This window comes from Corvus hawaiiensis, chromosome 21 (genome assembly GCF_020740725.1).
Source record: "Corvus hawaiiensis isolate bCorHaw1 chromosome 21, bCorHaw1.pri.cur, whole genome shotgun sequence".
Lineage (NCBI taxonomy): Eukaryota > Metazoa > Chordata > Aves > Passeriformes > Corvidae > Corvus > Corvus hawaiiensis.
Window position 1 is genome coordinate 11867659 of NC_063233.1, and position 72089 is coordinate 11939747.

Below are 72089 nucleotides of genomic sequence, written 5' to 3' on the forward strand. Positions count from 1 at the left end.
TTTTGACACAGTGGGGCCACATGGAAGCCACGGAGCCATTGTGACACAGTGGGGCCTCATGGAATCAAGGAGACCATGGTGACACAGGTGATGCACATGAAGCCAAGGAGCCATTGTGACACAGAGAGGCCGCCTGGAAGCAATGGTCCATTGTTACAGTGCGGATTCAAGAAGACCATGGGGACAGCACGGAACCTCATGGAACCATCCGTCCATTGGGACACAGCGGGGCCTCATGGACACAAGGGGAGCATTGTGGCAAAGCAGGGCCTCATGGAAGCATGGAGAGCATTGTGACATTGTGGGCAATCATGGAAGCATGGAGAGCATTGTGCCACTAAGGAAACTGATGGAACCAAGGCGATCCCTGGGACACAATGGAAGCACATGGAATCAAGGCTCCATGATGACTTTGGAGGGCCTCATGGAGCACAGCATCCATTGTGACACAGCAAGACCTCGTGGAAGCAAGGAGCCTTTGTGATACTCCAGATGCGCATGGAAGCCAGGGTGCACTGAGACACAGAGGGGCCTTGTTGGAACCAAGGACACCTCTGCAAAAAGCAGGGTAGCTCACAGAACCAAGGAGTCCATTGTTACATTGTAGAAAATTATACATTACATTCTAGAAAACCTATGGAACCAAGGGGCTATTGTGACACAGTGGGGCCACATGGAAGCAATTGTCCATTATGACAATGTGGATCAAAGGTGAGCATGGTGACACTGCGGAACCTCATGGAAGCAAGGAGCCATTGTGACAAAGTGGGGCCTCATGGAATCAAGGAGACCATGGTGACACAGGTGATGCACATGAAGCCACGGAGCCATTGTGACACAGTGGGGCCTCATGGAATCAAGGAGACCATGGTGACACAGGTGATGCACATGAAGCCAAGGAGCCATTGTGACACAGCGGGGCTTCTTCCCTTCAGCTCTGCAGCTGGCTGTCCCACACCGAGGCACCATGTGCCAAGTGCTCTCCTCAGGGCTCTGCCTGCACACAGGCACAGAGAAGTTTTCCTGTTTGTAAGGAAAGAATGAAAAAGCCTGAGCAGGTTTCCTAAACAAGAAACCCTACATGCTCAGTCCAGGCTGCCTGCAATGATGTCCCCTTTCTACAAGGGACACTGTGAGCAGGAATGATCTCTGAGAGCAGAATTCCCGCAGTCTTTCCACTGAATTCTCTGTCCCTGTCCTTTGCCTGGCTCTCTGTTGCAGATGGAAGCTGCTGCTGCCTTTCTCAGCTGGAAGCCCTCTTTTGATGCAAGCAGATGCTCCCAGGTGTGTTCAGCAGCTGTTGCTCAGTGTTGATGCAAAGCTTTTGTGTTCCACATGGAAGCAAGGAGCCATTGTGACACTGCAGGTGATGCACATGAAGCTAAGGAGCCATTGTGACACAGTGGGGCCTCATGGAATCAAGGAGACCATGGTGACACAGGTGATGCACATGAAGCTAAGGAGCCATTGTGACACTGCAGGGGCTCCTGGGATCAAGGATACAATTGTGACGCTACAGAACCTCCTAGAAACAAGGCTCCATGGTGACACCGTGGGGAATCATGGAACCACATGGAAATGTGTTCCTGATGAGACACAGCAGGGCCTTGTTGGAACCAAAGACACCTCTGCAAAAAGCAGGGTAGCTCACAGAACCAAGGAGTCCATTGTTACAATAGAAAACCTATGGAAGCAAGGGGCCATTGTGACACAGTGGGGCCACATGGAAGCCAAGGAGATCATGGTGACCCAGTGGGGCCTCATGGAATCAAGGAGACCATTGTGACACAGGTGATGCACATGAAGCCAAGGAGCCATTGTGACACAGTGGGGCCTCATGAAATCAAGGACACCATGGTGACACAGGTGATGCACACGAAGCCAAGGAGCCATTGTGACCCAGTGGGGCCTCATGGAATCAAGGAGACCATGGTGACACAGGTGATGCACATGAAGTCAAGGAGCCATTGTGACCCAGTGGGGCCTCATGGAATCAAGGAGACCATGGTGACACAGGTGATGCACATGAAGCCACGGAGCCATTCTGACCCAGTGGGGCTTCTTCCCTTCAGCTCTGCAGCTGGCTGTCCCAGCCCACGGCACCATGTGCGAACTGCTCTCCTCAGGGCTCTGCCTGCACACAGGCCCAGAGAAGTTTTCCTGTTTGTAAGGAAAGAATGAAAAAGCCTGAGCAGGTTCCCTAGACAACCAAACCCTACATGCTCAGTCCAGGCTGCCTGCAATGATGTCCCCTTTCAACAAGGGACACTGTGAGCAGGAATGATCTCTGGGAGCAGAATTCTCGCAGTCTTTCCACGGAATTCTCTGTCCCTGTCCTTTGCCTGGCTCTCTGTTACAGATGGAAGCTGCTGCTGCCATTCTCAGCTTGAAGCCCTCTTTTGATGCAAGCAGATGCTCCCAGGTGTGTTCAGCAGCTGTTGCTCAGTGTTGATGCAAAGCTTTTGTGTTCCTCATGGAAGCAAGGAGCCATTGTGACACTGCAGGGGCTCATGGCATCAAGGAGACAATTGTGACAGTACAGAACCTCCTAGAAACAAGGCTCCATGGTGACACCGTGGGGAATCATGGAACCACATGGAAATGTGTTCCTGATGAGACACAGCAGGGCCTTGTTGGAACCAAAGACACCTCTGCAAAAAGCAGGGTAGCTCACAGAACCAAGGAGTCCATTGTTACAATAGAAAACCTATGGAAGCAAGGGGCCATTTTGACACAGTGGGGCCACATGGAAGCCACGGAGCCATTGTGACACAGTGGGGCCTCATGGAATCAAGGAGACCATGGTGACACAGGTGATGCACATGAAGCCAAGAAGCCATTGTGACCCAGTGGGGCCTCATGGAATCAAGGAGACCATGGTGACACAGGTGATGCACATGAAGCCAAGGAGCCATTGTGACCCAGTGGGGCCTCATGGAATCAAGGAGACCATGGTGACACAGGTGATGCACATGAAGCCAAGGAGCCATTGTGACACAGCAGGGCTTCTTCCCTTCAGCTCTGCAGCTGGCTGTCCCAGCCCACAGCACCATGTGCCAAGTGCTCTCCTCAGGGCTCTGCCTGCACACAGGCCCAGAGAAGTTTTCCTGTTTGTAAGGAAAGAATGGAAAAGCCTGAGCAGCTTTCCGAAACAACAAACCCCACATTCTCAGTCCAGGCTGCCTGCAATGATGTCCCCTTTCTACAAGGGACACTGTGAGCAGGAATGATCTCTGGGAGCAGAATTCTCGCAGTCTTTCCACGGAATTCTCTGTCCCTGTCCTTTGCCTGGCTCTCTGTTGCAGATGGAAGCTGCTGCTGCCATTCTCAGCTTGAAGCCCTCGTTTGATGCAAGCAGATGCTCCCAGGTGTGTTCAGCAGCTGTTGCTCAGTGTTGATGCAAAGCTTTTGTGTTCCTCATGGAAGCAAGGAGCCATTGTGACACTGCAGGTGATGCACATGAAGCCAAGGAGCCATTGTGACACAGTGGGGCCTCATGGAATCAAGGAGACCATTGAGAGGCACATGAAGCCAAGGAGCCATTGTGACAAAGTGGCGCCTCATGGAATCAAGGAGACCATGGTGACACAGGTGATGCACATGAAGCTAAGGAGCCATTGTGACACTGCAGGGGCTCCTGGGATCAAGGAGACAATTGTGACACTACAGAACCTCCTAGAAACAAGGCTCCATGGTGACACCATGGCGAATCTTGGAATCAAGGAGCCCCTTGTGACACAGAGAGGCCGCCTGGAAGCAATGGTCCATTGTTACACTGCGGATTCAAGAAGACCATGGGGACAGCACGGAACCTCATGGAACCATCCGTCCATTGGGACACAGCGGGGCCTCATGGACACAAGGGGAGCATTGTGGCAAAGCAGGGCCTCATGGAAGCATGGAGAGCATTGTGACATTGTGGGCAATCATGGAAGCATGGAGAGCATTGTGCCACTAAGGAAACTGATGGAACCAAGGCGATCCCTGGGACACAATGGAAGCACATGGAATCAAGGCTCCATGATGACTTTGGAGGGCCTCATGGAGCACAGGATCCATTGTGACACAGCAAGACCTCGTGGAAGCAAGGAGCCTTTGTGATACTCCAGATGCGCATGGAAGCCAGGGTGCACTGAGACACAGAGGGGCCTTGTTGGAACCAAGGACACCTCTGCAAAAAGCAGGGTAGCTCACAGAACCAAGGAGTCCATTGCTACATTGTATAAAATTATACATTACATTCTAGAAAACCTATGGAACCAAGGGGCTATTGTGACACAGTGGGGCCACATGGAAGCAATTGTCCATTATGACAATGTGGATCAAAGGTGAGCATGGTGACACTGCAGAACCTCATGGAAGCAAGGAGCCATTGTGACAAAGTGGGGCCTCATGGAATCAAGGAGACCATTGTGACACAGGTGATGCACATGAAGCTAAGGAGCCATTGTGACAAAGTGGGGCCTCATGGAATCAAGGAGACCATGGTGACACAGGTGATGCACATGAAGCCAAGGAGCCATTGTGACCCAGTGGGGCCTCATGGAATCAAGGAGACCATTGTGACACAGGTGATGCACATGAAGCCAAGGAGCCATTGTGACACAGCGGGGCTTCTTCCCTTCAGCTCTGCAGCTGGCTGTCCCAGCCCACGGCACCATGTGCCAAGTGCTCTCCTCAGGGCTCTGCCTGCACACAGGCCCAGAGAAGTTTTCCTGTTTGTAAGGAAAGAATGAAAAAGCCTGAGCAGGTTCCCTAGACAACCAACCCCACATGCTCAGTCCAGGCTGCCTGCAATGATGTCCCCTTTCTACAAGGGACACTGTGAGCAGGAATGATGTCTGGGAGCAGAATTCTCGCAGTCTTTCCACGGAATTCTCTGTCCCTGTCCTTTGCCTGGCTCTCTGTTGCAGATGGAAGCTGCTGGCGCCATTCTCAGCTTGAAGCCCTCGTTTGATGCAAGCAGATGCTCCCAGGTGTGTTCAGCAGCTGTTGCTCAGTGTTGATGCAAAGCTTTTGTGTTCCTCATGGAAGCAAGGAGCCATTGTGACACTGCAGGGGCTCATGGCATCAAGGAGACAATTGTGACGCTACAGAACCTCCTAGAAACAAGGCTCCATGGTGACACCGTGGGGAATCATGGAACCACATGGAAATGTGTTCCTGATGAGACACAGCAGGGCCTTGTTGGAACCAAAGACACCTCTGCAAAAAGCAGGGTAGCTCACAGAACCAAGGAGTCCATTGTTGCAATAGAAAACCTATGGAAGCAAGGGGCCATTGTGACACAGTGGGGCCACATGGAAGCCACGGAGCCATTGTGACCCAGTGGGGCCTCATGGAATCAAGGAGACCATGGTGACACAGGAGATGCACATGAAGCCAAGGAGCCATTGTGACCCAGTGGGGCCTCATGGAATCAAGGAGACCATGGTGACACAGGTGATGCACATGAAGCCAAGGAGCCATTGTGACCCAGTGGGGCCTCATGGAATCAAGGAGACCATGGTGACACAGGTGATGCACATGAAGCCAAGGAGCCATTGTGACCCAGTGGGGCCTCATGGAATCAAGGAGACCATGGTGACACAGGTGATGCACATGAAGCCAAGGAGCCATTGTGACCCAGTGGGGCCTCATGGAATCAAGGAGACCATGGTGACACAGGTGATGCACATGAAGCCAAGGAGCCATTGTGACACAGTGGGGCCTCATGGAATCAAGGAGACCATGGTGACACAGGTGATGCACATGAAGCCAAGGAGCCATTGTGACACAGAGAGGCCGCCTGGAAGCAATGGTCCATTGTTACAGTGCGGATTCAAGAAGACCATGGGGACAGCACGGAACCTCATGGAACCATCCATCCATTGGGACACAGCGGGGCCTCATGGACACAAGGGGAGCATTGTGGCAAAGCAGGGCCTCATGGAAGCATGGAGAGCATTGTGACATTGTGGGCAATCATGGAAGCATGGAGAGCATTGTGCCACTAAGGAAACTGATGGAACCAAGGCGATCCCTGGGACACAATGGAAGCACATGGAATCAAGGCTCCATGATGACTTTGGAGGGCCTCATGGAGCACAGGATCCATTGTGACACAGCAAGACCTCGTGGAAGCAAGGAGCCTTTGTGATACTCCAGATGCGCATGGAAGCCAGGGTGCACTGAGACACAGAGGGGCCTTGTTGGAACCAAGGACACCTCTGCAAAAAGCAGGGTAGCTCACAGAACCAAGGAGTCCATTGCTACATTGTATAAAATTATACATTACATTCTAGAAAACCTATGGAACCAAGGGGCTATTGTGACACAGTGGGGCCACATGGAAGCAATTGTCCATTATGACAATGTGGATCAAAGGTGAGCATGGTGACACTGCAGAACCTCATGGAAGCAAGGAGCCATTGTGACAAAGTGGGGCCTCATGGAATCAAGGAGACCATTGTGACACAGGTGATGCACATGAAGCTAAGGAGCCATTGTGACACAGCGGGGCTTCTTCCCTTCAGCTCTGCAGCTGGCTGTCCCAGCCCACAGCACCATGTGCCAAGTGCTCTCCTCAGGGCTCTGCCTGCACACAGGCCCAGAGAAGTTTTCCTGTTTGTAAGGAAAGAATGAAAAAGCCTGAGCAGGTTCCCTAGACAACCAAACCCACATGCTCAGTCCAGGCTGCCTGCAATGATGTCCCCTTTCTACAAGGGACACTGTGAGCAGGAATGATCTCTGGGAGCAGAATTCTCGCAGTCTTTCCACGGAATTCTCTGTCCCTGTCCTTTGCCTGGCTCTCTGTTGCAGATGGAAGCTGCTGCTGCCATTCTCAGCTTGAAGCCCTCTTTTGATGCAAGCAGATGCTCCCAGGTGCGTTCAGCAGCTGTTGCTCAGTGTTGATGCAAAGCTTTTGTGTTCCTCATGGAAGCAAGGAGCCATTGTGACACTGCAGGGGCTCATGGCATCAAGGAGACAATTGTGACACTACAGAACCTCCTAGAAACAAGGCTCCTTGGGGACACCATGGGGAATCATGGAACCACATGGAAATGTGTTCCTCATGAGACACAGCAGGGCCTTGTTGGAACCAAAGACACCTCTGCAAAAAGCAGGGTAGCTCACAGAACCAAGGAGTCCATTGTTACAATAGAAAACCTATGGAAGCAAGGAGACCATTGTGACACAGTGGGGCCACATGGAAGCCAAGGAGCCATTGTGACCCAGTGGGGCCTCATGGAATCAAGGAGACCATGGTGACACAGGTGATGCACATGAAGCCAAGGAGCCATTGTGACCCAGTGGGGCCTCATGGAATCAAGGAGACCATGGTGACACAGGTGATGCACATGAAGCCAAGGAGCCATTGTGACACAGCGGGGCTTCTTCCCTTCAGCTCTGCAGCTGGCTGTCCCAGCCCACAGCACTATGTGCCAACTGCTCTCCTCAGGACTCTGCCTGCACACAGGCCCAGAGAAGTTTTCCTGTTTGTAAGGAAAGAATGGAAAAGCCTGAGCAGCTTTCCTAAACAACAAACCCCACATGCTCAGTCCAGGCTGCCTGCAATGATGTCCCCTTTCTACAAGGGACACTGTGAGCAGGAATGATCTCTGAGAGCAGAATTCTCACAGTCTTTCCACGGAATTCTCTGTCCCTGTCCTTTCCCTGGCTCTCTGTTGCAGATGGAAGCTGCTGGTGCCTTTCTCATCTTGAAGCCCTCGTTTGATGCAAGCAGATGCTCCCAGGTGTGTTCAGCAGCTGTTGCTCAGTGTTGATGCCAAGCTTTTGTGTTCCTCATGGAAGCAAGGAGCCATTGTGACACTGCAGGGGCTCATGGCATCAAGGAGACAATTGTGACACTACAGAACCTCCTAGAAACAAGACTCCATGATGACACCGTGGGGAATCATGGAACCACATGGAAATGTGTTCCTCATGAGACGCAGCAGGGCCTTGTTGGAACCAAAGACACCTCTACCAAAAGCAGGGTAGCTCACAGAACCAAGGAGTCCATTGTTACAATAGAAAACCTATGGAAGCAAGGAGACCATGGTGACACAGGTGATGCACATGAAGCCAAGGAGCCATTGTGACCCAGTGGGGCCTCATGGAATCAAGGAGACCATGGTGACACAGGTGATGCACATGAAGCCAAGGAGCCATTGTGACACAGTGGGGCCTCATGGAATCAAGGAGACCATGGTGACACAGGTGATGCACATGAAGCCAAGGACCCATTGTGACACAGCGGGGCTTCTTCCCTTCAGCTCTGCAGCTGGCTGTCCCACACCGAGGCACCATGTGCAAAGTGCTCTCCTCAGGGCTCTGCCTGCACACAGGCCCAGGAGAAGTTTTCCTGTTTGTAAGGAAAGAATGGAAAAGCCTGAGCAGGTTCCCTAGACAACCAAACCCACATGCTCAGTCCAGGCTGCCTGCAATGATGTCCCCTTTCTACAAGGAATACTGTGAGCAGGAATGATCTCTGGGAGCAGAATTCTCGCAGTCTTTCCACGGAATTCCCTGTCCCTGTCCTTTGCCTGGCTCTCTGTTGCAGATGGAAGCTGCTGCTGCCATTCTCTGCTTGAAGCCCTCTTTTGATGCAAGCAGGTGCTCCCAGGTGTGTTCAGCAGCTGTTGCTCAGTGTTGATGCAAAGCTTTTGTGTTCCTCATGGAAGCAAGGAGCCATTGTGACACTGCAGGGGCTCATGGCATCAAGGAGACAATTGTGACACTACAGAACCTCCTAGAAACAAGGCTCCATGGTGACACCGTGGCGAATCATGGAATCAAGGAGCCCCTTGTGACACAGAGAGGCCGCCTGGAAGCAATGGTCCATTGTTACACTGCGGATTCAAGAAGACCATGGGGACAGCACGGAACCTCATGGAACCATCCGTCCATTGGGACACAGCGGGGCCTCATGGACACAAGGGGACCATTGTGGCAAAGCAGGGCCTCATGGAAGCATGGAGAGCATTGTGACATTGTGGGCAATCATGGAAGCATGGAGAGCATTGTGCCACTAAGGAAACTGATGGAACCAAGGCGATCCCTGGGACACAATGGAAGCACATGGAATCAAGGCTCCATGATGACTTTGGAGGGCCTCATGGAGCACAGCATCCATTGTGACACAGCAAGACCTCGTGGAACCAAGGAGCCTTTGTGATACTCCAGATGCGCATGGAAGCCAGGCTGCACTGAGACACAGCGGGGCCTTGTTGGAACCAAAGACACCTCTGCAAAAAGCAGGGGAGCTCACAGAACCAAGGAGTCCATTGTTACATTGTAGAAAATTATACATTACATTCTAGAAAACCTATGGAACCAAGGGGCTATTGTGACACAGTAGGGCCACATGGAAGCAATTGTCCATTATGACAATGTGGATCAAAGGTGAGCATGGTGACACTGCGGAACCTCATGGAAGCAAGGAGCCATTGTGACACAGTGGGGCCTCATGGAATCAAGGAGACCATGGTGACACAGGTGATGCACATGAAGCCAAGGAGCCATTGTGACACAGTGGGGCCTCATGGAATCAAGGAGACCATGGTGACACAGGTGATGCACATGAAGCCAAGGAGCCATTGTGACCCAGTGGGGCCTCATGGAATCAAGGAGACCATGGTGACACAGGTGATGCACATGAAGCCAAGGAGCCATTGTGACACAGTGGGGCCTCATGGAATCAAGGAGACCATGGTGACACAGGTGATGCACATGAAGCCAAGGAGCCATTGTGACACAGTGGGGCCTCATGGAATCAAGGAGACCATGGTGACACAGGTGATGCACATGAAGCCAAGGGGCCATTGTGACACAGTGGGGCCTCATGGAATCAAGGAGACCATGGTGACACAGGTGATGCACATGAAGCCAAGGAGCCATTGTGACACAGTGGGGCCTCATGGAATCAAGGAGACCATGGTGACACAGGTGATGCACATGAAGCCAAGGAGCCATTGTGACACAACCGGTCTTCTTCCCTTGAGCTCTGCAGCTGGCCGTCCCAGCCCACGGCACCATGTGCCATCTGCTCTCCTCAGGGCTCTGCCTGCACACAGGCCCAGGGAAGTTTTCCTGTTTGTAAGGAAAGAATGGAAAAGCCTGAGCAGGTTTCCTCAACAACAAACCCACATACTCAGTCCAGCCTGCTTGCAATGATGTCCCCTTTCTACAAGGGACACTGTGAGCAGGAATGATCTCTGAGAGCAGAATTCTCACAGTCTTTCCACGGAATTCTCTGTCCCTGTCCTTTCCCTGGCTCTCTGTTGCAGATGGAAGCTGCTGGTGCCTTTCTCATCTTGAAGCCCTCGTTTGATGCAAGCAGATGCTCCCAGGTGTGTTCAGCAGCTGTTGCTCATTGTTGATGCAAAGCTTTTGTGTTCCTCATGGAAGCAAGGAGCCATTGTGACACTGCAGGGGCTCATGGCATCAAGGAGACAATTGTGACACTACAGAACCTCCTAGAAACAAGACTCCATGATGACACCGTGGGGAATCATGGAACCACATGGAAATGTGTTCCTCATGAGACGCAGCAGGGCCTTGTTGGAACCAAAGACACCTCTACCAAAAGCAGGGTAGCTCACAGAACCAAGGAGTCCATTGTTACAATAGAAAACCTATGGAAGCAAGGAGACCATTGTGACACACTGGGGCCACATGGAAGCCACAGAGCCATTGTGACCCAGTGGGGCCTCATGGAATCAAGGAGACCATGGTGACACAGGTGATGCACATGAAGCCAAGGAGCCATTGTGACACAGTGGGGCCTCATGGAATCAAGGAGACCATGGTGACACAGGTGATGCACATGAAGCCAAGGAGCCATTGTGACACAGCGGGGCTTCTTCCCTTCAGCTCTGCAGCTGGCTGTCCCACACCGAGGCACCATGTGCCAAGTGCTCTCCTCAGGGCTCTGCCTGCACACAGGCCCAGAGAAGTTTTCCTGTTTGTAAGGAAAGAATGAAAAAGCCTGAGCAGGTTCCCTAGACAACCAAACCCACATGCTGAGTCCAGGCTGCCTGCAATGATGTCCCCTTTCTACAAGGGACACTGTGAGCAGGAATGATGTCTGGGAGCAGAATTCTCGCAGTCTTTCCACGGAATTCCCTGTCCCTGTCCTTTGCCTGGCTCTCTGTTGCAGATGGAAGCTGCTGGTGCCTTTCTCAGCTTGAAGCCCTCTTTTGATGCAAGCAGATGCTCCCAGGTGTGTTCAGCAGCTGTTGCTCAGTATTGATGCAAAGCTTTTGTGTTCCTCATGGAAGCAAGGAGCCATTGTGACACTGCAGGGGCTCATGGCATCAAGGAGACAATTGTGACACTACAGAACCTCCTAGAAACAAGGCTCCATGGTGACACCGTGGGGAATCATGGAACCACATGGAAATGTGTTCCTCATGAGACGCAGCAGGGCCTTGTTGGAACCAAAGACACCTCTGCAAAAAGCAGGGTAGCTCACAGAACCAAGGAGTCCATTGTTACAATAGAAAACCTATGGAAGCAAGGGGCCATTGTGACACAGTGGGGCCTCATGGAATCAAGGAGACCATGGTGACACAGGTGATGCACATGAAGCCAAGGAGCCATTGTGACACAGTGGGGCCTCATGGAATCAAGGAGACCATGGTGACACAGGTGATTCACATGAAGCCAAGGAGCCATTGTGACACAGTGGGGCCTCATGGAATCAAGGAGACCATGGTGACACAGGTGATGCACATGAACCCAAGGAGCCATTGTGACACAACCGGTCTTCTTCCCTTCAGCTCTGCAGCTGGCCGTCCCAGCCCACGGCACCATGTGCCATCTGCTCTCCTCAGGGCTCTGCCTGCACACAGGCCCAGGAAAGTTTTCCTGATGTAAGGAAAGAATGGAAAAGCCTGAGCAGGTTTCCTCAACAACAAACCCACATACTCAGTCCAGCCTGCTTGCAATGATGTCCCCTTTCTACAAGGGACACTGTGAGCAGGAATGATCTCTGAGAGCAGAATTCTCACAGTCTTTCCACTGAATTCTCTGTCCCTGTCCTTTGCCTGGCTCTCTGTTGCAGATGGAAGCTGCTGCTGCCATTCTCTGCTTGAAGCCCTCTTTTGATGCAAGCAGGTGCTCCCAGGTGTGTTCAGCAGCTGTTGCTCAGTGTTGATGCAAAGCTTTTGTGTTCCTCATGGAAGCAAGGAGCCATTGTGACACTGCAGGTGATGCACATGAAGCCAAGGAGCCATTGTGACACAGTGGGGCCTCATGGAATCAAGGAGACCATTGAGAGGCACATGAAGCCAAGGAGCCATTGTGACAAAGTGGCGCCTCATGGAATCAAGGAGACCATGGTGACACAGGTGATGCACATGAAGCTAAGGAGCCATTGTGACACTGCAGGGGCTCCTGGGATCAAGGAGACAATTGTGACACTACAGAACCTCCTAGAAACAAGGCTCCATGGTGACACCATGGCGAATCTTGGAATCAAGGAGCCCCTTGTGACACAGAGAGGCCGCCTGGAAGCAATGGTCCATTGTTACACTGCGGATTCAAGAAGACCATGGGGACAGCACGGAACCTCATGGAACCATCCGTCCATTGGGACACAGCGGGGCCTCATGGACACAAGGGGAGCATTGTGGCAAAGCAGGGCCTCATGGAAGCATGGAGAGCATTGTGACATTGTGGGCAATCATGGAAGCATGGAGAGCATTGTGCCACTAAGGAAACTGATGGAACCAAGGCGATCCCTGGGACACAATGGAAGCACATGGAATCAAGGCTCCATGATGACTTTGGAGGGCCTCATGGAGCACAGGATCCATTGTGACACAGCAAGACCTCGTGGAAGCAAGGAGCCTTTGTGATACTCCAGATGCGCATGGAAGCCAGGGTGCACTGAGACACAGAGGGGCCTTGTTGGAACCAAGGACACCTCTGCAAAAAGCAGGGTAGCTCACAGAACCAAGGAGTCCATTGCTACATTGTATAAAATTATACATTACATTCTAGAAAACCTATGGAACCAAGGGGCTATTGTGACACAGTGGGGCCACATGGAAGCAATTGTCCATTATGACAATGTGGATCAAAGGTGAGCATGGTGACACTGCAGAACCTCATGGAAGCAAGGAGCCATTGTGACAAAGTGGGGCCTCATGGAATCAAGGAGACCATTGTGACACAGGTGATGCACATGAAGCTAAGGAGCCATTGTGACAAAGTGGGGCCTCATGGAATCAAGGAGACCATGGTGACACAGGTGATGCACATGAAGCCAAGGAGCCATTGTGACCCAGTGGGGCCTCATGGAATCAAGGAGACCATTGTGACACAGGTGATGCACATGAAGCCAAGGAGCCATTGTGACACAGCGGGGCTTCTTCCCTTCAGCTCTGCAGCTGGCTGTCCCAGCCCACGGCACCATGTGCCAAGTGCTCTCCTCAGGGCTCTGCCTGCACACAGGCCCAGAGAAGTTTTCCTGTTTGTAAGGAAAGAATGAAAAAGCCTGAGCAGGTTCCCTAGACAACCAACCCCACATGCTCAGTCCAGGCTGCCTGCAATGATGTCCCCTTTCTACAAGGGACACTGTGAGCAGGAATGATGTCTGGGAGCAGAATTCTCGCAGTCTTTCCACGGAATTCTCTGTCCCTGTCCTTTGCCTGGCTCTCTGTTGCAGATGGAAGCTGCTGGCGCCATTCTCAGCTTGAAGCCCTCGTTTGATGCAAGCAGATGCTCCCAGGTGTGTTCAGCAGCTGTTGCTCAGTGTTGATGCAAAGCTTTTGTGTTCCTCATGGAAGCAAGGAGCCATTGTGACACTGCAGGGGCTCATGGCATCAAGGAGACAATTGTGACGCTACAGAACCTCCTAGAAACAAGGCTCCATGGTGACACCGTGGGGAATCATGGAACCACATGGAAATGTGTTCCTGATGAGACACAGCAGGGCCTTGTTGGAACCAAAGACACCTCTGCAAAAAGCAGGGTAGCTCACAGAACCAAGGAGTCCATTGTTGCAATAGAAAACCTATGGAAGCAAGGGGCCATTGTGACACAGTGGGGCCACATGGAAGCCACGGAGCCATTGTGACCCAGTGGGGCCTCATGGAATCAAGGAGACCATGGTGACACAGGAGATGCACATGAAGCCAAGGAGCCATTGTGACCCAGTGGGGCCTCATGGAATCAAGGAGACCATGGTGACACAGGTGATGCACATGAAGCCAAGGAGCCATTGTGACCCAGTGGGGCCTCATGGAATCAAGGAGACCATGGTGACACAGGTGATGCACATGAAGCCAAGGAGCCATTGTGACCCAGTGGGGCCTCATGGAATCAAGGAGACCATGGTGACACAGGTGATGCACATGAAGCCAAGGAGCCATTGTGACCCAGTGGGGCCTCATGGAATCAAGGAGACCATGGTGACACAGGTGATGCACATGAAGCCAAGGAGCCATTGTGACACAGTGGGGCCTCATGGAATCAAGGAGACCATGGTGACACAGGTGATGCACATGAAGCCAAGGAGCCATTGTGACACAGAGAGGCCGCCTGGAAGCAATGGTCCATTGTTACAGTGCGGATTCAAGAAGACCATGGGGACAGCACGGAACCTCATGGAACCATCCATCCATTGGGACACAGCGGGGCCTCATGGACACAAGGGGAGCATTGTGGCAAAGCAGGGCCTCATGGAAGCATGGAGAGCATTGTGACATTGTGGGCAATCATGGAAGCATGGAGAGCATTGTGCCACTAAGGAAACTGATGGAACCAAGGCGATCCCTGGGACACAATGGAAGCACATGGAATCAAGGCTCCATGATGACTTTGGAGGGCCTCATGGAGCACAGGATCCATTGTGACACAGCAAGACCTCGTGGAAGCAAGGAGCCTTTGTGATACTCCAGATGCGCATGGAAGCCAGGGTGCACTGAGACACAGAGGGGCCTTGTTGGAACCAAGGACACCTCTGCAAAAAGCAGGGTAGCTCACAGAACCAAGGAGTCCATTGCTACATTGTATAAAATTATACATTACATTCTAGAAAACCTATGGAACCAAGGGGCTATTGTGACACAGTGGGGCCACATGGAAGCAATTGTCCATTATGACAATGTGGATCAAAGGTGAGCATGGTGACACTGCAGAACCTCATGGAAGCAAGGAGCCATTGTGACAAAGTGGGGCCTCATGGAATCAAGGAGACCATTGTGACACAGGTGATGCACATGAAGCTAAGGAGCCATTGTGACACAGCGGGGCTTCTTCCCTTCAGCTCTGCAGCTGGCTGTCCCAGCCCACAGCACCATGTGCCAAGTGCTCTCCTCAGGGCTCTGCCTGCACACAGGCCCAGAGAAGTTTTCCTGTTTGTAAGGAAAGAATGAAAAAGCCTGAGCAGGTTCCCTAGACAACCAAACCCACATGCTCAGTCCAGGCTGCCTGCAATGATGTCCCCTTTCTACAAGGGACACTGTGAGCAGGAATGATCTCTGGGAGCAGAATTCTCGCAGTCTTTCCACGGAATTCTCTGTCCCTGTCCTTTGCCTGGCTCTCTGTTGCAGATGGAAGCTGCTGCTGCCATTCTCAGCTTGAAGCCCTCTTTTGATGCAAGCAGATGCTCCCAGGTGCGTTCAGCAGCTGTTGCTCAGTGTTGATGCAAAGCTTTTGTGTTCCTCATGGAAGCAAGGAGCCATTGTGACACTGCAGGGGCTCATGGCATCAAGGAGACAATTGTGACACTACAGAACCTCCTAGAAACAAGGCTCCTTGGGGACACCATGGGGAATCATGGAACCACATGGAAATGTGTTCCTCATGAGACACAGCAGGGCCTTGTTGGAACCAAAGACACCTCTGCAAAAAGCAGGGTAGCTCACAGAACCAAGGAGTCCATTGTTACAATAGAAAACCTATGGAAGCAAGGAGACCATTGTGACACAGTGGGGCCACATGGAAGCCAAGGAGCCATTGTGACCCAGTGGGGCCTCATGGAATCAAGGAGACCATGGTGACACAGGTGATGCACATGAAGCCAAGGAGCCATTGTGACCCAGTGGGGCCTCATGGAATCAAGGAGACCATGGTGACACAGGTGATGCACATGAAGCCAAGGAGCCATTGTGACCCAGCGGGGCTTCTTCCCTTCAGCTCTGCAGCTGGCTGTCCCAGCCCACAGCACTATGTGCCAACTGCTCTCCTCAGGACTCTGCCTGCACACAGGCCCAGAGAAGTTTTCCTGTTTGTAAGGAAAGAATGGAAAAGCCTGAGCAGCTTTCCTAAACAACAAACCCCACATGCTGAGTCCAGGCTGCCTGCAATGATGTCCCCTTTCTACAAGGGACACTGTGAGCAGGAATGATCTCTGAGAGCAGAATTCTCACAGTCTTTCCACGGAATTCTCTGTCCCTGTCCTTTCCCTGGCTCTCTGTTGCAGATGGAAGCTGCTGGTGCCTTTCTCATCTTGAAGCCCTCGTTTGATGCAAGCAGATGCTCCCAGGTGTGTTCAGCAGCTGTTGCTCAGTGTTGATGCCAAGCTTTTGTGTTCCTCATGGAAGCAAGGAGCCATTGTGACACTGCAGGGGCTCATGGCATCAAGGAGACAATTGTGACACTACAGAACCTCCTAGAAACAAGACTCCATGATGACACCGTGGGGAATCATGGAACCACATGGAAATGTGTTCCTCATGAGACGCAGCAGGGCCTTGTTGGAACCAAAGACACCTCTACCAAAAGCAGGGTAGCTCACAGAACCAAGGAGTCCATTGTTACAATAGAAAACCTATGGAAGCAAGGAGACCATGGTGACACAGGTGATGCACATGAAGCCAAGGAGCCATTGTGACCCAGTGGGGCCTCATGGAATCAAGGAGACCATGGTGACACAGGTGATGCACATGAAGCCAAGGAGCCATTGTGACACAGTGGGGCCTCATGGAATCAAGGAGACCATGGTGACACAGGTGATGCACATGAAGCCAAGGACCCATTGTGACACAGCGGGGCTTCTTCCCTTCAGCTCTGCAGCTGGCTGTCCCACACCGAGGCACCATGTGCAAAGTGCTCTCCTCAGGGCTCTGCCTGCACACAGGCCCAGGAGAAGTTTTCCTGTTTGTAAGGAAAGAATGGAAAAGCCTGAGCAGGTTCCCTAGACAACCAAACCCACATGCTCAGTCCAGGCTGCCTGCAATGATGTCCCCTTTCTACAAGGAATACTGTGAGCAGGAATGATCTCTGGGAGCAGAATTCTCGCAGTCTTTCCACGGAATTCCCTGTCCCTGTCCTTTGCCTGGCTCTCTGTTGCAGATGGAAGCTGCTGCTGCCATTCTCTGCTTGAAGCCCTCTTTTGATGCAAGCAGGTGCTCCCAGGTGTGTTCAGCAGCTGTTGCTCAGTGTTGATGCAAAGCTTTTGTGTTCCTCATGGAAGCAAGGAGCCATTGTGACACTGCAGGGGCTCATGGCATCAAGGAGACAATTGTGACACTACAGAACCTCCTAGAAACAAGGCTCCATGGTGACACCGTGGCGAATCATGGAATCAAGGAGCCCCTTGTGACACAGAGAGGCCGCCTGGAAGCAATGGTCCATTGTTACACTGCGGATTCAAGAAGACCATGGGGACAGCACGGAACCTCATGGAACCATCCGTCCATTGGGACACAGCGGGGCCTCATGGACACAAGGGGACCATTGTGGCAAAGCAGGGCCTCATGGAAGCATGGAGAGCATTGTGACATTGTGGGCAATCATGGAAGCATGGAGAGCATTGTGCCACTAAGGAAACTGATGGAACCAAGGCGATCCCTGGGACACAATGGAAGCACATGGAATCAAGGTTCCATGATGACTTTGGAGGGCCTCATGGAGCACAGCATCCATTGTGACACAGCAAGACCTCGTGGAACCAAGGAGCCTTTGTGATACTCCAGATGCGCATGGAAGCCAGGCTGCACTGAGACACAGCGGGGCCTTGTTGGAACCAAAGACACCTCTGCAAAAAGCAGGGGAGCTCACAGAACCAAGGAGTCCATTGTTACATTGTAGAAAATTATACATTACATTCTAGAAAACCTATGGAACCAAGGGGCTATTGTGACACAGTAGGGCCACATGGAAGCAATTGTCCATTATGACAATGTGGATCAAAGGTGAGCATGGTGACACTGCGGAACCTCATGGAAGCAAGGAGCCATTGTGACACAGTGGGGCCTCATGGAATCAAGGAGACCATGGTGACACAGGTGATGCACATGAAGCCAAGGAGCCATTGTGACACAGTGGGGCCTCATGGAATCAAGGAGACCATGGTGACACAGGTGATGCACATGAAGCCAAGGAGCCATTGTGACCCAGTGGGGCCTCATGGAATCAAGGAGACCATGGTGACACAGGTGATGCACATGAAGCCAAGGAGCCATTGTGACACAGTGGGGCCTCATGGAATCAAGGAGACCATGGTGACACAGGTGATGCACATGAAGCCAAGGAGCCATTGTGACACAGTGGGGCCTCATGGAATCAAGGAGACCATGGTGACACAGGTGATGCACATGAAGCCAAGGGGCCATTGTGACACAGTGGGGCCTCATGGAATCAAGGAGACCATGGTGACACAGGTGATGCACATGAAGCCAAGGAGCCATTGTGACACAGTGGGGCCTCATGGAATCAAGGAGACCATGGTGACACAGGTGATGCACATGAAGCCAAGGAGCCATTGTGACACAACCGGTCTTCTTCCCTTGAGCTCTGCAGCTGGCCGTCCCAGCCCACGGCACCATGTGCCATCTGCTCTCCTCAGGGCTCTGCCTGCACACAGGCCCAGGGAAGTTTTCCTGTTTGTAAGGAAAGAATGGAAAAGCCTGAGCAGGTTTCCTCAACAACAAACCCACATACTCAGTCCAGCCTGCTTGCAATGATGTCCCCTTTCTACAAGGGACACTGTGAGCAGGAATGATCTCTGAGAGCAGAATTCTCACAGTCTTTCCACGGAATTCTCTGTCCCTGTCCTTTCCCTGGCTCTCTGTTGCAGATGGAAGCTGCTGCTGCCTTTCTCATCTTGAAGCCCTCGTTTGATGCAAGCAGATGCTCCCAGGTGTGTTCAGCAGCTGTTGCTCATTGTTGATGCAAAGCTTTTGTGTTCCTCATGGAAGCAAGGAGCCATTGTGACACTGCAGGGGCTCATGGCATCAAGGAGACAATTGTGACACTACAGAACCTCCTAGAAACAAGACTCCATGATGACACCGTGGGGAATCATGGAACCACATGGAAATGTGTTCCTCATGAGACGCAGCAGGGCCTTGTTGGAACCAAAGACACCTCTACCAAAAGCAGGGTAGCTCACAGAACCAAGGAGTCCATTGTTACAATAGAAAACCTATGGAAGCAAGGAGACCATTGTGACACACTGGGGCCACATGGAAGCCACAGAGCCATTGTGACCCAGTGGGGCCTCATGGAATCAAGGAGACCATGGTGACACAGGTGATGCACATGAAGCCAAGGAGCCATTGTGACACAGTGGGGCCTCATGGAATCAAGGAGACCATGGTGACACAGGTGATGCACATGAAGCCAAGGAGCCATTGTGACACAGCGGGGCTTCTTCCCTTCAGCTCTGCAGCTGGCTGTCCCACACCGAGGCACCATGTGCCAAGTGCTCTCCTCAGGGCTCTGCCTGCACACAGGCCCAGAGAAGTTTTCCTGTTTGTAAGGAAAGAATGAAAAAGCCTGAGCAGGTTCCCTAGACAACCAAACCCACATGCTGAGTCCAGGCTGCCTGCAATGATGTCCCCTTTCTACAAGGGACACTGTGAGCAGGAATGATGTCTGGGAGCAGAATTCTCGCAGTCTTTCCACGGAATTCCCTGTCCCTGTCCTTTGCCTGGCTCTCTGTTGCAGATGGAAGCTGCTGGTGCCTTTCTCAGCTTGAAGCCCTCTTTTGATGCAAGCAGATGCTCCCAGGTGTGTTCAGCAGCTGTTGCTCAGTATTGATGCAAAGCTTTTGTGTTCCTCATGGAAGCAAGGAGCCATTGTGACACTGCAGGGGCTCATGGCATCAAGGAGACAATTGTGACACTACAGAACCTCCTAGAAACAAGGCTCCATGGTGACACCGTGGGGAATCATGGAACCACATGGAAATGTGTTCCTCATGAGACGCAGCAGGGCCTTGTTGGAACCAAAGACACCTCTGCAAAAAGCAGGGTAGCTCACAGAACCAAGGAGTCCATTGTTACAATAGAAAACCTATGGAAGCAAGGGGCCATTGTGACACAGTGGGGCCTCATGGAATCAAGGAGACCATGGTGACACAGGTGATGCACATGAAGCCAAGGAGCCATTGTGACACAGTGGGGCCTCATGGAATCAAGGAGACCATGGTGACACAGGTGATTCACATGAAGCCAAGGAGCCATTGTGACACAGTGGGGCCTCATGGAATCAAGGAGACCATGGTGACACAGGTGATGCACATGAACCCAAGGAGCCATTGTGACACAACCGGTCTTCTTCCCTTCAGCTCTGCAGCTGGCCGTCCCAGCCCACGGCACCATGTGCCATCTGCTCTCCTCAGGGCTCTGCCTGCACACAGGCCCAGAGAAGTTTTCCTGATGTAAGGAAAGAATGGAAAAGCCTGAGCAGGTTTCCTCAACAACAAACCCACATACTCAGTCCAGCCTGCTTGCAATGATGTCCCCTTTCTACAAGGGACACTGTGAGCAGGAATGATCTCTGAGAGCAGAATTCTCACAGTCTTTCCACTGAATTCTCTGTCCCTGTCCTTTGCCTGGCTCTCTGTTGCAGATGGAAGCTGCTGCTGCCATTCTCTGCTTGAAGCCCTCTTTTGATGCAAGCAGGTGCTCCCAGGTGTGTTCAGCAGCTGTTGCTCAGTGTTGATGCAAAGCTTTTGTGTTCCTCATGGAAGCAAGGAGCCATTGTGACACTGCAGGGGCTCATGGCATCAAGGAGACAATTGTGACACTACAGAACCTCCTAGAAACAAGGCTCCATGGTGACACCGTGGCGAATCATGGAATCAAGGAGCCCCTTGTGACACAGAGAGGCCGCCTGGAAGCAATGGTCCATTGTTACACTGCGGATTCAAGAAGACCATGGGGACAGCACGGAACCTCATGGAACCATCCATCCATTGGGACACAGCGGGGCCTCATGGACACAAGGGGACCATTGTGGCAAAGCAGGGCCTCATGGAAGCATGGAGAGCATTGTGACATTGTGGGCAATCGTGGAAGCATGGAGAGCATTGTGCCACTAAGGAAACTGATGGAACCAAGGCGATCCCTGGGACACAATGGAAGCACATGGAATCAAGGCTCCATGATGACTTTGGAGGGCCTCATGGAGCACAGCATCCATTGTGACACAGCAAGACCTCGTGGAACCAAGGAGCCTTTGTGATACTCCAGATGCGCATGGAAGCCAGGGTGCACTGAGACACAGCAGGGCCTTGTTGGAACCAAAGACACCTCTGCAAAAAGCAGGGTAGCTCACAGAACCAAGGAGTCCATTGTTACATTGTAGAAAATTATACATTACATTCTAGAAAACCTATGGAACCAAGGGGCTATTGTGACACAGTGGGGCCACATGGAAGCAATTGTCCATTATGACAATGTGGATCAAAGGTGAGCATGGTGACACTGCGGAACCTCATGGAAGCAAGGAGCCATTGTGACACAGGTGATGCACATGAAGCCAAGGAGCCATTGTGACACAGTGGGGCCTCATGGAATCAAGGAGACCATGGTGACACAGGTGATGCACATGAAGCCAAGGAGCCATTGTGACACAGTGGGGCCTCATGGAATCAAGGAGACCATGGTGACACAGGTGATGCACATGAAGCCAAGGAGCCATTGTGACACAGTGGGGCCTCATGGAATCAAGGAGACCATGGTGACACAGGTGATGCACATGAAGCCAAGGAGCCATTGTGACACAACCGGTCTTCTTCCCTTGAGCTCTGCAGCTGGCCGTCCCAGCCCACGGCACCATGTGCCATCTGCTCTCCTCAGGGCTCTGCCTGCACACAGGCCCAGGGAAGTTTTCCTGTTTGTAAGGAAAGAATGGAAAAGCCTGAGCAGGTTTCCTCAACAACAAACCCACATACTCAGTCCAGCCTGCTTGCAATGATGTCCCCTTTCTACAAGGGACACTGTGAGCAGGAATGATCTCTGAGAGCAGAATTCTCACAGTCTTTCCACTGAATTCTCTGTCCCTGTCCTTTGCCTGGCTCTCTGTTGCAGATGGAAGCTGCTGCTGCCATTCTCAGCTTGAAGCCCTCTTTTGATGCAAGCAGGTGCTCCCAGGTGTGTTCAGCAGCTGTTGCTCAGTGTTGATGCAAAGCTTTTGTGTTCCTCATGGAAGCAAGGAGCCATTGTGACACTGCAGGGGCTCATGGGATCAAGGAGACAATTGTGACACTACAGAACCTCCTAGAAACAAGGCTCCATGGTGACACCGTGGCGAATCATGGAATCAAGGAGCCCCTTGTGACACAGAGAGGCCGCCTGGAAGCAATGGTCCATTGTTACACTGCGGATTCAAGAAGACCATGGGGACAGCACGGAACCTCATGGAACCATCCGTCCATTGGGACACAGCGGGGCCTCATGGACACAAGGGGACCATTGTGGCAAAGCAGGGCCTCATGGAAGCATGGAGAGCATTGTGACATTGTGGGCAATCATGGAAGCATGGAGAGCATTGTGCCACTAAGGAAACTGATGGAACCAAGGCGATCACTGGGACACAATGGAAGCACATGGAATCAAGGCTCCATGATGACTTTGGAGGGCCTCATGGAGCACAGCATCCATTGTGACACAGCAAGACTTCGTGGAACCAAGGAGCCTTTGTGATACTCCAGATGCGCATGGAAGCCAGGCTGCACTGAGACACAGCGGGGCCTTGTTGGAACCAAAGACACCTCTGCAAAAAGCAGGGGAGCTCACAGAACCAAGGAGTCCATTGTTACATTGTAGAAAATTATACATTACATTCTAGAAAACCTATGGAACCAAGGGGCTATTGTGACACAGTGGGGCCACATGGAAGCAATTGTCCATTATGACAATGTGGATCAAAGGTGAGCATGGTGACACTGCGGAACCTCATGGAAGCAAGGAGCCATTGTGACACAGTGGGGCCTCATGGAATCAAGGAGACCATGGTGACACAGGTGATGCACATGAAGCCAAGGAGCCATTGTGACACAGTGGGGCCTCATGGAATCAAGGAGACCATGGTGACACAGGTGATGCACATGAAGCCAAGGAGCCATTGTGACCCAGCGGGGCTTCTTCCCTTCAGCTCTGCAGCTGGCTGTCCCAGCCCACAGCACCATGTGCCAAGTGCTCTCCTCAGGGCTCTGCCTGCACACAGGCCCAGAGAAGTTTTCCTGTTTGTAAGGAAAGAATGAAAAAGCCTGAGCAGGTTTCCTAAACAACAAACCCCACATGCTGAGTCCAGGCTGCCTGCAATGATGTCCCCTTTCTACAAGGGACACTGTGAGCAGGAATGTTGGGGTTTTAGTTTAGTCTTAGGTTTTCCTGTTAAAGGAATTTTCTCCCATATGCATGTTGCTAGGGGACAAATAGCTGTACTTAAGAAAGACAAAAAGGGGAGTGGGGCGGGCCTGGCTACTCTTTTGTCTACACCTGGGTGTGGGGACAGTTCGCTCTGAGCGTCCGGAGAGAGAAGCTGCAGAGAAAGGAGCTGCTGCTTCTTTCTTTTTGGCCGTTCTTTCTTCCTGCTGGAAGCAACGCCGGGACCCCAAAAGCCGCTTTTCCCTGCCCTGCTGGAGACCGAGCTGTGGCTGTCCTGCTCCGCTGCTGCTTCGAGCTTTCGCTACGCTGTAGCCCTGCCCGCCCTGCCTGCCTGGGCCTCCGTGGGTTTTTCCCATCTGGATACATCTCGTCTGCCACCCGGGATTTGCGTTCGTCCCTGCCGTTTCAGCCTGCTGTTCCTGAGAGTCCGGGATCGGCTGCCCAGCGGTTTGTGAAGCCTTTGTTCCATCCTTCCCGGGATCCCAGGGCACCAGAGCCGCGTGCTCCCCGAGCTCGCTCCGGAGCGCCCCCTGCAGCCGCGGGGGAACCATCGCACCTGCCCTGCTCACCGGGAGCCGCCAGCGCCCCTGCCGGCTGCGAGCGGAACTGCACCCGAGGGGAAACAGCCTGACAGCCGAGAAGGCTGGCACTGGGTTTGTGATTGCTGTTACTGCCATAGTTGTTGTTGTTTTGTTTGACTGGTTATATACATATATATATAGAGTAAAGAACTGTTATTCCTATTTCCCACATCTTTGCCTAAAGGCCCTTGATTTCAAAATATAATAACTTGGAGGGAAAAGGGGTTATATCTGCCACTTCAAGGGGGGCCTCTGCCTTCCTTAGCAGACGCCTGTCTTTAAAAACCGAGAGACAGGAATGATCTCTGGGAGCAGAATTCTCGCAGTCTTTCCACTGAATTCTCTGTCCCTGTCCTTTGCCTGGCTCTCTGTTGCAGATGGAAGCTGCTACTGCCTTTCTCTGCTTGAAGCCCTCTTTTGATGCAAGCAGGTGCTCCCAGGTGTGTTCAGCAGCTGTTGCTCAGTGTTGATGCAAAGCTTTTGTGTTCCTCATGGAAGCAAGGAGCCATTGTGACACTGCAGGGGCTCATGGGATCAAGGAGACAATTGTGACACTACAGAACCTCCTAGAAACAAGACTCCATGATGACACCGTGGGGAATCATGGAACCACATGGAAATGTGTTCCTCATGAGACGCAGCAGGGCCTTGTTGGAACCAAAGACACCTCTGCAAAAAGCAGGGTAGCTCACAGAACCAAGGAGTCCATTGTTACAATAGAAAACCTATGGAAGCAAGGAGACCATTGTGACCCAGTGGGGCCTCATGGAATCAAGGAGACCATGGTGACACAGGTGATGCACATGAAGTCAAGGAGCCATTGTGACACAGTGGGGCCTCATGGAATCAAGGAGACCATGGTGACACAGGTGATGCACATGAAGCCAAGGAGCCATTGTGACACAGCGGGGCTTCTTCCCTTCAGCTCTGCAGCTGGCTCTCCCAGCCCACAGCACTATGTGCCAACTGCTCTCCTCAGGACTCTGCCTGCACACAGGCCCAGAGAAGTTTTCCTGTTTGTAAGGAAAGAATGGAAAAGCCTGAGCAGCTTTCCTAAACAACAAACCCCACATGCTGAGTCCAGGCTGCCTGCAATGATGTCCCCTTTCTACAAGGGACACTGTGAGCAGGAATGATCTCTGAGAGCAGAATTCTCACAGTCTTTCCACGGAATTCTCTGTCCCTGTCCTTTCCCTGGCTCTCTGTTGCAGATGGAAGCTGCTGGTGCCTTTCTCATCTTGAAGCCCTCGTTTGATGCAAGCAGATGCTCCCAGGTGTGTTCAGCAGCTGTTGCTCAGTGTTGATGCAAAGCTTTTGTGTTCCTCATGGAAGCAAGGAGCCATTGTGACACTGCAGGGGCTCATGGCATCAAGGAGACAATTGTGACACTACAGAACCTCCTAGAAACAAGACTCCATGATGACACCGTGGGGAATCATGGAACCACATGGAAATGTGTTCCTCATGAGACGCAGCAGGGCCTTGTTGGAACCAAAGACACCTCTACCAAAAGCAGGGTAGCTCACAGAACCAAGGAGTCCATTGTTACAATAGAAAACCTATGGAAGCAAGGAGACCATAGTGACACAGGTGATGCACATGAAGCCAAGGAGCCATTGTGACACAGTGGGGCCTCATGGAATCAAGGAGACCATGGTGACACAGGTGATGCACATGAAGCCAAGGAGCCATTGTGACACAGTGGGGCTTCATGGAATCAAGGAGACCATGGTGACACAGGTGATGCACATGAAGCCAAGGAGCCATTGTGACACAGCGGGGCTTCTTCCCTTCAGCTCTGCAGCTGGCTGTCCCAGCCCACAGCACCATGTGCCAAGTGCTCTCCTCAGGGCTCTGCCTGCACACAGGCCCAGAGAAGTTTTCCTGTTTGTAAGGAAAGAATGAAAAAGCCTGAGCAGGTTCCCTAGACAACCAAACCCACATGCTCAGTCCAGGCTGCCTGCAATGATGTCCCCTTTCTACAAGGGACACTGTGAGCAGGAATGATCTCTGGGAGCAGAATTCTCGCAGTCTTTCCACGGAATTCTCTGTCCCTGTCCTTTGCCTGGCTCTCTGTTGCAGATGGAAGCTGCTGCTGCCATTCTCAGCTTGAAGCCCTCTTTTGATGCAAGCAGATGCTCCCAGGTGCGTTCAGCAGCTGTTGCTCAGTGTTGATGCAAAGCTTTTGTGTTCCTCATGGAAGCAAGGAGCCATTGTGACACTGCAGGGGCTCATGGCATCAAGGAGACTATTGTGACACTACAGAACCTCCTAGAAACAAGGCTCCTTGGGGACACCATGGGGAATCATGGAACCACATGGAAATGTGTTCCTCATGAGACACAGCAGGGCCTTGTTGGAACCAAAGACACCTCTGCAAAAAGCAGGGTAGCTCACAGAACCAAGGAGTCCATTGTTACAATAGAAAACCTATGGAAGCAAGGAGACCATTGTGACACAGTGGGGCCACATGGAAGCCAAGGAGCCATTGTGACCCAGTGGGGCCTCATGGAATCAAGGAGACCATGGTGACACAGGTGATGCACATGAAGCCAAGGAGCCATTGTGACCCAGTGGGGCCTCATGGAATCAAGGAGACCATGGTGACACAGGTGATGCACATGAAGCCAAGGAGCCATTGTGACACAGCGGGGCTTCTTCCCTTCAGCTCTGCAGCTGGCTGTCCCAGCCCACAGCACTATGTGCCAACTGCTCTCCTCAGGACTCTGCCTGCACACAGGCCCAGAGAAGTTTTCCTGTTTGTAAGGAAAGAATGGAAAAGCCTGAGCAGCTTTCCTAAACAACAAACCCCACATGCTGAGTCCAGGCTGCCTGCAATGATGTCCCCTTTCTACAAGGGACACTGTGAGCAGGAATGATCTCTGAGAGCAGAATTCTCACAGTCTTTCCACGGAATTCTCTGTCCCTGTCCTTTCCCTGGCTCTCTGTTGCAGATGGAAGCTGCTGGTGCCTTTCTCATCTTGAAGCCCTCGTTTGATGCAAGCAGATGCTCCCAGGTGTGTTCAGCAGCTGTTGCTCAGTGTTGATGCAAAGCTTTTGTGTTCCTCATGGAAGCAAGGAGCCATTGTGACACTGCAGGGGCTCATGGGATCAAGGAGACAATTGTGACACTACAGAACCTCCTAGAAACAAGACTCCATGATGACACCGTGGCGAATCATGGAACCACATGGAAATGTGTTCCTCATGAGACGCAGCAGGGCCTTGTTGGAACCAAAGACACCTCTACCAAAAGCAGGGTAGCTCACAGAACCAAGGAGTCCATTGTTACAATAGAAAACCTATGGAAGCAAGGAGACCATGGTGACACAGGTGATGCACATGAAGCCAAGGAGCCATTGTGACCCAGTGGGGCCTCATGGAATCAAGGAGACCATGGTGACACAGGTGATGCACATGAAGCCAAGGAGCCATTGTGACACAGTGGGGCCTCATGGAATCAAGGAGACCATGGTGACACAGGTGATGCACATGAAGCCAAGGACCCATTGTGACACAGCGGGGCTTCTTCCCTTGAGCTCTGCAGCTGGCTGTCCCACACCGAGGCACCATGTGCCAAGTGCTCTCCTCAGGGCTCTGCCTGCACACAGGCCCAGGAGAAGTTTTCCTGTTTGTAAGGAAAGAATGGAAAAGCCTGAGCAGGTTCCCTAGACAACCAAACCCACATGCTCAGTCCAGGCTGCCTGCAATGATGTCCCCTTTCTACAAGGAATACTGTGAGCAGGAATGATCTCTGGGAGCAGAATTCTCGCAGTCTTTCCACGGAATTCCCTGTCCCTGTCCTTTGCCTGGCTCTCTGTTGCAGATGGAAGCTGCTGCTGCCATTCTCTGCTTGAAGCCCTCTTTTGATGCAAGCAGGTGCTCCCAGGTGTGTTCAGCAGCTGTTGCTCAGTGTTGATGCAAAGCTTTTGTGTTCCTCATGGAAGCAAGGAGCCATTGTGACACTGCAGGGGCTCATGGCATCAAGGAGACAATTGTGACACTACAGAACCTCCTAGAAACAAGGCTCCATGGTGACACCGTGGCGAATCATGGAATCAAGGAGCCCCTTGTGACACAGAGAGGCCGCCTGGAAGCAATGGTCCATTGTTACACTGCGGATTCAAGAAGACCATGGGGACAGCACGGAACCTCATGGAACCATCCGTCCATTGGGACACAGCGGGGCCTCATGGACACAAGGGGACCATTGTGGCAAAGCAGGGCCTCATGGAAGCATGGAGAGCATTGTGACATTGTGGGCAATCATGGAAGCATGGAGAGCATTGTGCCACTAAGGAAACTGATGGAACCAAGGCGATCCCTGGGACACAATGGAAGCACATGGAATCAAGGCTCCATGATGACTTTGGAGGGCCTCATGGAGCACAGCATCCATTGTGACACAGCAAGACCTCGTGGAACCAAGGAGCCTTTGTGATACTCCAGATGCGCATGGAAGCCAGGCTGCACTGAGACACAGCGGGGCCTTGTTGGAACCAAAGACACCTCTGCAAAAAGCAGGGGAGCTCACAGAACCAAGGAGTCCATTGTTACATTGTAGAAAATTATACATTACATTCTAGAAAACCTATGGAACCAAGGGGCTATTGTGACACAGTAGGGCCACATGGAAGCAATTGTCCATTATGACAATGTGGATCAAAGGTGAGCATGGTGACACTGCGGAACCTCATGGAAGCAAGGAGCCATTGTGACACAGTGGGGCCTCATGGAATCAAGGAGACCATGGTGACACAGGTGATGCACATGAAGCCAAGGAGCCATTGTGACACAGTGGGGCCTCATGGAATCAAGGAGACCATGGTGACACAGGTGATGCACATGAAGCCAAGGAGCCATTGTGACCCAGTGGGGCCTCATGGAATCAAGGAGACCATGGTGACACAGGTGATGCACATGAAGCCAAGGAGCCATTGTGACACAGTGGGGCCTCATGGAATCAAGGAGACCATGGTGACACAGGTGATGCACATGAAGCCAAGGAGCCATTGTGACACAGTGGGGCCTCATGGAATCAAGGAGACCATGGTGACACAGGTGATGCACATGAAGCCAAGGGGCCATTGTGACACAGTGGGGCCTCATGGAATCAAGGAGACCATGGTGACACAGGTGATGCACATGAAGCCAAGGAGCCATTGTGACACAGTGGGGCCTCATGGAATCAAGGAGACCATGGTGACACAGGTGATGCACATGAAGCCAAGGAGCCATTGTGACCCAGTGGGGCCTCATGGAATCAAGGAGACCATGGTGACACAGGTGATGCACATGAAGCCAAGGAGCCATTGTGACCCAGTGGGGCCTGATGGAATCAAGGAGACCATGGTGACACAGGTGATGCACATGAAGCCAAGGAGCCATTGTGACACAGCGGGGCTTCTTCCCTTCAGCTCTGCAGCTGGCTGTCCCAGCCCACAGCACTATGTGCCAACTGCTCTCCTCAGGACTCTGCCTGCACACAGGCCCAGAGAAGTTTTCCTGTTTGTAAGGAAAGAATGGAAAAGCCTGAGCAGCTTTCCTAAACAACAAACCCCACATGCTGAGTCCAGGCTGCCTGCAATGATGTCCCCTTTCTACAAGGGACACTGTGAGCAGGAATGATCTCTGAGAGCAGAATTCTCACAGTCTTTCCACGGAATTCTCTGTCCCTGTCCTTTCCCTGGCTCTCTGTTGCAGATGGAAGCTGCTGGTGCCTTTCTCATCTTGAAGCCCTCGTTTGATGCAAGCAGATGCTCCCAGGTGTGTTCAGCAGCTGTTGCTCAGTGTTGATGCAAAGCTTTTGTGTTCCTCATGGAAGCAAGGAGCCATTGTGACACTGCAGGGGCTCATGGCATCAAGGAGACAATTGTGACACTACAGAACCTCCTAGAAACAAGACTCCATGTTGACACCGTGGGGAATCATGGAACCACATGGAAATGTGTTCCTCATGAGACGCAGCAGGGCCTTGTTGGAACCAAAGACACCTCTACCAAAAGCAGGGTAGCTCACAGAACCAAGGAGTCCATTGTTACAATAGAAAACCTATGGAAGCAAGGAGACCATTGTGACACACTGGGGCCACATGGAAGCCACAGAGCCATTGTGACCCAGTGGGGCCTCATGGAATCAAGGAGACCATGGTGACACAGGTGATGCACATGAAGCCAAGGAGCCATTGTGACCCAGTGGGGCCTCATGGAATCAAGGAGACCATGGTGACACAGGTGATGCACATGAAGCCAAGGAGCCATTGTGACACAGCGGGGCTTCTTCCCTTCAGCTCTGCAGCTGGCTGTCCCACACCGAGGCACCATGTGCCAAGTGCTCTCCTCAGGGCTCTGCCTGCACACAGGCCCAGAGAAGTTTTCCTGTTTGTAAGGAAAGAATGAAAAAGCCTGAGCAGGTTCCCTAGACAACCAAACCCACATGCTGAGTCCAGGCTGCCTGCAATGATGTCCCCTTTCTACAAGGGACACTGTGAGCAGGAATGATGTCTGGGAGCAGAATTCTCGCAGTCTTTCCACGGAATTCCCTGTCCCTGTCCTTTGCCTGGCTCTCTGTTGCAGATGGAAGCTGCTGGTGCCTTTCTCAGCTTGAAGCCCTCTTTTGATGCAAGCAGATGCTCCCAGGTGTGTTCAGCAGCTGTTGCTCAGTGTTGATGCAAAGCTTTTGTGTTCCTCATGGAAGCAAGGAGCCATTGTGACACTGCAGGGGCTCATGGCATCAAGGAGACAATTGTGACACTACAGAACCTCCTAGAAACAAGGCTCCATGGTGACACCGTGGGGAATCATGGAACCACATGGAAATGTGTTCCTCATGAGACGCAGCAGGGCCTTGTTGGAACCAAAGACACCTCTGCAAAAAGCAGGGTAGCTCACAGAACCAAGGAGTCCATTGTTACAATAGAAAACCTATGGAAGCAAGGGGCCATTGTGACACAGTGGGGCCTCATGGAATCAAGGAGACCATGGTGACGCAGGTGATGCACATGAAGCCAAGGAGCCATTGTGACACAGTGGGGCCTCATGGAATCAAGGAGACCATGGTGACACAGGTGATGCACATGAACCCAAGGAGCCATTGTGACACAACCGGTCTTCTTCCCTTCAGCTCTGCAGCTGGCCGTCCCAGCCCACGGCACCATGTGCCATCTGCTCTCCTCAGGGCTCTGCCTGCACACAGGCCCAGGAAAGTTTTCCTGATGTAAGGAAAGAATGGAAAAGCCTGAGCAGGTTTCCTGAACAACAAACCCACATACTCAGTCCAGCCTGCTTGCAATGATGTCCCCTTTCTACAAGGGACACTGTGAGCAGGAATGATCTCTGGGAGCAGAATTCTCGCAGTCTTTCCACGGAATTCTCTGTCCCTGTCCTTTGCCTGGCTCTCTGTTGCAGATGGAAGCTGCTGCTGCCATTCTCTGCTTGAAGCCCTCTTTTGATGCAAGCAGGTGCTCCCAGGTGTGTTCAGCAGCTGTTGCTCAGTGTTGATGCAAAGCTTTTGTGTTCCTCATGGAAGCAAGGAGCCATTGTGACACTGCAGGGGCTCATGGCATCAAGGGGACAATTGTGACACTACAGAACCTCCTAGAAACAAGGCTCCATGGTGACACCGTGGCGAATCATGGAATCAAGGAGCCCCTTGTGACACAGAGAGGCCGCCTGGAAGCAATGGTCCATTGTTACACTGCGGATTCAAGAAGACCATGGGGACAGCACGGAACCTCATGGAACCATCCGTCCATTGGGACACAGCGGGGCCTCATGGACACAAGGGGACCATTGTGGCAAAGCAGGGCCTCATGGAAGCATGGAGAGCATTGTGACATTGTGGGCAATCATGGAAGCATGGAGAGCATTGTGCCACTAAGGAAACTGATGGAACCAAGGCGATCCCTGGGACACAATGGAAGCACATGGAATCAAGGCTCCATGATGACTTTGGAGGGCCTCATGGAGCACAGCATCCATTGTGACACAGCAAGACCTCGTGGAAGCAAGGAGCCTTTGTGATACTCCAGATGCGCATGGAAGCCAGGCTGCACTGAGACACAGCGGGGCCTTGTTGGACCCAAAGACAGCTCTGCAAAAAGCAGGGGAGCTCACAGAACCAAGGAGTCCATTGTTACAATAGAAAACCTATGGAAGCAAGGGGCCATTTTGACACAGTGGGGCCACATGGAAGCCACGGAGCCATTGTGACACAGTGGGGCCTCATGGAATCAAGGAGACCATGGTGACACAGGTGATGCACATGAAGCCAAGGAGCCATTGTGACACAGAGAGGCCGCCTGGAAGCAATGGTCCATTGTTACAGTGCGGATTCAAGAAGACCATGGGGACAGCACGGAACCTCATGGAACCATCCGTCCATTGGGACACAGCGGGGCCTCATGGACACAAGGGGAGCATTGTGGCAAAGCAGGGCCTCATGGAAGCATGGAGAGCATTGTGACATTGTGGGCAATCATGGAAGCATGGAGAGCATTGTGCCACTAAGGAAACTGATGGAACCAAGGCGATCCCTGGGACACAATGGAAGCACATGGAATCAAGGCTCCATGATGACTTTGGAGGGCCTCATGGAGCACAGCATCCATTGTGACACAGCAAGACCTCGTGGAAGCAAGGAGCCTTTGTGATACTCCAGATGCGCATGGAAGCCAGGGTGCACTGAGACACAGAGGGGCCTTGTTGGAACCAAGGACACCTCTGCAAAAAGCAGGGTAGCTCACAGAACCAAGGAGTCCATTGTTACATTGTAGAAAATTATACATTACATTCTAGAAAACCTATGGAACCAAGGGGCTATTGTGACACAGTGGGGCCACATGGAAGCAATTGTCCATTATGACAATGTGGATCAAAGGTGAGCATGGTGACACTGCGGAACCTCATGGAAGCAAGGAGCCATTGTGACAAAGTGGGGCCTCATGGAATCAAGGAGACCATGGTGAGGCAGGTGATGCACATGAAGCCACGGAGCCATTGTGACACAGTGGGGCCTCATGGAATCAAGGAGACCATGGTGACACAGGTGATGCACATGAAGCCAAGGAGCCATTGTGACACAGCGGGGCTTCTTCCCTTCAGCTCTGCAGCTGGCTGTCCCACACCGAGGCACCATGTGCCAAGTGCTCTCCTCAGGGCTCTGCCTGCACACAGGCACAGAGAAGTTTTCCTGTTTGTAAGGAAAGAATGAAAAAGCCTGAGCAGGTTTCCTAAACAAGAAACCCTACATGCTCAGTCCAGGCTGCCTGCAATGATGTCCCCTTTCTACAAGGGACACTGTGAGCAGGAATGATCTCTGAGAGCAGAATTCCCGCAGTCTTTCCACTGAATTCTCTGTCCCTGTCCTTTGCCTGGCTCTCTGTTGCAGATGGAAGCTGCTGCTGCCTTTCTCAGCTGGAAGCCCTCTTTTGATGCAAGCAGATGCTCCCAGGTGTGTTCAGCAGCTGTTGCTCAGTGTTGATGCAAAGCTTTTGTGTTCCACATGGAAGCAAGGAGCCATTGTGACACTGCAGGTGATGCACATGAAGCTAAGGAGCCATTGTGACACAGTGGGGCCTCATGGAATCAAGGAGACCATGGTGACACAGGTGATGCACATGAAGCTAAGGAGCCATTGTGACACTGCAGGGGCTCCTGGGATCAAGGATACAATTGTGACGCTACAGAACCTCCTAGAAACAAGGCTCCATGGTGACACCGTGGGGAATCATGGAACCACATGGAAATGTGTTCCTGATGAGACACAGCAGGGCCTTGTTGGAACCAAAGACACCTCTGCAAAAAGCAGGGTAGCTCACAGAACCAAGGAGTCCATTGTTACAATAGAAAACCTATGGAAGCAAGGGGCCATTGTGACACAGTGGGGCCACATGGAAGCCAAGGAGATCATGGTGACCCAGTGGGGCCTCATGGAATCAAGGAGACCATTGTGACACAGGTGATGCACATGAAGCCAAGGAGCCATTGTGACACAGTGGGGCCTCATGAAATCAAGGACACCATGGTGACACAGGTGATGCACACGAAGCCAAGGAGCCATTGTGACCCAGTGGGGCCTCATGGAATCAAGGAGACCATGGTGACACAGGTGATGCACATGAAGTCAAGGAGCCATTGTGACCCAGTGGGGCCTCATGGAATCAAGGAGACCATGGTGACACAGGTGATGCACATGAAGCCACGGAGCCATTCTGACCCAGTGGGGCTTCTTCCCTTCAGCTCTGCAGCTGGCTGTCCCAGCCCACGGCACCATGTGCGAACTGCTCTCCTCAGGGCTCTGCCTGCACACAGGCCCAGAGAAGTTTTCCTGTTTGTAAGGAAAGAATGAAAAAGCCTGAGCAGGTTCCCTAGACAACCAAACCCTACATGCTCAGTCCAGGCTGCCTGCAATGATGTCCCCTTTCAACAAGGGACACTGTGAGCAGGAATGATCTCTGGGAGCAGAATTCTCGCAGTCTTTCCACGGAATTCTCTGTCCCTGTCCTTTGCCTGGCTCTCTGTTACAGATGGAAGCTGCTGCTGCCATTCTCAGCTTGAAGCCCTCTTTTGATGCAAGCAGATGCTCCCAGGTGTGTTCAGCAGCTGTTGCTCAGTGTTGATGCAAAGCTTTTGTGTTCCTCATGGAAGCAAGGAGCCATTGTGACACTGCAGGGGCTCATGGCATCAAGGAGACAATTGTGACAGTACAGAACCTCCTAGAAACAAGGCTCCATGGTGACACCGTGGCGAATCATGGAACCACATGGAAATGTGTTCCTCATGAGACACAGCAGGGCCTTGTTGGAACCAAAGACACCTCTGCAAAAAGCAGGGTAGCTCACAGAACCAAGGAGTCCATTGTTACAATAGAAAACCTATGGAAGCAAGGGGCCATTTTGACACAGTGGGGCCACATGGAAGCCACGGAGCCATTGTGACACAGTGGGGCCTCATGGAATCAAGGAGACCATGGTGACACAGGTGATGCACATGAAGCCAAGAAGCCATTGTGACCCAGTGGGGCCTCATGGAATCAAGGAGACCATGGTGACACAGGTGATGCACATGAAGCCAAGGAGCCATTGTGACCCAGTGGGGCCTCATGGAATCAAGGAGACCATGGTGACACAGGTGATGCACATGAAGCCAAGGAGCCATTGTGACACAGCAGGGCTTCTTCCCTTCAGCTCTGCAGCTGGCTGTCCCAGCCCACAGCACCATGTGCCAAGTGCTCTCCTCAGGGCTCTGCCTGCACACAGGCCCAGAGAAGTTTTCCTGTTTGTAAGGAAAGAATGGAAAAGCCTGAGCAGCTTTCCGAAACAACAAACCCCACATTCTCAGTCCAGGCTGCCTGCAATGATGTCCCCTTTCTACAAGGGACACTGTGAGCAGGAATGATCTCTGGGAGCAGAATTCTCGCAGTCTTTCCACGGAATTCTCTGTCCCTGTCCTTTGCCTGGCTCTCTGTTGCAGATGGAAGCTGCTGCTGCCATTCTCAGCTTGAAGCCCTCGTTTGATGCAAGCAGATGCTCCCAGGTGTGTTCAGCAGCTGTTGCTCAGTGTTGATGCAAAGCTTTTGTGTTCCTCATGGAAGCAAGGAGCCATTGTGACACTGCAGGTGATGCACATGAAGCCAAGGAGCCATTGTGACACAGTGGGGCCTCATGGAATCAAGGAGACCATTGAGAGGCACATGAAGCCAAGGAGCCATTGTGACAAAGTGGCGCCTCATGGAATCAAGGAGACCATGGTGACACAGGTGATGCACATGAAGCTAAGGAGCCATTGTGACACTGCAGGGGCTCCTGGGATCAAGGAGACAATTGTGACACTACAGAACCTCCTAGAAACAAGGCTCCATGGTGACACCATGGCGAATCTTGGAATCAAGGAGCCCCTTGTGACACAGAGAGGCCGCCTGGAAGCAATGGTCCATTGTTACACTGCGGATTCAAGAAGACCATGGGGACAGCACGGAACCTCATAGAACCATCCGTCCATTGGGACACAGCGGGGCCTCATGGACACAAGGGGAGCATTGTGGCAAAGCAGGGCCTCATGGAAGCATGGAGAGCATTGTGACATTGTGGGCAATCATGGAAGCATGGAGAGCATTGTGCCACTAAGGAAACTGATGGAACCAAGGCGATCCCTGGGACACAATGGAAGCACATGGAATCAAGGCTCCATGATGACTTTGGAGGGCCTCATGGAGCACAGGATCCATTGTGACACAGCAAGACCTCGTGGAACCAAGGAGCCTTTGTGATACTCCAGATGCGCATGGAAGCCAGGGTGCACTGAGACACAGAGGGGCCTTGTTGGAACCAAGGACACCTCTGCAAAAAGCAGGGTAGCTCACAGAACCAAGGAGTCCATTGCTACATTGTATAAAATTATACATTACATTCTAGAAAACCTATGGAACCAAGGGGCTATTGTGACACAGTGGGGCCACATGGAAGCAATTGTCCATTATGACAATGTGGATCAAAGGTGAGCATGGTGACACTGCAGAACCTCATGGAAGCAAGGAGCCATTGTGACAAAGTGGGGCCTCATGGAATCAAGGAGACCATTGTGACACAGGTGATGCACATGAAGCTAAGGAGCCATTGTGACAAAGTGGGGCCTCATGGAATCAAGGAGACCATGGTGACACAGGTGATGCACATGAAGCCAAGGAGCCATTGTGACCCAGTGGGGCCTCATGGAATCAAGGAGACCATTGTGACACAGGTGATGCACATGAAGCCAAGGAGCCATTGTGACACAGCGGGGCTTCTTCCCTTCAGCTCTGCAGCTGGCTGTCCCAGCCCACGGCACCATGTGCCAAGTGCTCTCCTCAGGGCTCTGCCTGCACACAGGCCCAGAGAAGTTTTCCTGTTTGTAAGGAAAGAATGAAAAAGCCTGAGCAGGTTCCCTAGACAACCAACCCCACATGCTCAGTCCAGGCTGCCTGCAATGATGTCCCCTTTCTACAAGGGACACTGTGAGCAGGAATGATGTCTGGGAGCAGAATTCTCGCAGTCTTTCCACGGAATTCTCTGTCCCTGTCCTTTGCCTGGCTCTCTGTTGCAGATGGAAGCTGCTGCTGCCATTCTCAGCTTGAAGCCCTCGTTTGATGCAAGCAGATGCTCCCAGGTGTGTTCAGCAGCTGTTGCTCAGTGTTGATGCAAAGCTTTTGTGTTCCTCATGGAAGCAAGGAGCCATTGTGACACTGCAGGGGCTCATGGCATCAAGGAGACAATTGTGACGCTACAGAACCTCCTAGAAACAAGGCTCCATGGTGACACCGTGGGGAATCATGGAACCACATGGAAATGTGTTCCTGATGAGACACAGCAGGGCCTTGTTGGAACCAAAGACACCTCTGCAAAAAGCAGGGTAGCTCACAGAACCAAGGAGTCCATTGTTGCAATCGAAAACCTATGGAAGCAAGGGGCCATTGTGACACAGTGGGGCCACATGGAAGCCACGGAGCCATTGTGACCCAGTGGGGCCTCATGGAATCAAGGAGACCATGGTGACACAGGAGATGCACATGAAGCCAAGGAGCCATTGTGACCCAGTGGGGCCTCATGGAATCAAGGAGACCATGGTGACACAGGTGATGCACATGAAGCCAAGGAGCCATTGTGACCCAGTGGGGCCTCATGGAATCAAGGAGACCATGGTGACACAGGTGATGCACATGAAGCCAAGGAGCCATTGTGACCCAGTGGGGCCTCATGGAATCAAGGAGACCATGGTGACACAGGTGATGCACATGAAGCCAAGGAGCCATTGTGACCCAGTGGGGCCTCATGGAATCAAGGAGACCATGGTGACACAGGTGATGCACATGAAGCCAAGGAGCCATTGTGACACAGTGGGGCCTCATGGAATCAAGGAGACCATGGTGACACAGGTGATGCACATGAAGCCAAGGAGCCATTGTGACACAGAGAGGCCGCCTGGAAGCAATGGTCCATTGTTACAGTGCGGATTCAAGAAGACCATGGGGACAGCACGGAACCTCATGGAACCATCCATCCATTGGGACACAGCGGGGCCTCATGGACACAAGGGGAGCATTGTGGCAAAGCAGGGCCTCATGGAAGCATGGAGAGCATTGTGACATTGTGGGCAATCATGGAAGCATGGAGAGCATTGTGCCACTAAGGAAACTGATGGAACCAAGGCGATCCCTGGGACACAATGGAAGCACATGGAATCAAGGCTCCATGATGACTTTGGAGGGCCTCATGGAGCACAGGATCCATTGTGACACAGCAAGACCTCGTGGAAGCAAGGAGCCTTTGTGATACTCCAGATGCGCATGGAAGCCAGGGTGCACTGAGACACAGAGGGGCCTTGTTGGAACCAAGGACACCTCTGCAAAAAGCAGGGTAGCTCACAGAACCAAGGAGTCCATTGCTACATTGTATAAAATTATACATTACATTCTAGAAAACCTATGGAACCAAGGGGCTATTGTGACACAGTGGGGCCACATGGAAGCAATTGTCCATTATGACAATGTGGATCAAAGGTGAGCATGGTGACACTGCAGAACCTCATGGAAGCAAGGAGCCATTGTGACAAAGTGGGGCCTCATGGAATCAAGGAGACCATTGTGACACAGGTGATGCACATGAAGCTAAGGAGCCATTGTGACAAAGTGGGGCCTCATGGAATCAAGGAGACCATGGTGACACAGGTGATGCACATGAAGCCAAGGAGCCATTGTGACCCAGTGGGGCCTCATGGAATCAAGGAGACCATTGTGACACAGGTGATGCACATGAAGCCAAGGAGCCATTGTGACACAGCGGGGCTTCTTCCCTTCAGCTCTGCAGCTGGCTGTCCCAGCCCACGGCACCATGTGCCAAGTGCTCTCCTCAGGGCTCTGCCTGCACACAGGCCCAGAGAAGTTTTCCTGTTTGTAAGGAAAGAATGAAAAAGCCTGAGCAGGTTCCCTAGACAACCAACCCCACATGCTCAGTCCAGGCTGCCTGCAATGATGTCCCCTTTCTACAAGGGACACTGTGAGCAGGAATGATGTCTGGGAGCAGAATTCTCGCAGTCTTTCCACGGAATTCTCTGTCCCTGTCCTTTGCCTGGCTCTCTGTTGCAGATGGAAGCTGCTGCTGCCATTCTCAGCTTGAAGCCCTCGTTTGATGCAAGCAGATGCTCCCAGGTGTGTTCAGCAGCTGTTGCTCAGTGTTGATGCAAAGCTTTTGTGTTCCTCATGGAAGCAAGGAGCCATTGTGACACTGCAGGGGCTCATGGCATCAAGGAGACAATTGTGACGCTACAGAACCTCCTAGAAACAAGGCTCCATGGTGACACCGTGGGGAATCATGGAACCACATGGAAATGTGTTCCTGATGAGACACAGCAGGGCCTTGTTGGAACCAAAGACACCTCTGCAAAAAGCAGGGTAGCTCACAGAACCAAGGAGTCCATTGTTGCAATAGAAAACCTATGGAAGCAAGGGGCCATTGTGACACAGTGGGGCCACATGGAAGCCACGGAGCCATTGTGACCCAGTGGGGCCTCATGGAATCAAGGAGACCATGGTGACACAGGAGATGCACATGAAGCCAAGGAGCCATTGTGACCCAGTGGGGCCTCATGGAATCAAGGAGACCATGGTGACACAGGTGATGCACATGAAGCCAAGGAGCCATTGTGACCCAGTGGGGCCTCATGGAATCAAGGAGACCATGGTGACACAGGTGATGCACATGAAGCCAAGGAGCCATTGTGACCCAGTGGGGCCTCATGGAATCAAGGAGACCATGGTGACACAGGTGATGCACATGAAGCCAAGGAGCCATTGTGACCCAGTGGGGCCTCATGGAATCAAGGAGACCATGGTGACACAGGTGATGCACATGAAGCCAAGGAGCCATTGTGACACAGTGGGGCCTCATGGAATCAAGGAGACCATGGTGACACAGGTGATGCACATGAAGCCAAGGAGCCATTGTGACACAGAGAGGCCGCCTGGAAGCAATGGTCCATTGTTACAGTGCGGATTCAAGAAGACCATGGGGACAGCACGGAACCTCATGGAACCATCCGTCCATTGGGACACAGCGGGGCCTCATGGACACAAGGGGAGCATTGTGGCAAAGCAGGGCCTCATGGAAGCATGGAGAGCATTGTGACATTGTGGGCAATCATGGAAGCATGGAGAGCATTGTGCCACTAAGGAAACTGATGGAACCAAGGCGATCCCTGGGACACAATGGAAGCACATGGAATCAAGGCTCCATGATGACTTTGGAGGGCCTCATGGAGCACAGCATCCATTGTGACACAGCAAGACCTCGTGGAACCAAGGAGCCTTTGTGATACTCCAGATGCGCATGGAAGCCAGGGTGCACTGAGACACAGAGGGGCCTTGTTGGAACCAAGGACACCTCTGCAAAAAGCAGGGTAGCTCACAGAACCAAGGAGTCCATTGTTACATTGTAGAAAATTATACATTACATTCTAGAAAACCTATGGAACCAAGGGGCTATTGTGACACAGTGGGGCCACATGGAAGCAATTGTCCATTATGACAATGTGGATCAAAGGTGAGCATGGTGACACTGCGGAACCTCATGGAAGCAAGGAGCCATTGTGACAAAGTGGGGCCTCATGGAATCAAGGAGACCATGGTGAGGCAGGTGATGCACATGAAGCCACGGAGCCATTGTGACAAAGTGGGGCCTCATGGAATCAAGGAGACCATGGTGACACAGGTGATGCACATGAAGCCAAGGAGCCATTGTGACACAGCGGGGCTTCTTCCCTTCAGCTCTGCAGCTGGCTGTCCCACACCGAGGCACCATGTGCCAAGTGCTCTCCTCAGGGCTCTGCCTGCACACAGGCACAGAGAAGTTTTCCTGTTTGTAAGGAAAGAATGAAAAAGCCTGAGCAGGTTTCCTAAACAACAAACCCTACATGCTCAGTCCAGGCTGCCTGCAATGATGTCCCCTTTCTACAAGGGACACTGTGAGCAGGAATGATCTCTGAGAGCAGAATTCCCGCAGTCTTTCCACTGAATTCTCTGTCCCTGTCCTTTGCCTGGCTCTCTGTTGCAGATGGAAGCTGCTGGTGCCTTTCTCAGCTGGAAGCCCTCTTTTGATGCAAGCAGATGCTCCCAGGTGTGTTCAGCAGCTGTTGCTCAGTGTTGATGCAAAGCTTTTGTGTTCCTCATGGAAGCAAGGAGCCATTGTGACACTGCAGGTGATGCACATGAAGCTAAGGAGCCATTGTGACACAGTGGGGCCTCATGGAATCAAGGAGACCATGGTGACACAGGTGATGCACATGAAGCTAAGGAGCCATTGTGACACTGCAGGGGCTCCTGGGATCAAGGATACAATTGTGACGCTACAGAACCTCCTAGAAACAAGGCTCCATGGTGACACCGTGGGGAATCATGGAACCACATGGAAATGTGTTCCTGATGAGACACAGCAGGGCCTTGTTGGAACCAAAGACACCTCTGCAAAAAGCAGGGTAGCTCACCGAACCAAGGAGTCCAGTGTTACAATAGAAAACCTATGGAAGCAAGGGGCCATTGTGACACAGTGGGGCCACATGGAAGCCAAGGAGAACATGGTGACCCAGTGGGGCCTCATGGAATCAAGGAGACCATTGTGACACAGGTGATGCACATGAAGCCAAGGAGCCATTGTGACACAGTGGGGCCTCATGGAATCAAGGAGACCATGGTGACACAGGTGATGCACATGAAGTCAAGGAGCCATTGTGACCCAGTGGGGCCTCATGGAATCAAGGAGACCATGGTGACACAGGTGATGCACACGAAGCCACGGAGCCATTCTGACCCAGTGGGGCTTCTTCCCTTCAGCTCTGCAGCTGGCTGTCCCACACCGAGGCACCATGTGCCAAGTGCTCTCCTCAGGGCTCTGCCTGCACACAGGCCCAGAGAAGTTTTCCTGTTTGTAAGGAAAGAATGAAAAAGCCTGAGCAGGTTCCCTAGACAACCAACCCCACATGCTCAGTCCAGGCTGCCTGCAATGATGTCCCCTTTCTACAAGGGACACTGTGAGCAGGAATGATCTCTGGGAGCAGAATTCTCGCAGTCTTTCCACTGAATTCTCTGTCCCTGTCCTTTGCCTGGCTCTCTGTTACAGATGGAAGCTGCTGCTGCCATTCTCAGCTTGAAGCCCTCTTTTGATGCAAGCAGATGCTCCCAGGTGTGTTCAGCAGCTGTTGCTCAGTGTTGATGCAAAGCTTTTGTGTTCCTCATGGAAGCAAGGAGCCATTGTGACACTGCAGGGGCTCATGGCATCAAGGAGACAATTGTGACAGTACAGAACCTCCTAGAAACAAGGCTCCATGGTGACACCGTGGGGAATCATGGAACCACATGGAAATGTGTTCCTCATGAGACGCAGCAGGGCCTTGTTGGAACCAAAGACACCTCTGCAAAAAGCAGGGTAGCTCACAGAACCAAGGAGTCCATTGTTACAATAGAAAACCTATGGAAGCAAGGGGCCATTTTGACACAGTGGGGCCACATGGAAGCCACGGAGCCATTGTGACCCAGTGGGGCCTCATGGAATCAAGGAGACCATGGTGACACAGGTGATGCACATGAAGCCAAGGAGCCATTGTGACCCAGTGGGGCCTCATGGAATCAAGGAGACCATGGTGACACAGGTGATGCACATGAAGCCAAGGAGCCATTGTGACACAGCGGGGCCTCATGGAATCAAGGAGACCATGGTGACACAGGTGATGCACATGAAGCCAAGGAGCCATTGTGACCCAGTGGGGCCTCATGGAATCAAGGAGACCATGGTGACACAGGTGATGCACATGAAGCCAAGGAGCCATTGTGACCCGGCGGGGCCTCATGGAATCAAGGAGACCATGGTGACACAGGTGATGCACATGAAGCCAAGGAGCCATTGTGACCCAGTGGGGCCTCATGGAATCAAGGAGACCATGGTGACACAGGTGATGCACATGAAGCCAAGGAGCCATTGTGACACAGCGGGGCTTCTTCCCTTCAGCTCTGCAGCTGGCTGTCCCAGCCCACAGCACCATGTGCCAAGTGCTCTCCTCAGGGCTCTGCCTGCACACAGGCCCAGAGAAGTTTTCCTGTTTGTAAGGAAAGAATGGAAAAGCCTGAGCAGCTTTCCGAAACAACAAACCTTACATGCTCAGTCCAGGCTGCCTGCAATGATGTCCCCTTTCTACAAGGGACACTGTGAGCAGGAATGATCTCTGGGAGCAGAATTCTCGCAGTCTTTCCACGGAATTCTCTGTCCCTGTCCATTGCCTGGCTCTCTGTTGCAGATGGAAGCTGCTGCTGCCATTCTCAGCTTGAAGCCCTCGTTTGATGCAAGCAGATGCTCCCAGGTGTGTTCAGCAGCTGTTGCTCAGTGTTGATGCAAAGCTTTTGTGTTCCTCATGGAAGCAAGGAGCCATTGTGACACTGCAGGTGATGCACATGAAGCCAAGGAGCCATTGTGACACAGTGGGGCCTCATGGAATCAAGGAGACCATTGAGAGGCACATGAAGCCAAGGAGCCATTGTGACAAAGTGGCGCCTCATGGAATCAAGGAGACCATGGTGACACAGGTGATGCACATGAAGCTAAGGAGCCATTGTGACACTGCAGGGGCTCCTGGGATCAAGGAGACAATTGTGACACTACAGAACCTCCTAGAAACAAGGCTCCATGGTGACACCATGGCGAATCTTGGAATCAAGGAGCCCCTTGTGACACAGAGAGGCCGCCTGGAAGCAATGGTCCATTGTTACACTGCGGATTCAAGAAGACCATGGGGACAGCACGGAACCTCATGGAACCATCCGTCCATTGGGACACAGCGGGGCCTCATGGACACAAGGGGAGCATTGTGGCAAAGCAGGGCCTCATGGAAGCATGGAGAGCATTGTGACATTGTGGGCAATCATGGAAGCATGGAGAGCATTGTGCCACTAAGGAAACTGATGGAACCAAGGCGATCCCTGGGACACAATGGAAGCACATGGAATCAAGGCTCCATGATGACTTTGGAGGGCCTCATGGAGCACAGGATCCATTGTGACACAGCAAGACCTCGTGGAAGCAAGGAGCCTTTGTGATACTCCAGATGCGCATGGAAGCCAGGGTGCACTGAGACACAGAGGGGCCTTGTTGGAACCAAGGACACCTCTGCAAAAAGCAGGGTAGCTCACAGAACCAAGGAGTCCATTGCTACATTGTATAAAATTATACATTACATTCTAGAAAACCTATGGAACCAAGGGGCTATTGTGACACAGTGGGGCCACATGGAAGCAATTGTCCATTATGACAATGTGGATCAAAGGTGAGCATGGTGACACTGCAGAACCTCATGGAAGCAAGGAGCCATTGTGACAAAGTGGGGCCTCATGGAATCAAGGAGACCATTGTGACACAGGTGATGCACATGAAGCTAAGGAGCCATTGTGACCCAGTGGGGCCTCATGGAATCAAGGAGACCATGGTGACACAGGTGATGCACATGAAGCCAAGGAGCCATTGTGACCCAGTGGGGCCTCATGGAATCAAGGAGACCATTGTGACACAGGTGATGCACATGAAGCCAAGGAGCCATTGTGACACAGCGGGGCTTCTTCCCTTCAGCTCTGCAGCTGGCTGTCCCAGCCCACGGCACCATGTGCCAAGTGCTCTCCTCAGGGCTCTGCCTGCACACAGGCCCAGAGAAGTTTTCCTGTTTGTAAGGAAAGAATGAAAAAGCCTGAGCAGGTTCCCTAGACAACCAACCCCACATGCTCAGTCCAGGCTGCCTGCAATGATGTCCCCTTTCTACAAGGGACACTGTGAGCAGGAATGATGTCTGGGAGCAGAATTCTCGCAGTCTTTCCACGGAATTCTCTGTCCCTGTCCTTTGCCTGGCTCTCTGTTGCAGATGGAAGCTGCTGCTGCCATTCTCAGCTTGAAGCCCTCGTTTGATGCAAGCAGATGCTCCCAGGTGTGTTCAGCAGCTGTTGCTCAGTGTTGATGCAAAGCTTTTGTGTTCCTCATGGAAGCAAGGAGCCATTGTGACACTGCAGGGGCTCATGGCATCAAGGAGACAATTGTGACGCTACAGAACCTCCTAGAAACAAGGCTCCATGGTGACACCGTGGGGAATCATGGAACCACATGGAAATGTGTTCCTGATGAGACACAGCAGGGCCTTGTTGGAACCAAAGACACCTCTGCAAAAAGCAGGGTAGCTCACAGAACCAAGGAGTCCATTGTTGCAATAGAAAACCTATGGAAGCAAGGGGCCATTGTGACACAGTGGGGCCACATGGAAGCCACGGAGCCATTGTGACCCAGTGGGGCCTCATGGAATCAAGGAGACCATGGTGACACAGGAGATGCACATGAAGCCAAGGAGCCATTGTGACCCAGTGGGGCCTCATGGAATCAAGGAGACCATGGTGACACAGGTGATGCACATGAAGCCAAGGAGCCATTGTGACCCAGTGGGGCCTCATGGAATCAAGGAGACCATGGTGACACAGGTGATGCACATGAAGCCAAGGAGCCATTGTGACCCAGTGGGGCCTCATGGAATCAAGGAGACCATGGTGACACAGGTGATGCACATGAAGCCAAGGAGCCATTGTGACCCAGTGGGGCCTCATGGAATCAAGGAGACCATGGTGACACAGGTGATGCACATGAAGCCAAGGAGCCATTGTGACACAGTGGGGCCTCATGGAATCAAGGAGACCATGGTGACACAGGTGATGCACATGAAGCCAAGGAGCCATTGTGACACAGAGAGGCCGCCTGGAAGCAATGGTCCATTGTTACAGTGCGGATTCAAGAAGACCATGGGGACAGCACGGAACCTCATGGAACCATCCGTCCATTGGGACACAGCGGGGCCTCATGGACACAAGGGGACCATTGTGGCAAAGCAGGGCCTCATGGAAGCATGGAGAGCATTGTGACATTGTGGGCAATCATGGAAGCATGGAGAGCATTGTGCCACTAAGGAAACTGATGGAACCAAGGCGATCCCTGGGACACAATGGAAGCACATGGAATCAAGGCTCCATGATGACTTTGGAGGGCCTCATGGAGCACAGCATCCATTGTGACACAGCAAGACCTCGTGGAAGCAAGGAGCCTTTGTGATACTCCAGATGCGCATGGAAGCCAGGGTGCACTGAGACACAGAGGGGCCTTGTTGGAACCAAGGACACCTCTGCAAAAAGCAGGGTAGCTCACAGAACCAAGGAGTCCATTGTTACATTGTAGAAAATTATACATTACATTCTAGAAAACCTATGGAACCAAGGGGCTATTGTGACACAGTGGGGCCACATGGAAGCAATTGTCCATTATGACAATGTGGATCAAAGGTGAGCATGGTGACACTGCGGAACCTCATGGAAGCAAGGAGCCATTGTGACAAAGTGGGGCCTCATGGAATCAAGGAGACCATGGTGAGGCAGGTGATGCACATGAAGCCACGGAGCCATTGTGACAAAGTGGGGCCTCATGGAATCAAGGAGACCATGGTGACACAGGTGATGCACATGAAGCCAAGGAGCCATTGTGACACAGCGGGGCTTCTTCCCTTCAGCTCTGCAGCTGGCTGTCCCACACCGAGGCACCATGTGCCAAGTGCTCTCCTCAGGGCTCTGCCTGCACACAGGCACAGAGAAGTTTTCCTGTTTGTAAGGAAAGAATGAAAAAGCCTGAGCAGGTTTCCTAAACAACAAACCCTACATGCTCAGTCCAGGCTGCCTGCAATGATGTCCCCTTTCTACAAGGGACACTGTGAGCAGGAATGATCTCTGAGAGCAGAATTCCCGCAGTCTTTCCACTGAATTCTCTGTCCCTGTCCTTTGCCTGGCTCTCTGTTGCAGATGGAAGCTGCTGGTGCCTTTCTCAGCTGGAAGCCATCTTTTGATGCAAGCAGATGCTCCCAGGTGTGTTCAGCAGCTGTTGCTCAGTGTTGATGCAAAGCTTTTGTGTTCCACATGGAAGCAAGGAGCCATTGTGACACTGCAGGTGATGCACATGAAGCTAAGGAGCCATTGGGACACAGTGGGGCCTCATGGAATCAAGGAGACCATGGTGACACAGGTGATGCACATGAAGCTAAGGAGCCATTGTGACACTGCAGGGGCTCCTGGGATCAAGGATACAATTGTGACGCTACAGAACCTCCTAGAAACTAGGCTCCATGGTGACACCGTGGGGAATCATGGAACCACATGGAAATGTGTTCTTGATGAGACACAGCAGGGCCTTGTTGGAACCAAAGACACCTCTGCAAAAAGCAGGGTAGCTCACAGAACCAAGGAGTCCATTGTTACAATAGAAAACCTATGGAAGCAAGGGGCCATTGTGACACAGTGGGGCCACATGGAAGCCACGGAGATCATGGTGACCCAGTGGGGCCTCATGGAATCAAGGAGACCATTGTGAGGCAGGTGATGCACATGAAGCCAAGGAGCCATTGTGACCCAGTGGGGCCTCATGAAATCAAGGAGACCATGGTGACACAGGTGATGCACATGAAGCCAAGGAGCCATTGTGACACAGTGGGGCCTCATGAAATCAAGGACACCATGGTGACACAGGTGATGCACACGAAGCCAAGGAGCCATTGTGACCCAGTGGGGCCTCATGGAATCAAGGAGACCATGGTGACACAGGTGATGCACATGAAGTCAAGGAGCCATTGTGACCCAGTGGGGCCTCATGGAATCAAGGAGACCATGGTGACACAGGTGATGCACATGAAGCCACGGAGCCATTCTGACCCAGTGGGGCTTCTTCCCTTCAGCTCTGCAGCTGGCTGTCCCACACCGAGGCACCATGTGCGAACTGCTCTCCTCAGGGCTCTGCCTGCACACAGGCCCAGAGAAGTTTTCCTGTTTGTAAGGAAAGAATGAAAAAGCCTGAGCAGGTTCCCTAGACAACCAAACCCTACATGCTCAGTCCAGGCTGCCTGCAATGATGTCCCCTTTCAACAAGGGACACTGTGAGCAGGAATGATCTCTGGGAGCAGAATTCTCGCAGTCTTTCCACTGAATTCTCTGTCCCTGTCCTTTGCCTGGCTCTCTGTTACAGATGGAAGCTGCTGCTGCCATTCTCAGCTTGAAGCCCTCTTTTGATGCAAGCAGATGCTCCCAGGTGTGTTCAGCAGCTGTTGCTCAGTGTTGATGCAAAGCTTTTGTGTTCCTCATGGAAGCAAGGAGCCATTGTGACACTGCAGGGGCTCATGGCATCAAGGAGACAATTGTGACAGTACAGAACCTCCTAGAAACAAGGCTCCATGGTGACACCGTGGGGAATCATGGAACCACATGGAAATGTGTTCCTCATGAGACACAGCAGGGCCTTGTTGGAACCAAAGACACCTCTGCAAAAAGCAGGGTAGCTCACAGAACCAAGGAGTCCATTGTTACAATAGAAAACCTATGGAAGCAAGGGGCCATTTTGACACAGTGGGGCCACATGGAAGCCACGGAGCCATTGTGACACAGTGGGGCCTCATGGAATCAAGGAGACCATGGTGACACAGGTGATGCACATGAAGCCAAGGAGCCATTGTGACCCAGTGGGGCCTCATGGAATCAAGGAGACCATGGTGACACAGGTGATGCACATGAAGCCAAGGAGCCATTGTGACCCAGTGGGGCCTCATGGAATCAAGGAGACCATGGTGACACAGGTGATGCACATGAAGCCAAGGAGCCATTGTGACCCGGCGGGGCCTCATAGAATCAAGGAGACCATGGTGACACAGGTGATGCACATGAAGCCAAGGAGCCATTGTGACCCAGTGGGGCCTCATGGAATCAAGGAGACCATGGTGACACAGGTGATGCACATGAAGCCAAGGAGCCATTGTGACACAGCGGGGCTTCTTCCCTTCAGCTCTGCAGCTGGCTCTCCCAGCCCACAGCACCATGTGCCAAGTGCTCTCCTCAGGGCTCTCCCTGCACACAGGCCCAGAGAAGTTTTCCTGTTTGTAAGGAAAGAATGGAAAAGCCTGAGCAGCTTTCCGAAACAACAAACCCTACATGCTCAGTCCAGGCTGCCTGCAATGATGTCCCCTTTCTACAAGGGACACTGTGAGCAGGAATGATGTCTGGGAGCAGAATTCTCGCAGTCTTTCCACGGAATTCTCTGTCCCTGTCCTTTGCCTGGCTCTCTGTTGCAGATGGAAGCTGCTGCTGCCATTCTCAGCTTGAAGCCCTCGTTTGATGCAAGCAGATGCTCCCAGGTGTGTTCAGCAGCTGTTGCTCAGTGTTGATGCAAAGCTTTTGTGTTCCTCATGGAAGCAAGGAGCCATTGTGACACTGCAGGTGATGCACATGAAGCCAAGGAGCCATTGTGACACAGTGGGGCCTCATGGAATCAAGGAGACCATTGAGAGGCACATGAAGCCAAGGAGCCATTGTGACAAAGTGGCGCCTCATGGAATCAAGGAGACCATGGTGACACAGGTGATGCACATGAAGCTAAGGAGCCATTGTGACACTGCAGGGGCTCCTGGGATCAAGGAGACAATTGTGACACTACAGAACCTCCTAGAAACAAGGCTCCATGGTGACACCATGGCGAATCTTGGAATCAAGGAGCCCCTTGTGACACAGAGAGGCCGCCTGGAAGCAATGGTCCATTGTTACACTGTGGATTCAAGAAGACCATGGGGACAGCACGGAACCTCATGGAACCATCCGTCCATTGGGACACAGCGGGGCCTCATGGACACAAGGGGAGCATTGTGGCAAAGCAGGGCCTCATGGAAGCATGGAGAGCATTGTGACATTGTGGGCAATCATGGAAGCATGGAGAGCATTGTGCCACTAAGGAAACTGATGGAACAAGGCGATCCCTGGGACACAATGGAAGCACATGGAATCAAGGCTCCATGATGACTTTGGAGGGCCTCATGGAGCACAGGATCCATTGTGACACAGCAAGACCTCGTGGAAGCAAGGAGCCTTTGTGATACTCCAGATGCGCATGGAAGCCAGGGTGCACTGAGACACAGAGGGGCCTTGTTGGAACCAAGGACACCTCTGCAAAAAGCAGGGTAGCTCACAGAACCAAGGAGTCCATTGCTACATTGTATAAAATTATACATTACATTCTAGAAAACCTATGGAACCAAGGGGCTATTGTGACACAGTGGGGCCACATGGAAGCAATTGTCCATTATGACAATGTGGATCAAAGGTGAGCATGGTGACACTGCAGAACCTCATGGAAGCAAGGAGCCATTGTGACAAAGTGGGGCCTCATGGAATCAAGGAGACCATTGTGACACAGGTGATGCACATGAAGCTAAGGAGCCATTGTGACAAAGTGGGGCCTCATGGAATCAAGGAGACCATGGTGACACAGGTGATGCACATGAAGCCAAGGAGCCATTGTGACCCAGTGGGGCCTCATGGAATCAAGGAGACCATGGTGACACAGGTGATGCACATGAAGCCAAGGAGCCATTGTGACACAGCGGGGCTTCTTCCCTTCAGCTCTGCAGCTGGCTGTCCCACACCGAGGCACCATGTGCCAACTGCTCTCCTCAGGGCTCTGCCTGCACACAGGCCCAGAGAAGTTTTCCTGTTTGTAAGGAAAGAATGAAAAAGCCTGAGCAGGTTCCCTAGACAACCAACCCCACATGCTCAGTCCAGGCTGCCTGCAATGATGTCCCCTTTCTACAAGGGACACTGTGAGCAGGAATGATCTCTGGGAGCAGAATTCTCGCAGTCTTTCCACGGAATTCTCTGTCCCTGTCCTTTGCCTGGCTCTCTGTTGCAGATGGAAGCTGCTGCTGCCATTCTCAGCTTGAAGCCCTCGTTTGATGCAAGCAGATGCTCCCAGGTGTGTTCAGCAGCTGTTGCTCAGTGTTGATGCAAAGCTTTTGTGTTCCTCATGGAAGCAAGGAGCCATTGTGACACTGCAGGGGCTCATGGCATCAAGGAGACAATTGTGACACTACAGAACCTCCTAGAAACAAGGCTCCATGGTGACACCGTGGGGAATCATGGAACCACATGGAAATGTGTTCCTCATGAGACACAGCAGGGCCTTGTTGGAACCAAAGACACCTCTGCAAAAAGCAGGGTAGCTCACAGAACCAAGGAGTCCATTGTTGCAATAGAAAACCTATGGAAGCAAGGGGCCATTGTGACACAGTGGGGCCACATGGAAGCCAAGGAGCCATTGTGACCCAGTGGGGCCTCATGGAATCAAGGAGACCATGGTGACACAGGTGATGCACATGAAGCCAAGGAGCCATTGTGACCCAGTGGGGCCTCATGGAATCAAGGAGACCATGGTGACACAGGTGATGCACATGAAGCCAAGGAGCCATTGTGACCCAGTGGGGCCTCATGGAATCAAGGAGACCATGGTGACACAGGTGATGCACATGAAGCCAAGGAGCCATTGTGACCCAGTGGGGCCTCATGGAATCAAGGAGACCATTGTGAGGCAGGTGATGCACATGAAGCCAAGGAGCCATTGTGACCCAGTGGGGCCTCATGGAATCAAGGAGACCATGGTGACACAGGTGATGCACATGAAGCCAAGGAGCCATTGTGACACAGTGGGGCCTCATGGAATCAAGGAGACCATGGTGACACAGGTGATGCACATGAAGCCAAGGAGCCATTGTGACACAGAGAGGCCGCCTGGAAGCAATGGTCCATTGTTACAGTGCGGATTCAAGAAGACCATGGGGACAGCACGGAACCTCATGGAACCATCCGTCCATTGGGACACAGCGGGGCCTCATGGACACAAGGGGAGCATTGTGGCAAAGCAGGGCCTCATGGAAGCATGGAGAGCATTGTGACATTGTGGGCAATCATGGAAGCATGGAGAGCATTGTGCCACTAAGGAAACTGATGGAACCAAGGCGATCCCTGGGACACAATGGAAGCACATGGAATCAAGGCTCCATGATGACTTTGGAGGGCCTCATGGAGCACAGGATCCATTGTGACACAGCAAGACCTGGTGGAAGCAAGGAGCCTTTGTGATACTCCAGATGCGCATGGAAGCCAGGGTGCACTGAGACACAGAGGGGCCTTGTTGGAACCAAGGACACCTCTGCAAAAAGCAGGGTAGCTCACAGAACCAAGGAGTCCATTGTTACATTGTATAAAATTATACATTACATTCTAGAAAACCTATGGAACCAAGGGGCTATTGTGACACAGTGGGGCCACATGGAAGCAATTGTCCATTATGACAATGTGGATCAAAGGTGAGCATGGTGACACTGCGGAACCTCATGGAAGCAAGGAGCCATTGTGACAAAGTGGGGCCTCATGGAATCAAGGAGACCATGGTGACACAGGTGATGCACATGAAGCCACGGAGCCATTGTGACACAGTGGGGCCTCATGGAATCAAGGAGACCATGGTGACACAGGTGATGCACATGAAGCCAAGGAGCCATTGTGACCCAGCGGGGCTTCTTCCCTTCAGCTCTGCAGCTGGCTGTCCCAGCCCACAGCACCATGTGCCAAGTGCTCTCCTCAGGGCTCTGCCTGCACACAGGCCCAGAGAAGTTTTCCTGTTTGTAAGGAAAGAATGAAAAAGCCTGAGCAGGTTTCCTAAACAAGAAACCCTACATGCTCAGTCCAGGCTGCCTGCAATGATGTCCCCTTTCTACAAGGGACACTGTGAGCAGGAATGATCTCTGAGAGCAGAATTCCCGCAGTCTTTCCACTGAATTCTCTGTCCCTGTCCTTTGCCTGGCTCTCTGTTGCAGATGGAAGCTGCTGCTGCCTTTCTCAGCTGGAAGCCCTCTTTTGATGCAAGCAGATGCTCCCAGGTGTGTTCAGCAGCTGTTGCTCAGTGTTGATGCAAAGCTTTTGTGTTCCACATGGAAGCAAGGAGCCATTGTGACACTGCAGGTGATGCACATGAAGCTAAGGAGCCATTGTGACACAGTGGGGCCTCATGGAATCAAGGAGACCATGGTGACACAGGTGATGCACATGAAGCTAAGGAGCCATTGTGACACTGCAGGGGCTCCTGGGATCAAGGATACAATTGTGACGCTACAGAACCTCCTAGAAACAAGGCTCCATGGTGACACCGTGGGGAATCATGGAACCACATGGAAATGTGTTCCTGATGAGACACAGCAGGGCCTTGTTGGAACCAAAGACACCTCTGCAAAAAGCAGGGTAGCTCACAGAACCAAGGAGTCCATTGTTACAATAGAAAACCTATGGAAGCAAGGGGCCATTGTGACACAGTGGGGCCACATGGAAGCCAAGGAGCCATTGTGAACCAGTGGGGCCTCATGGAATCAAGGAGACCATGGTGACACAGGTGATGCACATGAAGCCAAGGAGCCATTGTGACCCAGTGGGGCCTCATGGAATCAAGGAGACCATGGTGAGGCAGGTGATGCACATGAAGCCAAGGAGCCATTGTGACACAGCGGGGCCTCATGGAATCAAGGAGACCATTGTGAGGCAGGTGATGCACATGAAGCCAAGGAGCCATTGTGACACAGTGGGGCCTCATGGAATCAAGGAGACCATTGTGACACAGGTGATGCACATGAAGCCAAGGAGCCATTGTGATACAGTGGGGCTTCTTCCCTTCAGCTCTGCAGCTGGCTGTCCCAGCCCACGGCACCATGTGCCAACTGCTCTCCTCAGGGCTCTGCCTGCACACAGGCCCAGAGAAGTTCTCCTGTTTGTAAGGAAAGAATGGAAAAGCCTGAGCAGCTTTCCTAAACAACCAATCCCACATGCTCAGTCCAGGCTGCCTGCAATGATGTCCCCTTTCTACAAGGGATACTGTGAGCAGGAATGATGTCTGGGAGCAGAATTCCCACAGTCTTTCCACTGAATTCTCTGTCCCTGTCCTTTGCCTGGCTCTCTGTTGCAGATGGAAGCTGCTGCTGCCATTCTCAGCTTGAAGCCCTCGTTTGATGCAAGCAGATGCTCCCAGGTGTGTTCAGCAGCTGTTGCTCAGTGTTGATGCAAAGCTTTTGTGTTCCTCATGGAAGCAAGGAGCCAGTGTGACACTGCAGGGGCTCATGGGATCAAGGAGACAATTATGACAGTACAGAACCTCCTAGAAACAAGGCTCCATGGTGACACCGTGGGGAATCATGGAACCACATGGAAATGTGTTCCTCATGAGACACAGCAGGGCCTTGTTGGAACCAAAGACACCTCTGCAAAAAGCAGGGTAGCTCACAGAACCAGGAGTCCATTGTTACAATAGAAAACCTATGGAAGCCACGGAGCCATTGTGACACAGTGGGGCCTCATGGAATCAAGGAGACCATGGTGACACAGGTGATGCACATGAAGCCAAGGAGCCATTGTGACCCAGTGGGGCCTCATGGAATCAAGGAGACCATGGTGACACAGGTGATGCACATGAAGCCAAGGAGCCATTGTGACCCAGTGGGGCCTCATGGAATCAAGGAGACCATGGTGACACAGGTGATGCACATGAAGCCAAGGAGCCATTGTGACCCAGTGGGGCCTCATGGAATCAAGGAGACCATGGTGACACAGGTGATGCACATGAAGCCAAGGAGCCATTGTGACACAGTGGGGCCTCATGGAATCAAGGAGACCATGGTGACACAGGTGATGCACATGAAGCCAAGGAGCCATTGTGACACAGCGGGGCTTCTTCCCTTCAGCTCTGCAGCTGGCTGTCCCACACCGAGGCACCATGTGCCAAGTGCTCTCCTCAGGGCTCTGCCTGCACACAGGCCCAGAGAAGTTTTCCTGTTTGTAAGGAAAGAATGGAAAAGCCTGAGCAGCTTTCCGAAACAACAAACCCTACATGCTCAGTCCAGGCTGCCTGCAATGATGTCCCCTTTCTACAAGGGACACTGTGAGCAGGAATGATCTCTGGGAGCAGAATTCTCGCAGTCTTTCCACTGAATTCTCTGTCCCTGTCCTTTGCCTGGCTCTCTGTTGCAGATGGAAGCTGCTGCTGCCATTCTCAGCTTGAAGCCCTCGTTTGATGCAAGCAGATGCTCCCAGGTGTGTTCAGCAGCTGTTGCTCAGTGTTGATGCAAAGCTTTTGTGTTCCTCATGGAAGCAAGGAGCCATTGTGACACTGCAGGTGATGCACATGAAGCCAAGGAGCCATTGTGACACAGTGGGGCCTCATGGAATCAAGGAGACCATTGAGAGGCACATGAAGCCAAGGAGCCATTGTGACAAAGTGGCGCCTCATGGAATCAAGGAGACCATGGTGACACAGGTGATGCACATGAAGCTAAGGAGCCATTGTGACACTGCAGGGGCTCCTGGGATCAAGGAGACAATTGTGACACTACAGAACCTCCTAGAAACAAGGCTCCATGGTGACACCATGGCGAATCTTGGAATCAAGGAGCCCCTTGTGACACAGAGAGGCCGCCTGGAAGCAATGGTCCATTGTTACACTGCGGATTCAAGAAGACCATGGGGACAGCACGGAACCTCATGGAACCATCCGTCCATTGGGACACAGCGGGGCCTCATGGACACAAGGGGAGCATTGTGGCAAAGCAGGGCCTCATGGAAGCATGGAGAGCATTGTGACATTGTGGGCAATCATGGAAGCATGGAGAGCATTGTGCCACTAAGGAAACTGATGGAACCAAGGCGATCCCTGGGACACAATGGAAGCACATGGAATCAAGGCTCCATGATGACTTTGGAGGGCCTCATGGAGCACAGGATCCATTGTGACACAGCAAGACCTCGTGGAACCAAGGAGCCTTTGTGATACTCCAGATGCGCATGGAAGCCAGGGTGCACTGAGACACAGAGGGGCCTTGTTGGAACCAAGGACACCTCTGCAAAAAGCAGGGTAGCTCACAGAACCAAGGAGTCCATTGTTACATTGTAGAAAATTATACATTACATTCTAGAAAACCTATGGAACCAAGGGGCTATTGTGACACAGTGGGGCCACATGGAAGCAATTGTCCATTATGACAATGTGGATCAAAGGTGAGCATGGTGACACTGCAGAACCTCATGGAAGCAAGGAGCCATTGTGACAAAGTGGGGCCTCATGGAATCAAGGAGACCATTGTGACACAGGTGATGCACATGAAGCTAAGGAGCCATTGTGACAAAGTGGGGCCTCATGGAATCAAGGAGACCATGGTGACACAGGTGATGCACATGAAGCCAAGGAGCCATTGTGACACAGTGGGGCCTCATGGAATCAAGGAGACCATGGTGACACAGGTGATGCACATGAAGCCAAGGAGCCATTGTGACACAGCGGGGCTTCTTCCCTTCAGCTCTGCAGCTGGCTGTCCCACACCGAGGCACCATGTGCCAACTGCTCTCCTCAGGGCTCTGCCTGCACACAGGCCCAGAGAAGTTTTCCTGTTTGTAAGGAAAGAATGAAAAAGCCTGAGCAGGTTCCCTAGACAACCAACCCCACATGCTCAGTCCAGGCTGCCTGCAATGATGTCCCCTTTCTACAAGGGACACTGTGAGCAGGAATGATGTCTGGGAGCAGAATTCTCGCAGTCTTTCCACGGAATTCTCTGTCCCTGTCCTTTGCCTGGCTCTCTGTTGCAGATGGAAGCTGCTGCTGCCATTCTCAGCTTGAAGCCCTCGTTTGATGCAAGCAGATGCTCCCAGGTGTGTTCAGCAGCTGTTGCTCAGTGTTGATGCAAAGCTTTTGTGTTCCTCATGGAAGCAAGGAGCCATTGTGACACTGCAGGGGCTCATGGCATCAAGGAGACAATTGTGACAGTACAGAACCTCCTAGAAACAAGGCTCCATGGTGACACCGTGGCGAATCATGGAACCACATGGAAATGTGTTCCTGATGAGACACAGCAGGGCCTTGTTGGAACCAAAGACACCTCTGCAAAAAGCAGGGTAGCTCACAGAACCAAGGAGTCCATTGTTGCAATAGAAAACCTATGGAAGCAAGGGGCCATTGTGACACAGTGGGGCCACATGGAAGCCAAGGAGCCATTGTGACACAGTGGGGCCTCATGGAATCAAGGAGACCATGGTGACACAGGTGATGCACATGAAGCCAAGGAGCCATTGTGACCCAGTGGGGCCTCATGGAATCAAGGAGACCATGGTGACACAGGTGATGCACATGAAGCCAAGGAGCCATTGTGACACAGTGGGGCCTCATGGAATCAAGGAGACCATGCTGACACAGGTGATGCACATGAAGCCAAGGAGCCATTGTGACACAGTGGGGCCTCATGGAATCAAGGAGACCATGGTGACACAGGTGATGCACATGAAGCCAAGGAGCCATTGTGACCCAGTGGGGCCTCATGGAATCAAGGAGACCATGGTGACACAGGTGATGCACATGAAGCCAAGGAGCCATTGTGACACAGTGGGGCCTCATGGAATCAAGGAGACCATGGTGACACAGGTGATGCACATGAAGCTAAGGAGCCATTGTGACACAGAGAGGCCGCCTGGAAGCAATGGTCCATTGTTACAGTGCGGATTCAAGAAGACCATGGGGACAGCACGGAACCTCATGGAACCATCCGTCCATTGGGACACAGCGGGGCCTCATGGACACAAGGGGAGCATTGTGGCAAAGCAGGGCCTCATGGAAGCATGGAGAGCATTGTGACATTGTGGGCAATCATGGAAGCATGGAGAGCATTGTGCCACTAAGGAAACTGATGGAACCAAGGCGATCCCTGGGACACAATGGAAGCACATGGAATCAAGGCTCCATGATGACTTTGGAGGGCCTCATGGAGCACAGCATCCATTGTGACACAGCAAGACCTCGTGGAAGCAAGGAGCCTTTGTGATACTCCAGATGCGCATGGAAGCCAGGGTGCACTGAGACACAGAGGGGCCTTGTTGGAACCAAGGACACCTCTGCAAAAAGCAGGGTAGCTCACAGAACCAAGGAGTCCATTGTTACATTGTAGAAAATTATACATTACATTCTAGAAAACCTATGGAACCAAGGGGCTATTGTGACACAGTGGGGCCACATGGAAGCAATTGTCCATTATGACAATGTGGATCAAAGGTGAGCATGGTGACACTGCGGAACCTCATGGAAGCAAGGAGCCATTGTGACAAAGTGGGGCCTCATGGAATCAAGGAGACCATGGTGACACAGGTGATGCACATGAAGCCAAGGAGCCATTGTGACAAAGTGGGGCCTCATGGAATCAAGGAGACCATGGTGACACAGGTGATGCACATGAAGCCAAGGAGCCATTGTGACCCAGTGGGGCCTCATGGAATCAAGGAGACCATGGTGACACAGGTGATGCACATGAAGCCAAGGAGCCATTGTGACACAGCGGGGCTTCTTCCCTTGAGCTCTGCAGCTGGCTGTCCCACACCGAGGCACCATGTGCCAAGTGCTCTCCTCAGGGCTCTGCCTGCACACAGGCCCAGAGAAGTTTTCCTGTTTGTAAGGAAAGAATGAAAAAGCCTGAGCAGGTTTCCTAAACAACAAACCCTACATGCTCAGTCCAGGCTGCCTGCAATGATGTCCCCTTTCTACAAGGGACACTGTGAGCAGGAATGATCTCTGAGAGCAGAATTCCCGCAGTCTTTCCACTGAATTCTCTGTCCCTGTCCTTTGCCTGGCTCTCTGTTGCAGATGGAAGCTGCTGGTGCCTTTCTCAGCTGGAAGCCCTCTTTTGATGCAAGCAGATGCTCCCAGGTGTGTTCAGCAGCTGTTGCTCAGTGTTGATGCAAAGCTTTTGTGTTCCACATGGAAGCAAGGAGCCATTGTGACACTGCAGGTGATGCACATGAAGCTAAGGAGCCATTGTGACCCAGTGGGGCCTCATGGAATCAAGGAGACCATGGTGACACAGGTGATGCACATGAAGCTAAGGAGCCATTGTGACACTGCAGGGGCTCCTGGGATCAAGGATACAATTGTGACACTACAGAACCTCCTAGAAACAAGGCTCCATGGTGACACCGTGGGGAATCATGGAACCACATGGAAATGTGTTCCTCATGAGACACAGCAGGGCCTTGTTGGAACCAAAGACACCTCTGCAAAAAGCAGGGTAGCTCACAGAACCAAGGAGTCCATTGTTACAATAGAAAACCTATGGAAGCAAGGGGCCATTGTGACACAGTGGGGCCACATGGAAGCCAAGGAGACCATGGTGACCCAGTGGGGCCTCATGGAATCAAGGAGACCATTGTGACACAGGTGATGCACATGAAGCCAAGGAGCCATTGTGACCCAGTGGGGCCTCATGAAATCAAGGACACCATGGTGACACAGGTGATGCACATGAAGCCAAGGAGCCATTGTGACACAGTGGGGCCTCATGGAATCAAGGAGACCATTGTGACACAGGTGATGCACATGAAGCCAAGGAGCCATTGTGACCCAGTGGGGCCTCATGGAATCAAGGAGACCATGGTGACACAGGTGATGCACATGAAGTCAAGGAGCCATTGTGACCCAGTGGGGCCTCATGGAATCAAGGAGACCATGGTGACACAGGTGATGCACATGAAGCCACGGAGCCATTCTGACCCAGTGGGGCTTCTTCCCTTCAGCTCTGCAGCTGGCTGTCCCACACCGAGGCACCATGTGCGAACTGCTCTCCTCAGGGCTCTGCCTGCACACAGGCCCAGAGAAGTTTTCCTGTTTGTAAGGAAAGAATGAAAAAGCCTGAGCAGGTTCCCTAGACAACCAAACCTTACATGCTCAGTCCAGGCTGCCTGCAATGATGTCCCCTTTCTACAAGGGACACTGTGAGCAGGAATGATCTCTGGGAGCAGAATTCTCGCAGTCTTTCCACTGAATTCTCTGTCCCTGTCCTTTCCCTGGCTCTCTGTTGCAGATGGAAGCTGCTGCTGCCATTCTCAGCTTGAAGCCCTCTTTTGATGCAAGCAGATGCTCCCAGGTGTGTTCAGCAGCTGTTGCTCAGTGTTGATGCAAAGCTTTTGTGTTCCTCATGGAAGCAAGGAGCCATTGTGACACTGCAGGGGCTCATGGCATCAAGGAGACAATTGTGACACTACAGAACCTCCTAGAAACAAGGCTCCATGGTGACACCGTGGGGAATCATGGAACCACATGGAAATGTGTTCCTGATGAGACACAGCAGGGCCTTGTTGGAACCAAAGACACCTCTGCAAAAAGCAGGGTAGCTCACAGAACCAAGGAGTCCATTGTTACAAAAGAAAACCTATGGAAGCAAGGGGCCATTGTGACACAGTGGGGCCATATGGAAGCCACGGAGCCATTGTGACCCAGTGGGGCCTCATGGAATCAAGGAGACCATTGTGACACAGGTGATGCACATGAAGCCAAGGAGCCATTGTGACACAGTGGGGCCTCATGGAATCAAGGAGACCATGGTGACACAGGTGATGCACATGAAGCCAAGGAGCCATTGTGACCCAGTGGGGCCTCATGGAATCAAGGAGACCATGGTGACACAGGTGATTCACATGAAGCTAAGGAGCCATTGTGACACTGCAGGGGCTCATGGGATCAAGGAGACCATGGTGACAGTACAGAACCTCCTAGAAACAAGGCTCCATGGTGACACCGTGGCGAATCTTGAAATCAAGGAGCCCCTTGTGAAACAGAGAGGCCGCCTGGACGCAATGGTCCATTGTTACACTGTGGATTCAAGAAGACCATGGGGACAGCACGGAACCTCATGGAACCATCCGTCCATTGGGACACAGCGGGGCCTCATGGACACAAGGGGAGCATTGTGGCAAAGCAGGGCCTCATGGAAGCATGGAGAGCATTGTGACATTGTGGGCAATCATGGAAGCATGGAGAGCATTGTGCCACTAAGGAAACTGATGGAACCAAGGCGATCCCTGGGACACAATGGAAGCACATGGAATCAAGGCTCCATGATGACTTTGGAGGGCCTCATGGAGCACAGGATCCATTGTGACACAGCAAGACCTCGTGGAACCAAGGAGCCTTTGTGATACTCCAGATGCGCATGGAAGCCAGGGTGCACTGAGACACAGAGGGGCCTTGTTGGAACCAAGGACACCTCTGCAAAAAGCAGGGTAGCTCACAGAACCAAGGAGTCCATTGTTACATTGTAGAAAATTATACATTACATTCTAGAAAACCTATGGAACCAAGGGGCTATTGTGACACAGTGGGGCCACATGGAAGCAATTGTCCATTATGACAATGTGGATCAAAGGTGAGCATGGTGACACTGCGGAACCTCATGGAAGCAAGGAGCCATTGTGACAAAGTGGGGCCTCATGGAATCAAGGAGACCCTGGTGACACAGGTGATGCACATGAAGCCAAGGAGCCATTGTGACCCAGTGGGGCCTCATGGAATCAAGGAGACCATGGTGACACAGGTGATGCACATGAAGCCAAGGAGCCATTGTGACCCAGTGGGGCCTCATGGAATCAAGGAGACCATGGTGACACAGGTGATGCACATGAAGCCAAGGAGCCATTGTGACATAGCGGGGCTTCTTCCCTTCAGCTCTGCAGCTGGCTGTCCCAGCCCACAGCACCATGTGCCAACTGCTCTCCTCAGGGCTCTGCCTGCACACAGGCCCAGGAGAAGTTTTCCTGTTTGTAAGGAAAGAATGGAAAAGCCTGAGCAGGTTCCCTAGACAACCAACCCCACATGCTCAGTCCAGGCTGCCTGCAATGATGTCCCCTTTCTACAAGGGACACTGTGAGCAGGAATGATCTCTGAGAGCAGAATTCTTGCAGTCCTTCCACGGAATGCTCTGTCCCTGTCCTTTGCCTGGCTCTCTGTTGCAGATGGAAGCTGCTGCTGCCATTCTCAGCTTGAAGCCCTCGTTTGATGCAAGCAGATGCTCCCAGGTGTGTTCAGCAGCTGTTGCTCAGTGTTGATGCAAAGCGTTTGTGTTCCTCATGGAAGCAAGGAGCCATTGTGACACTGCAGGGGCTCATGGCATCAAGGAGACAATTGTGACACTACAGAACCTCCTAGAAACAAGGCTCCATGGTGACACCGTGGGGAATCATGGAACCACATGGAAATGTGTTCCTGATGAGACACAGCAGGGCCTTGTTGGAACCAAAGACACCTCTGCAAAAAGCAGGGTAGCTCACAGAACCAAGGAGTCCATTGTTACAATAGAAAACCTATGGAAGCAAGGAGCCATTGTGACACAGTGGGGCCACATGGAAGCCAAGGAGACCATGGTGACCCAGTGGGGCCTCATGGAATCAAGGAGACCATTGTGACACAGGTGATGCACATGAAGCCAAGGAGCCATTGTGACCCAGTGGGGCCTCATGGAATCAAGGAGACCATGGTGACACAGGTGATGCACATGAAGCCAAGGAGCCATTGTGACACAGTGGGGCCTCATGGAATCAAGGAGACCATGGTGACACAGGTGATGCACATGAAGCCACGGAGCCATTCTGACCCAGTGGGGCTTCTTCCCTTCAGCTCTGCAGCTGGCTGTCCCACACCGAGGCACCATGTGCCAACTGCTCTCCTCAGGGCTCTGCCTGCACACAGGCCCAGAGAAGTTTTCCTGTTTGTAAGGAAAGAATGAAAAAGCCTGAGCAGGTTCCCTAGACAACCAAACCTTACATGCTCAGTCCAGGCTGCCTGCAATGATGTCCCCTTTCTACAAGGGACACTGTGAGCAGGAATGATGTCTGGGAGCAGAATTCTCGCAGTCTTTCCACGGAATTCTCTGTCCCTGTCCTTTGCCTGGCTCTCTGTTACAGATGGAAGCTGCTGCTGCCATTCTCAGCTTGAAGCCCTCGTTTGATGCAAGCAGATGCTCCCAGGTGTGTTCAGCAGCTGTTGCTCAGTGTTGATGCAAAGCTTTTGTGTTCCTCATGGAAGCAAGGAGCCATTGTGACACTGCAGGGGCTCATGGCATCAAGGAGACAATTGTGACAGTACAGAACCTCCTAGAAACAAGGCTCCATGGTGACACCGTGGCGAATCACGGAACCACATGGAAATGTGTTCCTGATGAGACACAGCAGGGCCTTGTTGGAACCAAAGACACCTCTGCAAAAAGCAGGGTAGCTCACAGAACCAAGGAGTCCATTGTTACAATAGAAAACCTATGGAAGCAAGGGGCCATTGTGACACAGTGGGGCCACATGGAAGCCACGGAGCCATTGTGACCCAGTGGGGCCTCATGGAATCAAGGAGACCCTTGGAACACAGGTGATGCACATGAAGCCAAGGAGCCATTGTGACATAGTGGGGCCTCATGGAATCAAGGAGACCATCGTGACACAGGTGATGCACATGAAGCCAAGGAGCCATTGTGACACAGCGGGGCCTCATGGAATCAAGGAGACCATGGTGACACAGGTGATGCACATGAAGCCAAGGAGCCATTGTGACACAGCGGGGCTTCTTCCCTTCAGCCCTGCAGCTGGCTGTCCCAGCCCGAGGCTCCATGTGCCAAGTGCTCTCCTCAGGGCTCTCGCTGCACACAGGCCCAGATAAATTTTCCTGTTTGTAAGGAAAGAATGGAAAAGCCTGAGCAGCTTTCCTAAACAACCAACCCCACATGCTCAGTCCAGGCTGCCTGCAATGATGTCCCCTTTCTACAAGGGACACTGTGAGCAGGAATGATGTCTGGGAGCAGAATTCTCGCAGTCTTTCCACTGAATTCTCTGTCCCTGTCCTTTGCCTGGCTCTCTGTTGCAGATGGAAGCTGCTGGCGCCATTCTCAGCTTGAAGCCCTCGTTTGATGCAAGCAGATGCTCCCAGGTGTGTTCAGCAGCTGTTGCTCAGTGTTGATGCAAAGCTTTTGTGTTCCTCATGGAAGCAAGGAGCCATTGTGACACTGCAGGGGCTCATGGCATCAAGGAGACAATTGTGACAGTACAGAACCTCCTAGAAACAAGGCTCCATGGTGACACCGTGGGGAATCATGGAACCACAGGGAAATGTGTTCCTGATGAGACACAGCAGGGCCTTGTTGGAACCAAAGACACCTCTGCAAAAAGCAGGGTAGCTCACAGAACCAAGGAGTCCATTGTTACAATAGAAAACCTATGGAAGCAAGGGGCCATTGTGACACAGTGGGGCCACATGGAAGCCAAGGAGCCATTGTGACCCAGTGGGGCCTCATGGAATCAAGGAGACCATGGTGACACAGGTGATGCACATGAAGCCAAGGAGCCATTGTGACACAGTGGGGCCTCATGGAATCAAGGAGACCATTGTGAGGCAGGTGATGCACATGAAGCCAAGGAGCCATTGTGACCCAGTGGGGCCTCATGGAATCAAGGAGACCATTGTGACACAGGTGATTCACATGAAGCCAAGGAGCCATTGTGATACAGCGGGGCTTCTTCCCTTCAGCTCTGCAGCTGGCTGTCCCAGCCCACGGCACCATGTGCCAACTGCTCTCCTCAGGGCTCTGCCTGCACACAGGCCCAGAGAAGTTTTCCTGTTTGTAAGGAAATAATGGAAAAGCCTGAGCAGGTTCCCTAGACAACCAATCCCACATGCTCATTCCAGGCTGCCTGCAATGATGTCCCCTTTCTACAAGGGATACTGTGAGCAGGAATGATGTCTGGGAGCAGAATTCCCGCAGTCTTTCCACTGAATTCTCTGTCCCTGTCCTTTGCCTGGCTCTCTGTTGCAGATGGAAGCTGCTGCTGCCATTCTCAGCTGAAGCCCTCGTTTGATGCAAGCAGATGTTCCCAGGTGTGTTCAGCAGCTGTTGCTGAGTGTTGATGCAAAGCTTTTGTGTTCCTCATGGAAGCAAGGAGCCAGTGTGACACTGCAGGGGCTCATGGCATCAAGGAGACAATTGTGACAGTACAGAACCTCCTAGAAACAAGGCTCCATGGTGACACCGTGGGGAATCATGGAACCACATGGAAATGTGTTCCTGATGAGACACAGCAGGGCCTTGTTGGAACCAAAGACACCTCTGCAAAAAGCAGGGTAGCTCACAGAACCAAGGAGTCCATTGTTACAATAGAAAACCTATGGAAGCCAAGGAGCCATTGTGACACAGTGGGGCCTCATGGAATCAAGGAGACCATTGTGACACAGGTGATGCACATGAAACCAAGGAGCCATTGTGACCCAGTGGGGCCTCATGGAATCAAGGAGACCATGGTGACACAGGTGATGCACATGAAGCCAAGGAGCCATTGTGACACAGCGGGGCTTCTTCCCTTCAGCTCTGCAGCTGGCTCTCCCAGCCCACGGCACCATGTGCCAAGTGCTCTCCTCACGGCTCTGCCTGCACACAGGCCCAGAGAAGTTTTCCTGTTTGTAAGGAAAGAATGGAAAAGCCTGAGCTGGTTTCCTAAACAACCAATCCCACATTGTTGCAGTGGGGATCCTGCAACACGCATATATCAAACCAGGAGTCCCGTGGAAAGGAAATATATATGGACAGACAGATTCTTGATAGCTGTTTCAGAGATTTTTATTTCTCCAGCCGCATGGCCGGGTCTCTGCCGAGGGACTGTTCCAGTCACGGGACCAAGGGTCCTTCTGCCCGCGCAGGGAACACAAACCAACCAACGGGAACGAGGCTGAGCAGGGACAGGGAAGCCCCGTGTCTGTGCCCTCAGGGCCCCTCTCCCAGGGCTACATGGCCGGGGAGGGACCCCAACACCTCACCCGTTTTATTTTAATAAAAGGAGAATGAAAACAACTGGATAAACATAACAAGAACAGTTTCAAAACAAAACAAGCCACCCTCCTGAGTCTTTAAATGTCCAAACAGATTCTGTGGAACATCTTAGGGCTGACAGAAGGGAGACAGAATTCTCTGAGCATGCTTTGTGGGGAAACTGAGGCAGGAGAAGGTTTAACTTCTTCCCTCCCCCTTTTCATCCCCCACTCGGCATTGGAAAGGGATTTTTGGGGAAACAATTGGCAAAAGCATGGTTTTGTGAGGGAAACCATGGATGAAAAAACGGATTGGGAGTACACTGGGGGTAATAGGATATAGGGTAAAAGGGAAAGGTGGGATTAGGAAAGGGAAACTGTAGGGGGGGCTTACAATGGAGATACTGTCTAACATGACTACGATTTTTTGCATATATACTGCCTTTTACAGGAACACCATCAGGCCCAGTGACCTGCGATGCTTGTAACCCTTTTCTCCCTAGTACAATATTAAATTCCACCACCTCTCCATCTCCCAAGCTTGGGATGCATTTTTCAGGGTTATTCTTTTTAATAGCAGTTCTATGCACGAATATGTCTTGCTGGTTGTCACACCTTGTTATAAAACCATAATTTTGCTTAACATTATACCATTTTACTATCCCTAAGGTCTTAGTTGCTATGATCTTTTCCTTTTTCCGAGTGGCTGCTGTTTTCTGTCTCGCTGCGTCTTTGCTGTCTCTTTCGGTCGCTCCCGTGTTGGAATTGTCGGGGCTGCTGGTGCCTGCGCGCTCTTCCCGGGGTCGCGTTCGGGGCCGCGCGGGCCGGGCCGGGCCGTGCCGCTCAGTTCTCCGTGCGTCGCCTCCTCTGGTCGCAGCTTCGCTGCCGCTGTCGGGCGCTGCACCCACGTCTCGGCCGGGCCCCCGAGCGACGACTCCCCCGTGCCCCGCTCCAGCGCGCGTCTCGGCTGGGCGCGGCTCCGTTCCACCGCCACCGCCGCCAGCCGCCGCCCGCGCGCCGCCCCTCTCGGCCGGGCGTTCACGGGGCTCGCTCCACCACGCGCTGCGCGGGTCCGGGCAGGCACTGCCGGGTCCCGCCGCTCCCGCCGCGCCTCGCTCCGCCACCGACACTGCGGCTCGCGTGGCTCCGCCCGCACGCGGGAACTGCCTCGCTGCTGCTCGCAGAGCGCTCGGTGCACGTGGCCTGGGCCGCACGGTCCCTGCGCCAGGATTCCCTTCGCCAGGACACAGCTGACATTGCTCAACAGTCTCGGTAACTAAATAATATTCACGAAAATATTCTTCCATCGGCATATATTTTGACTCCAGTATTAACTGTGTCCAAACGGTTTTCCAAAAGCCCTTGGTAAGAATTAAATCCCAAGAAACATAGAAAAAGTTCTTAAACAACCATGCCAGGAAGTGTTTCAGTTCTTTTTGAGCTTGAATCAAGCTAAAATTTACAAATCGTTGTTCAAGAATCATTTTAAGTTTAAGATAAATGTCCATATGCGGCTCTGAGAGCCAAGAGTCTTCCCACGGTTCCTCCATAGTTTAGATATGGAATAGCAAAGCAAAACCAAGAAGAGGAATCCAAAGTTTCCAGGGTTTACTCACACAAATCAGTCGCTTAGGGATCGGGGATCGTTCTGCTCACAAATCTCCACCATTTGTTGCAGTGGGGATCCTGCAACACGCATATATCAAACCAGGAGTCCCGTGGAAAGGAAATATATATGGACAGACAGATTCTTGATAGCTGTTTCAGAGAGATGTTTATTTCTCCAGCCGCATGGCCGGAGCTCTGCTCAGGAACTGTTCCAGTCACGGGACCAAGGGTCCTTCTGCCCGCGCAGGGAACACAAACCAACCAACGGGAACGAGGCTGAGCAGGGACAGGGAAGCCCCGTGTCTGTGCCCTCAGGGCCCCTCCCCCAGGGCCACACGGCAGGGGAGGGACCCCAACACCACATGCTCAGTCCAGGCTGCCTGCAATGATGTCCCCTTTCTACAAGTGACACTGTGAGCAGGAATGATCTCTGGGAGCAGAATTCTCGCAGTCTTTCCACGGAATTCTCTGTCCCTGTCCTTTGCCTGGCTCTCTGTTGCAGATGGAAGCTGCTGCTGCCTTTCTCAGCTTGAAGCCCTCTTTTGATGCAAGCAGATGCTCCCAGGTGTGTTCAGCAGCTGTTGCTGAGTGTTGATGCAAAGCTTTTGTGTTCCTCATGGAAGCAAGGAGCCATTGTGACACTGCAGGTGATGCACATGAAGCCAAGGAGCCATTGTGACACAGTGGGGCCTCATGGAATCAAGGAGACCATGGTGAGGCAGGTGATGCACATGAAGCCAAGGAGCCATTGTGACACAGTGGGGCCTCATGGAATCAAGGAGACCATGGTGACACAGGTGATGCACATGAAGTCAAGGAGCCATTGTGACACTGCAGGGGCTCCTGGGATCAAGGAGACAATTGTGACACTACAGAACCTCCTAGAAACAAGGCTCCATGGTGACACCATGGCGAATCTTGGAATCAAGGAGCCCCTTGTGACACAGAGAGGCCGCCTGGAAGCAATGGTCCATTGTTACACTGCGGATTCAAGAAGACCATGGGGACAGCACGGAACCTCATGGAACCATCCGTCCATTGGGACACAGCGGGGCCTCATGGACACAAGGGGAGCATTGTGGCAAAGCAGGGCCTCATGGAAGCATGGAGAGCATTGTGACATTGTGGGCAATCATGGAAGCATGGAGAGCATTGTGCCACTAAGGAAACTGATGGAACCAAGGCGATCCCTGGGACACAATGGAAGCACATGGAATCAAGGCTCCATGATGACTTTGGAGGGCCTCATGGAGCACAGGATCCATTGTGACACAGCAAGACCTCGTGGAACCAAGGAGCCTTTGTGATACTCCAGATGCGCATGGAAGCCAGGGTGCACTGAGACACAGCGGGGCCTTGTTGGAACCAAAGACACCTCTGCAAAAAGCAGGGTAGCTCACAGAACCAAGGAGTCCATGGTTACATTGTAGAAAATTATACATTACATTCTAGAAAACCTATGGAACCAAGGGGCTATTGTGACACAGTGGGGCCACATGGAAGCAATTGTCCATTATGACAATGTGGATCAAAGGTGAGCATGGTGACACTGCGGAACCTCATGGAAGCAAGGAGCCATTGTGACAAAGTGGGGCCTCATGGAATCAAGGAGACCATTGTGACACAGGTGATGCACATGAAGCCAAGGAGCCATTGTGACACAGTGGGGCCTCATGGAATCAAGGAGACCATGGTGACACAGGTGATGCACATGAAGCCAAGGAGCCATTGTGACACAGTGGGGCCTCATGGAATCAAGGAGACCATGGTGACACAGGTGATGCACATGAAGCCAAGGAGCCATTGTGACACAGCGGGGCTTCTTCCCTTCAGCTCTGCAGCTGGCTGTCCCAGCTCACAGCACCATGTGCCATCTGCTCTCCTCAGGGCTCTGCCTGCACACAGGCCCAGGAGAAGTTTTCCTTTTTGTAAGGAAAGAATGGAAAAGCCTGAGCAGGTTCCCTAGACAACCAACCCCACATGCTCAGTCCAGGCTGCCTGCAATGATGTCCCCTTTCTACAAGGGATACTGTGAGCAGGAATGATCTCTGAGAGCAGAATTCTTGCAGTCCTTCCACGGAATGCTCTGTCCCTGTCCTTTGCCTGGCTCTCTGTTGCAGATGGAAGCTGCTGCTGCCATTCTCCGCTTGAAGCCCTCGTTTGATGCAAGCAGATGCTCCCAGGTGTGTTCAGCAGCTGTTGCTCAGTGTTGATGCAAGGCTTTTGTGTTCCTCATGGAAGCAAGGAGCCATTGTGACACTGCAGGGGCTCATGGCATCAAGGAGACAATTGTGACAGTACAGAACCTCCTAGAAACAAGGCTCCATGGTGACACCGTGGCGAATCATGGAACCACATGGAAATGTGTTCCTGATGAGACACAGCAGGGCCTTGTTGGAACCAAAGACACCTCTGCAAAAAGCAGGGTAGCTCACAGAACCAAGGAGTCCATAGTTACAATAGAAAACCTATGGAAGCAAGGAGCCATTGTGACACAGTGGGGCCACATGGAAGCCAAGGAGCCATTGTGACAAAGTGGGGCCTCATGGAATCAAGGAGACCATGGTGACACAGGTGATGCACATGAAGCCAAGGAGCCATTGTGACACAGTGGGGCCTCATGGAATCAAGGAGACCATGGTGACACAGGTGATGCACATGAAGCCAAGGAGCCATTGTGACACAGTGGGGCCTCATGGAATCAAGGAGACCATGGTGACACAGGTGATGCACATGAAGCCAAGGAGCCATTGTGACACAGTGGGGCCTCATGGAATCAAGGAGACCATGGTGACACAGGTGATGCACATGAAGCCAAGGAGCCATTGTGACCCAGTGGGGCCTCATGGAATCAAGGAGACCATGGTGACACAGGTGATGCACATGAAGCCAAGGAGCCATTGTGACACAGCGGGGCTTCTTCCCTTCAGCTCTGCAGCTGGCTGTCCCAGCCCACAGCACCATGTGCCAAGTGCTCTCCTCAGGGCTCTGCCTGCACACAGGCCCAGAGAAGTTTTCCTGTTTGTAAGGAAAGAATGGAAAAGCCTGAGCAGCTTTCCTAAACAACAAACCCTACATGCTGAGTCCAGGCTGCCTGCAATGATGTCCCCTTTCTACAAGGGACACTGTGAGCAGGAATGATGTCTGGGAGCAGAATTCTCGCAGTCTTTCCACGGAATTCTCTGTCCCTGTCCTTTGCCTGGCTCTCTGTTGCAGATGGAAGCAGCTGGTGCCTTTCTCAGCTTGAAGCTCTCTTTTGATGCATGCAGATGCTCCCAGGTGTGTTCAGCAGCTGTTGCTCAGTGTTGATGCAAAGCTTTTGTGTTCCTCATGGAAGCAAGGAGCCATTGTGACACTGCAGGTGATGCACATGAAGCCAAGGAGCCATTGTGACACAGTGGGGCCTCATGGAATCAAGGAGACCATGGTGACACCGGTGATGCACATGAAGCTAAGGAGCCCTTGTGACACTGCAGGGGCTCATGGCATCAAGGAGACAATTGTGACAGTACAGAACCTCCTAGAAACAAGGCTCCATGGTGACACCATGGCGAATCTTGGAATCAAGGAGCCCCTTGTGACACAGAGAGGCCGCCTGGAAGCAATGGTCCATTGTTACACTGCGGATTCAAGAAGACCATGGGGACAGCACGGAACCTCATGGAACCATCCGTCCATTGGGACACAGCGGGGCCTCATGGACACAAGGGGAGCATTGTGGCAAAGCAGGGCCTCATGGAAGCATGGAGAGCATTGTGACATTGTGGGCAATCATGGAAGCATGGAGAGCATTGTGCCACTAAGGAAACTGATGGAACCAAGGCGATCCCTGGGACACAATGGAAGCACATGGAATCAAGGCTCCATGATGACTTTGGAGGGCCTCATGGAGCACAGGATCCATTGTGACACAGCAAGACCTCGTGGAACCAAGGAGCCTTTGTGATACTCCAGATGCGCATGGAAGCCAGGGTGCACTGAGACACAGAGGGGCCTTGTTGGAACCAAGGACACCTCTGCAAAAAGCAGGGTAGCTCACAGAACCAAGGAGTCCATTGTTCCATTGTAGAAAATTATACATTACATTCTAGAAAACCTATGGAACCAAGGGGCTATTGTGACACAGTGGGGCCACATGGAAGCAATTGTCCATTATGACAATGTGGATCAAAGGTGAGCATGGTGACACTGCGGAACCTCATGGAAGCAAGGAGCCATTGTGACAAAGTGGGGCCTCATGGAATCAAGGAGACCATGGTGCCACAGGTGATGCACATGAAGCTAAGGAGCCATTGTGACCCAGTGGGGCCTCATGGAATCAAGGAGACCATGGTGACACAGGTGATGCCCATGAAGCCAAGGAGCCATTGTGACCCAGTGGGGCCTCATGGAATCAAGGAGACCAATGTGACACAGGTGATGCACATGAAGCCAAGGAGCCATTGTGACACAGTGAGGCCTCATGGAATCAAGGAGACCATTGTGAGGCAGGTGATGCACATGAAGCCAAGGAGCCATTGTGACCCAGTGGGGCCTCATGGAATCAAGGAGACCATTGTGACACAGGTGATTCACATGAAGCCAAGGAGCCATTGTGACACAGCGGGGCTTCTTCCCTTCAGCTCTGCAGCTGGCTGTCCCAGCCCACGGCACCATGTGCCAACTGCTCTCCTCAGGGCTCTGCCTGCACACAGGCCCAGAGAAGTTTTCCTGTTTGTAAGGAAAGAATGGAAAAGCCTGAGCAGCTTTCCTAAACAACCAATCCCACATGCT